The 72,089-nt window shown below is 40.3% G+C and overlaps 1 protein-coding gene across 1 annotated transcript; it reads left to right on the forward strand.

Annotated features, from left to right (window-relative positions):
- Positions 1 to 18,329: 18,329 nt before the first annotated feature.
- On the forward strand, positions 18,330 to 48,524 carry Dsg1 (desmoglein 1). Its single transcript, XM_051202019.1, has 15 exons — positions 18,330 to 18,654; positions 28,511 to 28,546; positions 29,539 to 29,670; positions 30,796 to 30,951; positions 33,098 to 33,242; positions 35,380 to 35,546; positions 36,799 to 36,933; positions 37,231 to 37,416; positions 39,607 to 39,866; positions 40,183 to 40,322; positions 41,787 to 42,128; positions 44,489 to 44,625; positions 44,950 to 45,022; positions 46,602 to 46,810; positions 47,444 to 48,524. Exons 1-15 carry the CDS (start codon positions 18,607 to 18,609, stop codon positions 48,506 to 48,508), a joined length of 3,231 nt encoding a protein of 1,076 aa, XP_051057976.1. The 5' UTR covers positions 18,330 to 18,606; the 3' UTR covers positions 48,509 to 48,524.
- The last annotated feature ends 23,565 nt before the right edge of the window (positions 48,525 to 72,089 follow it).

A 72,089-nucleotide genomic window follows, 5' to 3' on the forward strand; every position in this document is an offset into this window, starting at 1 on the left:
TAAAATTTTGAAGTTATATAATCATCTTAATACAATAAATTATTGTAACAATATAAAATTTCCTGATTTCCTGTTAAATATAAACACAGTTTATTTATTTATTTATTTATTTATTTATTTAGTGGTTTCTTGAGACAGAGTATCCCTATGAAACACTGGATGTCCTGTAACTTATTCTGTAGACCAGACTCATTCTGTAGTCCAGGCTGGCTTTGAACTCACAGAGATCTACCTGCCTCTGCTTCCAGAATACTAGAATTAAAGGTGTGCACTTCCATTGCTGGGCTAAATTATATTTTTAGTCAATCACATATTTAACTTTTTGAACAGATAGGTTTTATAAGTAGAAGAGGAAAGGTTTTAAGCCCAACCATGCATTTACCTTCCTGTTATTCTTTAAGTCAAGGGGAGAAAGTAGGTATTAGTAAAATTACCATAAATTGAATGGCAATAAAAATTTCCTAAAAATGAGGCCTTACCCATTTTCCCACAATCTTAAAATCAAGAGTCTTATCCATACCCCTTCTAAGAAATTCCTTGAAGTTGATAGCTAATGGGAGAGGGAAATCCATTTATTCAATGGAGTGACACTGGGTATGTCAACCACAGCCCAGGACAGGCCCCATGCTCAAAGGCAGTTGACCCACACAAACCAGAATCCATGGTTTGCTAGTGTGTTCAATCCTATTTTGTTTTGCATTTATTTTTGTTTTTATATTATTATTATTATTATTATTATTATTATTAATGTGTGTAGATATGGGGAAGCATCAGGAAGGAACTAGGGATAGGAAAAAATACCATCAAAATGTATTGTATGAAATTCTCAAAAGTTAAATAAAAGCATTTTTAAAAATCAAGAGGATTAACAAACTGAACAGAAACATTTTCTATATTAAGAAAAACAGTAAAGCTCTGATCCTGTGTTTAAATTTCATCTGCAATTTTTAGTAGTAATTGGGGTTCCCCTGGTATAACTGTAAAGCGTAGATGTCTCGATTCACTCTGAGGATGCCCACACAGTGAGTTCATCATTCTGATTATCATTAGGTAGCACTGATAATAGTATCACTACGTCTGAATTATACTTTCCCAAGTCAAAGTGCCATATCTATGAAATAATGAATTGAGGGATGGACCCAACGTGGCAGCATGCTTGACAAGAGTCAGTAGACTAACCTTGAGCTAGTCTTCCTTGTCATATCAAGTCCCTAAGTGTCTTTTGTAAAGTGTCAACACTACATTAAAGCAATAGCTGTTCCCAAGCCCAGATTTAATTCATTGTCAAGTAGGAAGAATGCATGGTGGGTAGTACAAACACACCAGTGTTTATAAAAACATCAATTTGAAAAACAAACAAACAACCCCCCCAAAAAAAACCAGATAATCAAAGAGCCACACTGATTAACAAAATTCCGGTGTTCCTTTTCTCTGAAATTTAGAAGAAAATGTATTTATCATGAGCACTTATTTCCTGAACTCTCACATTACTATGGCTAGGAGCAGCCCTACTTCACCTAACACAATAATTCACTTTGGAGGAAAGAACTCTGCAATCCAGAGATGGGTCAGCATGACTTAGGCATAATTTATTTTAAAATGAATGGTAGCAAGGCTTAATGAAAATTGCCCATAACTTCCTTACATGGCATCAAGAAAACCTCTGATCTTTAATGTCACAAAACGGTGAGACTGAGAAAAATTAGCTTAGTTTCCTTATGCTTCTGTATGCCTACACTGTTTGAAACCTTCATGTTCCACACTGTTTTATGTGACTAACAGTTGCTCAAGAGAAAGAACTGGTAGAGTGTAAAGCTCTGTGAGCAGGATGCACCCACGCAGAGAAAAAAAAAAAAAAAAAAAAAACAAGTTTAACACGTTCTTGCTGAGCACACCCTTAACCAGACCTATTAATTTAGAAAAATAATAGTAATATTAATATAAGCAACTGTCGTAGCCAGTAGGATAATAAGACACCAATGGGTATAAAACAGTGGGAAAACCTTCCCGAGTTGTGCAAGGTTTATTCCACTTCAACACGAACATGCACCATTAAACCAGTGGGAGGTGTCTACTTTGTGCTTGTGGTCCTACCCGACAGCCGTCATCAAAGAACTGAACATGTAGTTAGTCAGGAAAAGGAAGACAATTCAGCTTCTACTAATATTGCCAAACTCAAATTATTCTGAGATGAATGGCTTAATGTTTTAACCAAATAGTCACTCCGGCTTAAAGAGCTTGATAACTGTGTGTCACCCTTTCACCTCAATACCGCTTACAGAGAGAATTCTAGAAAATTCTGTAATGTATCACCACACAATTCAACAACTTCTCCAGGTTCAGGGTGTATGTGTGGAGTTGGGATCATTGCCCGGCTAGCTTCTGCAAACACTTACTGATATGCTTGGGACCTGTAGAAAGAAATTAGTGCTCAGGTTGTGTGGAGAAGATGGGCAAGATTGTCACAGTAGGATAATTTCTTCATGGCTATCAGGTATTGGCTACTTCTAGATGGGACCCGGGACATAAAAGCAGCCAAAGTTTACTTTCCCAGTCCTCAGATTCAAGAGCTAAACTATGTAGAATGTCCTTTTAAAATGTTTCAAACGGTGGTGACTATTTCTCTTCAAAATGATTACAAAGAAAGAAATCATTTTATGCAACATATACAGCAATTTAAAAGTCAAGGAGGTTTTTCAACTGTTCCCATTCACTTTGAAAATCTTTTTATCCCACTAGTGTAATAAAATATATGTGAAGATTATTGATTTTATACTCTTTCAGAACATCTAATTATCTTAGATATAAAACAACACTATTAAGTACTATTTCCACATATTTGTTGATTTTTTAATTTTAGAAAGTTTAATAATTTTTTCACATTTTAAATTAAAGAAGGATTAATTGAAATAGAATTACACCATTCTCCACTGCCCTCCCCCAAACCCATGCCATACCCTCCCTCTCAAATTGATTGTCTCTTTTCCATAGATTATATCTGTTGCATACATATATGTGCATGTATGCACAAATGTATATAGATTTAACCTGCTGAGTAGATTTTTGTTGTTTGTGTGTATATGATTCCAAAGCTAACTACTCTGTACTGGACAACCAGTAAGGCCAAGGGACTCATTCCTGGAAAGGTTAGTTCTTCTCCCCGCAGCCATTAGATAACCTACAGCTAGTTGTAAGGGGTGGGACCCCATAATATTTCCCCCATCCATATGAGCATGTCTATTGATGTTGCCATTGTTCTGATCTTCTCTATGCCACATTTCTATGGCATCGGTTCCGCAGCAGACTTCCTAATATTCTGGCTCTTACAGTCCCCTCTTCGGGGCTGTTCCTGAGCCACAGATGGAGTAGTTATGATGCATATGTGTGTACTGGGGCAGGGGCCCCCACTATCCATTGATCTCCACACCATATCCAGTTGTGGCTTTCTGTGATGGTCTCCGTTTGCTGTAAAGCTTCAGGGATGAGGACTTGTAGCCACCCTTATACAGGAAAGGTGGCTCATACTGAAAAGTTTATAAAAATGATCATTTTTATAATTTCCAAAAATGTTTATGATAGGAAAGGGTAATGTAGACATCAAGTGAAATGGAATCTAAATTTCTAGTTATTTTCTTAGCAAAACCACATTGGTGCTGAAGCCACTATTTCCCACATATTATCTACCACAATAGATAAGATTTTAGCTCAATACTAAGAACTTTGTATAAAATACAAAGAGATAATATATTCAATGTGGAGAAATTAATTTATTTGAGCATTTTGTTAAGTAGATCATTTCACTCATACTCATCAGATTTTCATACAGTATTCTCTACTAAGTGAGCTTTGAGTGGTAGACACCAAACGGATATCCATGGAATGAATAAATACAGTATTAATGAATTACTCATCATTGATTATTATTTGCTTTTACTATTTTTAATTAAGATATAGTGTTATGTATCCCAGGTTAGCTTTAAAATCATTATGTAGCCAAAGATAACCTTAACTTTCCAATCCTCCCATCTCTAACATCTGAGGGCTGGGAATATAGGCCCTATAGTCAGTTTGTGTTGTGTACGGGATCAAACCCAGGAAATTGGGTGTGCTAGGGAGTCACTTACCCATTGACCTTCATCCCCAGCCCTCATCATTTATCTTAAATTTGTTTTCAAAGTTGGTGGCTGTTGTTTCTCAAGAAGTTTCAATTTTTAATGTATGAAGATTCTCTTATAACTATTACAGATATTATAGTTGTACAAAAGTTTTTAACATGGCACAAAATTACAATAACATCTTTCAAGTAATTTCTCAGTGACTAAAGCTGTAACTAATTGATTTTATTAGTATTTTATTAATTTTATAGCACTTCACAAAGAAGGCACACTCAGCTGGGCGTTGGTAGAGCAAGCCTTTAAACCCAGCACTCGAGAAGTGGAGGCAGGCAGATCTTTGTAAGTCTGAGACCAGTCTGGTCTACAGAGCTAGTTCCAGGGCAGTCTCCAAAGCAATACAGAGAAACTCTGTCAAAAAAAAAAAAAGGCACACTCTAAACATACTTGGAGTAATTGGAGTATTTCTAAGATGCTCTGATTTACATCTAACAATTATTTAGATTCTGATGATGGAGCAGCATAAGATATTAGAGACTCCTTACAATAAATCCAGCCCATCAAAATTTTAGCTTAATGACTAGGCTTATAAATCTTATTAGTTAAATGATACTAATATAAATATGAAATGACCCTCTCTGGACTGTGAGCTCCTCATAAGTTCATTGGATCCCAACACATACAATGGCACCTAACAATAGGAACGTAACTTCTTCCTGAATCAATAAATGGTCAGTGTCACAAACTGGCAAGTCTACACACCTACCACTTCTTCAGATTATTCTGCTATGAGGCTCTTCCTTCTGTTTAGGTCATCTGGGAAGATTCTTTCTCCTACTGAGTATTCGTGAGGGCAGAGTGTAATGGAGAGCAAGTGCATTTGCTCCAAAGCTGAGACACTGATACTTCCATGGTTATGGCTGGTCTATGTACTCTAGCAGATGGGGTCACCATAGATACCCATCAACCAATCAATGGATAATGAAAATGTGGTACATATAGATAGTGGAATATTATTCAGTTGTAAAGAAAAGTGAAATTTACTGGAAAAGGGATAGGTCTAGGAAAAGCCTTTTTTTTTTTTTTTTTTTTTTTAATATTTTTTAAAGAAGCAATGCATCCCTCAAGGTCAAGCTTTTTTTTTTTTAAATCAATAATTTTGATCTAAAAAGAACCTTGACCTGAGCAAAGCATTATTGGTAAGGCCTAATCCAAGACCAAATGACTCTTATTTCTAGAATTAGAGAGGAAAATGTAGATATCTCACAAGGGAGTCATAGCTACATAAGAATCCTTCTTGGTTCCAAAGTCTTGTTTGTTTTGTTTTGTTGTAAATAGGGTCTCTCTAGTATGTAGTCCAGGCTGCCCTCAAATCCTCAGAAATCTGCCTGCCTATACCTGTTAAGTGCTGAGATTAAAGGCGTTTGCCATCACACTTGATTCCATCTCAAAGTCTTAATGATAAACAAGAGATAATCATGAGAGTATCCATAACACTGAGCTTTATATAACACACCAAAAAAAATACATGTGCTAATACACACACACACACACACACACACACACACACACACACACACGGGGGGGGTTGTTGGTAAGATGCTTATCCCACCCCCAGCAGAACTTTTATGATTGAAGGCAACAGTAATAAACTTTAAGCAAACATTTGGAAAATAATTCTTGGCTTTAAAAGTGCATTTTGGATTCTAGTTGTATAAATCAAAGGGATAGCAAACTTCACTGTTAGGACTGTCATTCTCAACCTGAACTAAAGAGGAAATGTTTTTCATAGAGTATACCAAGAAGAACACACAGCAAATATTGAATGAACATCAGCAAATTTATACTTGGCCTTCAGAGAAGTAGCACTGATGTGGGCTGCTGTGAGCAAGCCAGTGATGATTGCAAAGCCACCTGTGAGGGCTTATCTTGGTGAGGAAACAGGAAGAGGAGAGAATGGCAGCCCACATGGCATGCCATCCCTGTGAGGCTTCCGCACCCACTCTGTGACTGGAAAAGGAAGTTCACTTGTGAGTGCCAGTGGAAAAAGAAGGCAGGGCAGTTCACAGTAAATTTAATCCCAACAATCCTCAAGACTGTCTCTTCCAATTAGCCCAGTTTAATGCAACTGTTCTCTCTAGGGTAACACATTCCTCTCCCCCATTCATTGTCTGGCTACAGACCTCCTCCCTCTCCCTCTTGACATAGTTCAAACGTCCAGCCCTCTGGAGAGGGCTCCTGCTTAGTAGTCCCCTTTTTCCAATAGAATTTTATGCAAACTTCTATTACAAGTTTTGCTACATTAGCTGGGCATAGTGATGTGCACCTTTAATCCCAGTGGCCTACAGAGTGATGTCGGGGTAGGTAGAGAAACATAGTGAGACAATGTCTCAAAAACAACAACAAAAGCAAAATTTGCCACGTAACATTTTAATTCACTTTGACCCCCATGTATTTCCCCAAAGATTGTGTGAATAACCACATGCCTCACTTCTATCCTAAGAACTTAGCTCAGTATACTGAATAAATAGTAGATCATTATGCTGCTCTGTGAAGGACAGTGTACGTAACTTTCCAGGAGCTCAGGCTGTCAGTTGCAATTTTTCAGTTCCAAGTCTTTCCCCATCTATGATCCTCCTCCTCCCCTCAACACCCTCCTTCCCTACTGTTTCTTAGATAATGAGCCTAAGGTTAAATGGGGTTGAGTTTGTTCAAGGACACATTATAGCTCTGGTTGGCTCTAATAAGATAAAGAGCATGAGAGCACCATGGGATTTGGAAACCCATCATCAAGTTCAAGGACTCCCTTTAGCTCTAAAACCATTCATAACCACACCTATGGGTTTCCCCCTTCTCACTTCCTTTCATGTTTCCATTCAGCTCAACAGAGTATGGGAAGCTGCACACAAATTCATCATGGCTTCTCACCCCTTCATCCAATCCCCATGAGCCCCAACTTGCCTGCTAAACATGGTATTATTGTCTACTTTTCAAATAAGAAAGCCAAGACGCATTCATTTATTTGACCAAAGCCTCGCATTGGAAGGACTGGGCTGGAGCTCAGTTCTGTACGATTCAAACTCCAGTGTTTCCTCTGCACCAGATGATGTCCTGTAATCAACACCACATCCATACCGTTGAAAACCCTGTAAGCTAACCAGAGAAGCTCACATGGAGATTTCCCCAGTCATCGCTCTCTGCTCGCTTACAGGGTTCTACTGACACACACACAAGGACATCGTGGTGCACATCTACTAACAGCCATGTTTCCACAAACGGTCCTCAAATTTGAAAAGTATCTATTTCGTTATGGCCCCACTCTCTCAAAAGATGAATTGAATGATGTAAAATCTAGCCCCCACCCCAAAAGCCACATTACTATATGCTTCTTATACAAGGCATTTATACCATACCTCCAATGAGAATGTGGTTAGAGTTTGGTTTGAATCAGTGTTGGTAATGGTAAAACACAGACCCAATATTCCTGAAAGACCTGGGCGTTACTGTCCCACTCTCCATGTCTCTGACCACATGCAGATTGCACTGGGTGTCTGCTCACTGCCTGTAGGTTCACCACTCTGTGACTCAGAATATACAAGTTGGACAGCTTGGATGTGAATTTGCAGAGGTTAGTCATCAGCATTTCAAAGCGCCTCACTGATTGTATCATGGAATTTTGATGATGTTTGCAGTAGCTTGAGTTGAAAAAAAAAAAAAAACAAAACCTTCTGCAAAACCAGAACATTTTTTTAAAACCTGCTCTCTGGTTTCTTGTTTGTAACCCTTGTCATAATTGCCAGACTCTACTCTCTGCTCACATGCTACAACCATAATAGTAGAAAAGTCATCAATAGTAGAAAAGTTATAGATGAGATTAATGCAAATATACACACACACATATATATATATATACATATATGTTATACATACCCATCTTGTTGTTTGAGACCAAGTGATGAGAAAGAAGTTGTTTTAATAAGTAACAATTATTCATTCAGGAAACTGTAATGAGGTTGAATTTGTATGGAGGTTTCCATGAGGCAGTGTTGAAATAAATACTTAGTCTCTACTTCAAATGATTTGACAGATTTACATGACCCCACCTGGATGGCATTGCCCTACAGGTGGAATTGGGGTGGGGGGATGGGAGGGGAGGGTGGTCAGGGTGCATTTGAGCGGGCAGAGAGAGTAAGAGGGAGGGAGGGAGAGGGAACTGGGATCGACATGTTAAATAAATAAATAAATAAATAAATAAAATAAAATAAAAGAACAAGATGCTTTTTTAAAAGAGATGGAGCTGAATTTAACTGATATATTTTGCACACTTACTGGTTCCCCATGAAAGACAAGCCTAGGGAAGAAAGAAGCTCCTCTAAGGACCTTGTCACTTCAAGGACTATGCACACAGCTCTATACCATAATTCATGACTCCATAGTCACCAGTTCCCAGAGCCACACCCTAAGCCTTTTGAAACCTGACTTCCAAGCATGTAAGCTGGAAGTGAAGGTTTGGGGGCTGCAATCTGCTATCCTGGAGACCTCATTTGTGTCTGATGTCTCTTTTTACCCCCATGAGACCTCGTGTCTTGTGTTTCGTAGTCACCACTCATCAGACCATTCACACCTTCACTGTCCTTGCCTTCTAGAACAGACCCTACTTAGTCCAGCTGCCTCAAATGACAAGGTGAAGAGCAGTAGAAGAAAATGGATATAGATCTCTGGCCTTCCTCCCAGCACATACAACATGCACAGGTGCACATACACACATACACATACACACACACACACACTGAGGGGGGGATGCTGAGTGGTGGGGGGGATGGGTCTGTCTCATGTTTCTCTGATCTTCTGGGCTCTTCTAGAAACCTTTTGTGCTGTAGCCCTGACTATGATTTAACTTAGACTACATAGAGCTGGTTTGAGCAAGTCTTTGCAGCCATTTTCCATCTTCTTTGTTGACGTTTTTCTAAGCATATGTAAGCAGGAGCTTCTTCCCAGGTACCATCTCCTGCCTTTCTCTCTAGGGCCCCCTTTAGACAGTGTACAGTGTCGTTAGTGTGTTTTCAAATGACAATCCTCTAAACCTTCTGTGTGGCAGATAGGCAGTCAACATGGCTGTCGGCTCACACCACATCAGAATGACAGCCATGAAACATAAAATACTTCCACTATTTATTATAAAGTAAGAGTGCTATCAACAATTAAAATAGCTTGAATGGGTTTAAAATTAAACATTTCTTTGTCCTATATGAATATTTGTGTGGGAAATGCCAGAACATAGTTTGTATTTCCATCTGGTCTTAGTTTCCACCCTTACTATTCCACTGGTATCTTCCTCTATTAGTACCTATGTATGTCTCCTAGTTTTTTCTAGTATGCAAATAGACTTGTAAGACAATTTATTTATTTTGCCAGCCCCGTTATGATTGGCATGTAAGTCGTTGCAATTTTCCCTATGCTATCATCAATGCAGCAAATATTTTCATGTTTGATTTATAATCTGTTGAATGAAATACCTGCAGTGAAATTTGAACCATGAAGATTGCTGCATCAGGAGCTGGAAACACAGCTCGGGGCTTCAGAGTTCACACTGCTCTTGCAAACGACCTCAGTTTGGTTCTCAGCACCCACATCAAGCAGTTTCAGGAGGATCTGACACTTTGGCTTCTGTACAATCACACACTCACCTCCCTACACACACACACAAAATATTTATACATTTTTAATTTTTGTTAGACTTTGTCAAATTGCCAGCCCAACACATTAAGCCAACACAAACTCTGACTTGCAGAAAGGTACTTCTCAGGTTTCCTATCTTCTCCTGCAAAAGGTATTGTCTGATGTTTTGAAGTTAAGGTCTCATGTGACTGGTGAAACACCTTTTATTTGTTTTGTTATTTTTATATGCTCCTGACTGAGGTCAAACATCTTTTCTTCTGCCTGTTAGTCATTGTTCATCCTGCCGAGTGGCAGCTCTAGTTACATCTTCTGCCTGTGTTTGGGTCACAGACTTTTTTACTGATTTGCAAGTGCCCGTTGTGTGTTATGGAAACTAGATCTTTGTATTTCACACATGTAAATAACCTTGCCCTACTTTACCACTTTTATTATGTGCTAATGTTTTCTTTCCAGATAGACCTTTCAACTTTTACGTTGGTAAAAGTCACCGTCTTTTACTTTATGTTTTCTGGGTTTGCACGGGTACACAGGTAGTTCTCATTTCACGGTACTGAAGTCTGCACTCCGCTGTTTTCTTCTACAATAAGCTTCTTCTTTATTATTATTTTTTTTAGAAAACCTTTATTAATTCTTTGAGAATTTTGTCTGTCTTTTGAACGTATTCACCCTTCCCCCAACTCCTCCTAGATCCACCCCATTTCCCTATGCACCCAACTTTCTTTGTGTATTCTTTTTTTTTTTTTTTTTTTTTTTTGGTCTGTCTGTCTTTCTACCCATCAAGTCCAAATTGTGCTGCCCATATAGAGTGCAGCAATTTACCAGGGGCTACACAGGAAAAGATCAGTTGCCTAAAGCTCCTCTGGTAGGGGTGGGGCCTCATGTCCACTTCCCCCTCTCCATGCTGGTATTAGGTCTGGCTTAAGTCTCCACAGGGATTATAGTGTAGGCTTCTTTACTATATTGGAGATTTATTTGGTATAAGGAGTAGGCTAATTTCCTTCCTAGAACCTAGTCATGTTTCTCAGCGTTAACAAGTCATCCTTGTTTTATACAGGAGATTGTTTACACACACACACACACACACACACACACACACACAATTAGGGATCTACACACAACACTGAGTTGCCCTGCACAAAAACAAGGTTTCTTTTTATCCATGTTGCTTCCTTGAGGAAATTTTCAAGCTCTGTCCCATAAACTCTGCCCTCTTCTTAGCTTCATTATGAAATATTTTACATTTACAATTGGTACTTTTAGTGACATGTATTTCTTCCATAACTGAATTCTTTTTCCTGTGCTTGAACAGTGTGACACTAAGAATGTCCCATTTTATGACACAAAAGTTTTGGTTTGACGACCATACATAAGTGAAGAGCAACATCAAGGTTTTCTAATTGTGCTTCCCCCACCTTTCTTAGCTGTCAATAACGTTGAGTCAGAGCTCATTTTTCTTCACCACTCTCATCCAAGGTGCCCAGCGAGCTCATGGACCTTGCGAATTCTTTTCCAGTCAATGTACCAGGGCCGATTAGCATCATTATTCTTTTGATACTTCTTGCTTCAAAGACACTTAGGCTATTATTATGTAGCAAAAGTCTGTTATTAAAAGATACAAGCTGTAGCACTTAGAATTAAAGTAACATGATACCCTCAACTTATTTCAAATCTTTTAGCAAAATCAAAACAACAAATATATGTGTGGAGAAATAGACAGACTAACATGACAAATGTTAACATACTGTAAATCAGTTATCTCCCCTTTGCATGTAATTTCTAAAGAAAGAAAGCTTCCCTCCCAGCCCCCATTTCCGCGCTCCTCTACTCCCCTGTAACGTCCACTTGGGCTGTCTATTTCAACTCCATCACCTCTCTAGCACCCTCTCCTAGCTCAGGTTCTTTGCCTTAACCATTATGACTGCTTCCAATGTCACTCCCCAGAGTCTCTTTTCTAACTGTTCTTCACAAAGCTGACTGCACAAACTCATAACACCTGCTGTTGACAGGCTAATACCTTACAGTGTCGCGCTGTGCCATAGACTGTCATGCAATTCCTTAGCACAGCTGTCAAAAGCCTTCATTAGTCAGTCCCAGTTCTGCCTCTCGCCAACCCTGTTACCTATCACAATTTATGGCTTGAGAAATAAAATTTTCTTTGTGTCTTTGTTCTCCATCTGTGGTAAATGTGGTCATTATTGGAAAATCCCAAATCTCCCTGGTAGATTTCTTCAGCTAGCTTCTTTCATATGGAGATTATGTCCCTCTCCCTTCTATGATCTAGACAAATTATCACCATCTTTGTGATGAGAACCTTTTAAAATTTGTTTTTATTGTTTGAGAATTTCATGCACACTGCTAATCAAACCCACATCCATTCCCTCCCCTCCCACTCCTCTTCTATTACTCCAACCACTTATTCCTTCTAACTTAGCTTTGTCTTTTAACCCACTAAGTCTACTTGGTGCTGACTATGTGTTCATGAATATAGGACCCTCTATGTGAGCCCTGGGCTGTATCCTTGAAGAAAACAGATTCACCTTTCTCCCAGCAGCCATCAATTGCCTCAGCTAGGGGGTCGGACTTCATGACCCTCTCCATTATCCATGCTGAGATTTTGGCAGCTAGATCATGTTCAGGTCTTATGCTTACAGTCATATCCACTGTGAGTTGAAATGAACCATAGCCCTGAAATATCTAGCAAACATTGTTTCACTGCAGACATCTGCTACCTCTGTATCTCACAATGCTTCCTCTCCCTTTCCCTCGATATTTTCTGAGACTTGGTGAGGGGTCTCTGCAGGTGTCAGGTAGAAAAGTGAACAGCAAAGAGATGAAAAGGGAAACCTAGATCAGATTGACTTCATCAACCTGGATCAAGAATTCTTCTAAAGAGTCTGATAACAGGAGGTTTATTCCTAACACATTTAAGCCCAGTATAATTTGGGGAAAAATGTTTCCTGGTATAATCCAATCCTTGGTACACAAGGAAGCCTAATTCATCAAAACTCAACATGTCATTTCTTCTAGGAAGATTGGTTCTAGAGATAGGCTACCTGTAACAGCTTAAGGGCATAAGGGCCTGGTCTGGTCTTAGTCCTACAGATAGCATAGAGCTTATTTGGTCTATTTGCCACCCCATCTTGGTTGTGGGACCTTGAGGAAACCCTGGTTGTAAGGTTCATTTAAATTACTAACCACCTCTAGTCTTGGTTGTAAGAGATTGACATGGCCTGGCCTAACAAATAACACAGATCATCAGGCTACTAATCACCTCCAATTCTCAGCTTTCCGGACAAAAGAACACATTTTTCATCTTTCCCGTTAGAAAGACAATCCTGTGTGCTTCACATTCCTGGTTTCTATGGAGATCTGTGAGCACAAGGACCTTCATGTTATGCTCCCCACAACTTGGGAAGAGGGTTGTGATATAGATGTCCCATTTAGAGAAGAGCACTTGGCTGTCTCTTATTCTCAACACGTGACCAATTCTGGGTCTCCATGCTAACCACTACCTACTGCAAAAGGAAGCTATTTTGATGAGGTGCACTAATATATGGGTATAAAGGTAAGAACTTAGGGGGACAGTTTATTTCTATGGATATTTAGCAGAATGATTTCATTAGGTTTTATGACCCATGGACCTTGCTACTTATAGAATTTTGGTTCAGTTAATGGTACCAGCAGCATGAGTTCCATCTTATGGAACAGATTTAAAATATGGTAATAAAGTGGTCTGTCACTGTCTTAGTTACTGTTCTGTTGTGGTGAAGAGACATCATGACCGGCACAACTCTTACAAAAGAAAGCATCTAATTAGGGACTTGCTTACTGTTTCAGAGGATTAGTCCATTATCATCATAGCAAGAAGCATGGAGGTAAGCAGGCAGTCATGGGACTGAGAGCTTTCATCCTGATGCACAGGCAGGCAGGCAGGGAGAGAGAGAAAGAGAGAGAGACAGAGAGAGAGAGAGAGAGAGAGAGAGAGAGAGAGAGAGAGAGAGAGAGAGACTGGGCCTGACAGTGACACACTTCCTCCAACAAAGCCACACCTCCTAATCCTTCCCAGACAGCTCCACTAACTGGGAACCGAGCATTAACACATATGTGCCTATGAGAGCAGCGCTCATTCTAACCACCACAGTCCCACAGTCACTATAATAACATCTGTATCGAACCAGAGCATATGTTGCTAAGGCGGTTGATCGCTTAGCCTTCAGTGTTCGCAGCTGGCCGGTGACTTTTCTTCCCTGGGATGACTTTTGTCCCCTGGGAATATGCACAAAGTACCCAGCACTACAAAAGCTAGGAACTAGGGAATGAAGCATCCATGTCAGTGCCAGCCTGGTTTCTCCTTGTCCTTCTATCCAAGTGTGGTGTCTTCAGCAATGTGGTCTTACAATCAAGTTCTTCAGAATAACCAAGAGCAATGACAGTAGCCTGAAAGGTGCAGGGTGTCTATTTGAGTCCCAAGCACTGGGCTTTTCATTTAATAGCCTGTGATGTCTGTGGGGAGCAATGTCCCTTCACTACATGTATATATTTTAGGAAGTTTCAAAAATAGTAGATTACCAGTTGGATTTGTCAGAGATTTTAAGTGTTAAAAACCTCCCCATACTCCTTCTTCTAACCTGTGGTCCCACCCCCAACCCCATTTAGCTTTTGTTCTGTTTTCCCTTTTCCTCTTCATACACCTGTGTTCTATCCCCCTCCCATAAAAGTCACCTCCCATGGGCTTCTCTGCTTTCCTGACTTCTACATGAACTCCCATTTAAGCACACATACCTAAGGATTCAAAGCTGGCATCCATGTAAGAGAAAGAGAAAGAACGCAAAGTGTCTTCTTTTCTTTCAGAGTCTGGACTACTTCACTCTGAGGGGTAATTTCTAGCTGAATCTATTTGCCTACAAATTACACTTTCATTTTTCTTTACAGTTTAGTAATAATATTCAATTGTGTATATGTACCCCCTTTTTATTATGCAGTCATCAGCTGATGAACTCCTGGGCTGCTTCCATTCCCTGGTTGTTATGGATATTACAGCAGTAAACATGAATGAGGAGCATCTCTGTCGTAGGATAGAGTCCTTTAGGAATATGCACAGCACTGGTATGAATGAGTCATAGGGTCGATCTACTCTAGATTTCCACGGGGGCTATGCCAGTTTATACTCTAACCAATGGGAAATAAACGGGAACTGTTGAGATCTGTATTTATCTCCCCCCACAACCACAGCAGTCCATAATAACCCTAAGAAACACTGGTGGGACTGAACTTTTCAAACACAACAAAGGCAAGAATGTCTGGAAAATATGTTTACCTGTCCATGGACTGTTCTCAAAGCCCATATTGAAAAGTGTTCTGAGCAAACATCACTCACCATAGTCTCTAAAGACCAGACTGTTGCTTTAAACTTTTCAGACCAGCTGCTCTCTACAAAAACTCATTCTGCCTGTGCAGAATAAAACTACCCATATGCCATGTGTAAGACCTGTGAGGCTGGTGGGCTTCCAATTATAGGCAAAACAGGCAGAGACAGATTTGTTCTATGTAATTTTTCATGCCTACTCTACTCTATTATTTCTGTTTTATTATAAAAAGTTTCAAATAAACAAAAGGCCCAGAATCTTATGTTATCACTGAGCATTAATAGCATGGGCACACACACACACACACACAGACACAGACACAGACACAGACACACACACACACACACACACACACACACACACACGAAGTAAGTCTTTTTCGTCAAGGCAGAGACATTTATCTCTTGAGCATCTTTGTGCATGACACTAACCCTTAAAGTATCATCTCGTTTTTTGGCAATATGAAACACTGTATCACTGAAAAGTCTGCTCATAAAACAAGTTTTATAAGCTGGCCTCAAATCTACTATGTAGCTGAGGACCACAGAGCATCTGTTCCCCTACTTCTTCTCCTGAGTTTCAGAATTGCAGGCCCACACCACTGACTTGGATGATGCCTCATTGGGGTTGGAACCTCGTCTGTCCTATATAAGAAAATGTGTAGGGCTGGGTAGGATATGTTTGACACATATTGAAGCTTGAGCTATGTCAAAATAGCATATTCTCAAAGGTTTCTCTGAAACATGACGCCTGCTGTGGGCCCATTATCCTTAAGGGTGTGTGTGTGTGTGTGTGTGTGTGTGTGTGTGTGTGTGTGTGTTTTCCATGAAAGGGTTATACTATCCCAAGTGCTGAGCAAATGTGGAAATATTGTCCTTTTAAGGTGACATTCTGGGGCTTACAGTGTATTATCAGAAAAAAAATTCTGATCCCATTGTTGAACTTGGTCAGCTTACTCGAGGAACTCCAGCTCAAAAATACCCTCTCCACCTGGCAAATTTCATAAAATTTCTATGAAATGAAATTCATGTACATAATCACCACAGTAAGGGGAGATTTGGATTGTGTGGAGGTGGGCAGGTGCAAACTGAGTAACAGTTACACACAATGAAAAAGGGGCTACAGAGACCACCTGGAAGAACCAGAAATGCACAAAGAGAGAAGAAAAGCTACTCCGTCTGCTAGAAGGTGAGTTCTCTCCTCAGCCTCAGGACACGGGAGCAGTACAGAGTCGGGAAAAGGGTCTGGGCCCATGACACATGGAATTCCTAAAAGGAAGGGGAATTAAAGGATAAGAAGATATGGTAGCACACAACTGCAAGCCCAGCTCTAGGGAGGCAGCGGTGAGGAGGCACTAGGTTCAAGGCCAGCTTGAACTATGTAAAGAAACTCTGCTAGTTGGAAACGGGAACAAAAGTAGCATACATATACAAATACATATATATACACCATGTACTAAGTAAATCAATGCACTTCCTCACTTGCAATGGTCCCGTTTCAAATGCTCAGCAGGCAGTTAACAGTCAGCAGCCTCCATACTGGACAGAGCAGAGGATAGTCTGGCATTGTAGAAACTTAGGCAGCACTGAAAGATGAAAAGCTAGAAAAGAGGCAATGGAAGAGAACGATGGCTCCTAAGCGCCCTCCCCACTTTGTAGCCAGCTCTCCTGTTGGAACCGACACTACTCCCTAATATTGGGGCTCCACCCTCTCTCCTCCCCAGAAAGCTGCTAGATAAGCTGCTGTCCCCCAAACCATCTGGTTGGTTGGGATTGTTGGAACAGGGCCTTGAGTTAGGGTGGAGCCAGGGATGTGCTCAGGGAAAGATCATTCAATGGGTGAAGAAGGTCCATGCACTCAGTGGCATCAAGCCCAGAATTCCAGATGGATAGAACCTTCCTTTGTTACTGACATCCTACAAGAGTCAGGCCTCCTGTCTTCAGAGCCTTGTGAGTGTTGTCATTCCTGGTCATATGATCCACCTACCAGCTCATTCTTGAAACTAAGTCATAGTTTGGAGTGTCATAGATGGACATTCACATTCTCATTTATTAACGAGGAATTTGGTCTGCTCGTCTCTTATTTTGCTTATTCACGCCAACCTATCCCTACTACAAGCATTTTTACTCGCAGAAAACACAGGATCCCTTTATCCACCCCTGGAGAGTTACAATGAGTCATGTGACATTTCAAACCACTGTCAAGTAACTGTTGCCACATACCAAGAGCAAAAAAAACGACAACATGCTATAGACTGGCCCCCAGAGAGCTCTCTCTTTTCTGGGACATGTTTAGCATTCTCTGACAATAATCTACATATTATCACACAGGTCTTGCTTCAGAGTGCCATAGCAAACCCTGAAAATATCCAGCTCCAGTAGTGTTCCTGAGACAGTATTTAGGAGAACATATCCCAAGAGAGTTTTGAATGTTGCCTAGTTTGGGTCAACATTCTTGCTAACCTCAGGCGCTTGCAGCTCTGCGTGTGTGGGCAGCTTTTCCCTGTATTCTAATTGGCTTGCTGTGCAGAGTCTTGGCCCTGTGCTTGGGAATCGTCCCTGACTTTTAACCCACATCACCTGAAGTGCATCTTCCATGTTCTCATTAGTATTTCAACACTGAACTTCATCAGGATTTTAACTGGGGACTAAGGTTGTTTCCTTTAAATATAACTTAGCGAAATCTTCCAGATTGTTTTACTGTGTTTTAAGAGGACAGACTCTTAAAGAGGGGGAAAAAATATCCATGGAGAGAAAATGGAGACCTCCCTAGACTTAAACGGGTCACAGAAGGGAATTACACATAAGACATAATGATCGTAAGGGTTATGTCTTGTCTTTTCGGAAATGTTTTTTTTTTTTTTTTTAAATCCTCTCTGATCACTGGCAATCTTTTTTCTCTTAACGCCTTAAGAAATAGCTGCATCTTTCCTAACATCTACTAAAATGAAAAGCTTATAATTTTCTGCTGTGACCTGAGGGTTTGGCTGCGAACATCAGCTGTACAAGCCTATGAATGACACAGACACTCCAAATATCCTTGCCGTATTAATCTGATGAGGCGCTAACTGGAGCCCCCATGCTTTGGCCATTTTGACAATATACCACCAAAAGTCTTCAGTAGAGGGGAGGCACATCCTGCCCCCATAGAGAGCAGCTTTTCAGTCGGCAGAAGGGTGTGTCCCTGAGTTTTTACCTGGGAGCAATGATGATCTTGTCAAGCATTTCACGGAGACCAGCCCAAGTTTTTAGGGTGGGGATCCAGACAGGTTATACGTACCTTCCCTCCTTCTCCCAGTGGAAGGCAGAAACACCTCAAAGCCTGCATGTAAGAACATCTACTGGGAAATTATTTTAATCAGACACCGGCTGAGTGGGAGAAAGAAAAAGAGCAGAGAAGAACAAACAAAGCTCCCTAGGTCGTGGATGTAACAGAAGCCAGCGGCAGCGATGGACTGGCACTCCTTCAGAAGAGCTGCGGTGCTGCTCATTTTCCTGGTAAGTGGGTTCTGCTAAAAGCCGTCCTTCACCCTCTCGCCTCAGTACAACCGAGCAAGGGCTTTGCAGAGAATGCTATTTGCAGGCACTTCTATGCTAAACCATTAAAAGTTTATGTTAATGACAAGGTGGTTTTTATGAACTGGGATTTTAAGTGGCATTTCTCTCTTTAATTGAAGACTCCCAGATCATATTAGTACCCCAGTGCCCACTCATCACATCACATCACATCACATCTCTGACATTCCAGACGTTGGTTGGTCACTCTGGAAAAATATTGAACTTAGGAAAGTCCTATAGTTGCTGTGTTTGCTTGTTCAAATTCTCGTTGGTTGGGGATAGGGCTTTTGGATTAAATATTCCAGGTGTGTCTGGGCTTTCAATCTGCACACTTTCCCCTTCTTGGAGTATTTTGATTGACAGACTGAGAGCATGTTTTAATGCCACGGAAGTATTTATATACATTAGGATTGCCTCACCAGCCTAACACTCTCTTCCCTTCCAAATGTTGTCAGACTCCGTCGAACTAACACCAAAATCCCTACGTTGTTTGCAACTTGAATTAAAATTTCAAAAGCTGATTTATAACTAATATAGCAGGCGAGGGAGTGAGCATAATTAGGGGTAAGTGTCCTTGTCCTTCGATAAAGATGTGGCACAGAAGTCGGACGTCTGACGGTCAGACCACGCAGTGCAATGATTCATTGTTGCCCCCTCGATGGGTCATTCATTCTCTCTCAGAGTTGATAAATACGCCACACCAATATATCAATTTCATGTTCGGCAATAAGTTTTAAAGCCATAGTCTCTCTCAGTTCTAAGTAGGATGAATATAATTATAAAAAGCGAGTGCCAAGTAAATCCCCCTCCAGTTTTGGCAGGATTGGGCTCTTATTTGTTTTCACTTGCTCAATTTTTGAACTGGAATGTTGGATTCGTATTGCAACAAGTTGGAGTTTTGCTTTACTATATGCTAGCTACTTTGAGTTCAGTTTATTTATCAAGAGGGGTCTTGGGGCTGAGGATGCTGCTCAATGGTGGGGCACTTGCCTAGCATGAGTGAGGTCTTGGGTTCGGTTTCCAGAAGTGAATGATAAAAGGGAGATCAGGAGCTGTAACATACAGTTATGAATGACTTTCAACAGCTTTAGTTCTTGGCTGTCCATCAAATGCGACTTTTATTCCATAGGCTTTTAAATGGAGTTTTAGATTCAGCTGATGTCACAACCTGTACTACAGCAAAGGTCAATGAGTATCATATAGCATGTCATTTGACCACAGGAAGGCCTGTCTATTTCTAAATAATGAAACACTTTACTTTCTAATTTCATATAAATTTGTCTCATTAAGGCTTTTTGTAGCGTTTCCATTCACTAACACAGTTCCAATACCTATGTGCTAACTTTCATTGAACTTAGGAGTAATTCTTTGCTTCTTGATTTATGTAATTATTTCTGATTAATTGCATCTTATGAAATTCCTCCAAAGAGCTGTTTCCTGGTTAATCATCAATAAAATTTATCATTTTATCAAAGTTCTCATGGAATTGTCTGTGTAGAGAGAGAATTTCTGGGGATTTGTACGTTATTCTCTAAGATTGGACTGTGTGTGTATGTGTGTGTGTGTGTGAGAGAGAGAGAGAGAGAGAAAGAGAGAGAGAGAATTGTGCCTGTGAGTTGGTTTTGGGAAGAGAGGAAGTCTGTGGCCATATTTATTGTGGGATCTATCACAAATTTCTCAAATGCCTTACAATATGTATCTTTGTTTTCACTTATATGTGAGTCAATGGAAATGTGTGCAACAAATATGAGGGTTCCCTAGAGTTGGAGTTATAGGATGGTGAGCCAATGAATGTGGGTGCTAGGAACCGAACTCAGGTCCTTGAGTTGGAGTTATAGGATGGTGAGTCAATGAATGTGGGCGCTGGGAACAGAACTCAGTCCTCTAGAGGAGCAGTACATGCCCTTTTACACTGTGCCATCTCATCAGACCATCTTTAGAGTTAAAATGCTTTATTTTAAGGTTAATAAGGCATTTTTGGTAAAGTGTTTCATTTCTTAAGGCTCTGAAGGTCCTGTTTTCGCTACTAATTTTAGCGGATGGCTTTGCAATTCCAGTCTTCTGTTCCTAGCCTCACTGAGTGTGTTTGTCTTTACCTAAGGAAATGGTGAAAAAAATAAAGTCTTTATAGTCTTTGCGGTTCAAAGTCAATAAATGAAAATCCACATTAGGAATACATTTAGAAAAATGGAAATATATCTAAGATGTTTAATTGATAGTATTTTCATATAAAGTTATTTAGAGAGATTGGGGACTATGTGTTGGCGGTATATTGCATGGCCTTCTCAGCTTTGCCCCAAATTTGTAAGTTAGGCCACAGGGACAAAAGCAGAGAAGCTGCTCCTAAAGGGACAAAGGCTGCTGCATGAGCTTTCTACCAGTTCAGACATCTCCTGGATAGATGGTAGCTCACATCTGTTATAGCGCTCCAAGCTGAAGGCATGGGTTGACTCTCTCTCTTCTCTTCTCCCTTCTCCTACCCTTCCTTCCCCTCTTCCTCTATCTGTCTATCTATCTATCTATCGATCGATCGATCATCTATCTCTGTGTCTATCTATTTATGTACCTGTCTGTCTATCTCTGTATTTATCTATTTGTCTGTCTGGCTATCTGTCTGGAGGAGGGGAGTAGTTATAATTTTTCCTGCCAGAGAACAGTGTTTATACCTGTGCATCAAACAGAGAAAGTATCTATTTATACAGTTATGATTATTATGGAAGGAAATCCTAAGCCTCTGCAAGAAGGACAGTAAGATCTCAGAACTCTAGTAATGCTGGAAAAATCACCTGCAAAGTTGTTACGTCTAATTACTCTGCTAAACATGAGCACCAATCTGAAGATATCCCTTGTTATAGAGGTAACTTCTGCAGATTAAGTTTAAACAACAGAGATAAAACTTCTTATATCTGTTAACAAAATAATGCTAATTACAGTTTTGGAGTTTGCTTGATTTTAGATTGTTGATTCAGGCACTTACTGTGTAGCCCAGGCTAGCCTACACTCACTATGTAGCCCAGGCTGGTCTTAAACTCCATGTCTCCCTGTCTCAAACTCCTAAATACATGAGTTCTAAGCATGCACCACTAGACCAGGCTCTAGTCTACTCTTTTTATGAGAATTTTATGGGATTACTATTTTATTCAACTAACTAACACCCAATAAACCAACCCTACAATTTGAGCTCTGTTAAACTTTTTAAAAATACAAGCAGGGGTTAAAATGGTACTCATTTATGACATAGTTGATTAACTTATTTGGACCTCATATTTTAAGTTCTTTTATTTATGTTTACTGACACCGAAAAAGAAACTGTTAAAGAAAAGTACTAAACAGCTGATAGAGGCCAAACAGAAGGAGGGACTCTGATGCGCATATACATATATATGTATATATACACATATGTGTGTGTGTGTGTGTGTGTGTGTGTGTGTGTGTGCTGTGCATTGCAGAGGATAGCACTTGAGTCTAATATTTTTTCTTTTTTTATTTTAAAAACAATCTTATCTTACATACCAATCCCAGTTCCCTCTCCCTCCTGTCCTCTGGACCCCCAGACCAGCACCATCTCCCCATCCCACCCCCTATCTACTCCTCAGTGAGGGCAAGGCCGCCCATGGAAGATCATCAAAGTCTGTCACATCATTTGGGGCAGGTCCAAGGTCCTTCTGTCTGTATCTAGGCTAAACAAGGTATCTCTTCACAGGGAATGGGCTCCACAAAGCCAGTTCATGCATTAGGGATAAATACTGGTTCTACTGTCAGCAGCCCCATAGACTGCCCTGCCCCAACCCCCAACCCCCACCTTAGGGGCCCTAGTTTTGTCTTATGCAGGTTCCCCAAGTATTAGTTTGGGGTTCGTGAGCTCCCACTTGCTCAGGTCAGCTGTTTCTGTGGGTTTCCCCAGCATGGTCCTGATCTCTTCGCTCATCCCTCCTCCCTCTCTACAACTGGACTGCAGGAGCTCAGTACTTGGCTGTGAATCTCTGCTACTGCATCCATCAGCAACTGGATGAAGGCTCTAGGATGATATTTAAAGTAGTCACCAGTCTCATTATAGGGGAAGGCATACTGTGATAAAGGGAGCCATTATGAGGTTGAGGAGAAGCTTGGAGCTAGGGAAATTCCCAGAAATCTACAAGGATGACCCAAACTAAGAATCTAAGCAACAGTGGAGAGAGTTCCTTAAATTCCCTTCCCATATATTGAGCCCAATATTTTATAAAGAATGAAATCGGTGTTTCTATTCCTCTGGTTAGTGGAAGAAATGGTAATTCAGCAGGATCATCTCCACAAATGTGGTATTTGCAAAAGCTTTCTTTATTCACTAAAAATTTAGGAGTAAAATCATACTTCCACTTTACACAAATGGGGAGTCATCTCCATCACCACTCAATTAGGGCTGTCACAGTGTAAAAAGGCATTTGGTGACGAGAAAAGCTGATGCTTAGTGCTGTAGCCTTCATAGGTGCAATGAAGACTACCCTATTAGAAGAAGCTGGTGAACAAAGACGAAGGACACTTGGGTCTCTGTGGGCTTCACTTACGTTCTGATAGTTCTCCACTGTGCATTCAGCAAAGGCTCTCTTGCCAAACATCCTGGTGTCATAAGAGCAATTGCCTAATGTACAGTCAGGAAGCTTGATCTGCTGGGCATTGTGGTTCTTCTGCTTCTTCAGCTGAGTTAACACCCTCCAGGGTGCTGGGTCATGCCGCCCATACTAGTTATGCTTGGCGTGCAAACTCTTGTAATGGACCTAGACAGCTCCAACTTTCCTCATGCCAATGGCTGGTGATCCATGCTCTTAATTGCTCTCTGAGCACGGAGTACAGTCTTTTATACTTGTCTAATTAGAATCATATCCCTTACAAATTAACAGAGGATTGCTGCCTATAGAAACTCTTTGACTCTAAGCCATCTGAAGGCAAGACCCACGTCTGACTAACCTTTGTATCATTCACAGCTCTCTCAACCAAGAGACTCAAAGCAAAACTGATCCACAGTATCTCACAACGCAGAACAGAAACACCAAAAGGGAAATTGGGGGTAGCTCACATTTCTTTTCCCACACACACTCCAAAGACTCCCCTCTCAGGTTGGTGAGTGTAGAAGGAATCATGTGGCCTTTCCCTAATGTTTTGTGGTGTTGCACCCACTTGACATTTCATTCTAAGCTCACCAGAATTTTCAGGCTTTCAACCTTAAATACAGTTCCTCATGCTGTGGTGACCCCCAATCATAAAATTATTTCCTTGCTACTTCCTAACTGTAATTTTGCTACCGTAATGAATCGTAATGCAAATATCTTATATGCAGGATATCTGACATGCGACCTCTTTCAAGGGTCATTCAACCCCAAGGGTCATGACCCACAGGTTGAGAACCACTGTTTTAATGCCATCACACTGTCTTAAAACGTTGTACCACACATTTGACAAAGAAATGGACAAACCATGAATAAATAAGAGAAATTAATCCAAATATCACATCCTTTGTCAGGGAAATCCAAAAAAAAAAAAAAAAAAAAAAAAAAAAGACAAAAGAGGTTTTTTTAGATTATCGTTTCATTGTTTCATTTTTTGTTTTTGTTTATTTTGGGAGGATTGTAAAGAAAAGATTCTTTCTAGCATATCCTTGTGATGCACCTAATAATTAACAAAGACATTTTATTCAACAAATTGCCACTACCTCACTATTATTAGATACAAGGAGTTTTCCTCACAAGAAGTTTTCCTTCAAGTCAAACTTTAGCACATGCAAAGGACAAATTTTAATTTAATTTTCAAATTTTAATTTTAAAAAGACTTGTTGAAATCTACTTTAACAGGATAATCAATAAAAGTGTCATGAATTTGCTTCCTGTGGCTTTTAAATAAAAGCATGTATGAAGGGAAGAGGTTATTGAGATGAGTTATTCACTGTTGTTACACAACGTTTGGACTCTAAGACAATTTAGTTTCCAATGTTTGTGACAAAACTGTGGCGCAGACAGAATAAGTTTGCAGTGGGCAAGGGGGCAGAGTCTTTTTAAACACCTTGACAATTCATGGCTCTCCATTGCTGGTGGAATCTCCATTGCTGTCAGCATTGCACAAAATCCAGAATTGTTTCTGAGCCTAAGCTACTCCGCCATTGTCAGAAAATACCATGCCTAGGCCAGGAAAGAAGGTTTGTCATTAAGAATAACTTCTCTCTGATTTTGCTGCACCAGTCAATGTATTGCAAAACTCTCTCTCTCTCTCTCTCTCTCTCTCTCTCTCTCTCTCTCTCTCTCTCTCTCTCTCAGCTCTTTTCCAGCCTGCCTCTCCTGCTCTCTTAGTCACACTCTTAAATAGCTTTTTCCCCCATCAAAATCCCTTCCCAACCTTCAAGTATAATATCTCCCTCCCCCACAATATTTTTATTGATTCCCACTAAAGTCCATTTAGACTTTCTCTTCTCTTTTGTCGTTACAATCCCTAAGAAAGTAGTTTCATGTCTTCCTTTCCTCCCCGCCCCTTGTTCTTTTTTGGTAGGGTGATCTTTGCCCCGCCTGAAAACAACGTTCTCTAAAAGGACACTGAAACTCTAGAATTTCCTCGCATTTCACACAGTTCAAGTTTGTTGCTGTTTTCATTCAGTTTTTGTTTGTTTGTTTGTTTGTTGTTTTTCCAGTCAGGGTTTCTCTGTAGCTTTGGAGCTGTCCAGGAACTCACTCTGTAGACCAGGCTGGCTTCAGACTCAGAGATCCGCCTGTCTCTGCTCCCCAGCACAGTTCAGTTTCTTAAGATCATCTGACATTCATGTCCAGTCAGTCTTTCAGTCTCCCTTCTTTGACATCTGTGAATCATTTCGTCTCCTACCATCCACATGGCACACTTCTGTTCCTGCATTTCTTCCTTCTACCTTCCCCTCACCCGTCTCTGTCATCTCTTCCTTCCTCTCTCTTTTTCAGTCTGCATCTCTCTCCCTCCTTCCTACCCCTTCACAACCACCACCATCACTCACTCCACCCCTCACCTCCCCACTCCCCACACCCCCACCCCCATTTTCCGCTTGCTTTCTCCCAGTTAAACAAATGCAGGAGTTCCCAGTGCCATCTCAGCCACAGGCTGTTGTTTCTTTCCTGTATCCTCCACTTAACAAGTATCCTATTCTCCCATGATTTCAACACCTCTACCCGAGTGGATGCATCTCGACATTGCATACCCAAAGGAGGATTCTGCTCAATGTAGTTCCTTCAGCATCTCAAACATTGACCTACCTCTGGCCCTCTCCCACTCTTCAGGACTGCTAGCTCCAGGGACCCCCTCCTATTCTTTATCTCGCATCCCATCTGTTCTCTAACTTGTGGATCCTGTCAGTCCAGAATCTCCCAGCTTGATCTTTCCCTGTGGCTCTCACTGCCTCTGCATCTACTTAGCTCTTCCTTACCTCTACTTTGATTGGTGCAGAAGACCCAGCAGCCTTTGGCCTGTAATTTCTAAGTCTTCCCATTGCTCCTACTGGCTATTGTCCAAGCAATCTTTCAAACCTATAATTTCAGCATGCCTTTCCCATGACCAAAATACTTCAGTATCCTTCCACAGAGCACAAGGATTTGATGTTGGGACTGGAAAGGCATTTGTGTTAGTTGTCTGTCTACTCATATCTCAAATGAGATAAAGCCCAGGAAATTACCATGTATGTTGTATTCTGACTACCCAATGATCTTTCCAAGTCATCGTTTTCTCTGTAAAAACTTAACATTTGTAACTAAATTTATTCTACACTCTAATTAGAAAAAAAACCCAGCTCACATCATCAACTCACTATGTTTTAAAAAGCAGACTAGGCGGTTTTCTAATTACCCATCCAATTGTGAGTCTGACACTGTGGTGAAACCCACCTGGACTTTTGCCTAAGTTGCTTCTCATGGGAAAGAGGATGACCTGGCTTCATAAAGTTAGGAAAAGTTCTTAGTCATCTGGCCAGCTACCCAAAGCAGTAGGTCGTAACTGGCGCTTCGGGAAAGGAAATGCAGTAACAGATAGCAGGCAGATGAGTAAACAAGAGCTGTAGCTATGAAGAAATGACTTCCAAACAGACAGATGAGGCAGCCCGGCAGACCTGTCCCACCCGCAAGCAAGAAAAGAGTGTCCACAGCTGCAAGAACTTGCCGGAATAAGTGAGTTTGGGAGTCAAGCTCAGCCCTATAGACCACATTGCAGTTGTGCACCCTAACCATTAAGCTGTGTGGATTCCATTGTTGTCTTGCATCACTGTTGTTATTACTGCTGCTGCTGTTTCTGTATAAGCAATACCAGTGGGACAGGGAATGACCCAGGGGGTAAGAGTAGGGCTATTACTCATCCATGAGGATCTGAGAGAGAATCTTCAGCATCTACATAAAATGCTGGCCATGGCCACAAATGCCTGTGACCCTACTGCTGTGGGGGTGGGCACAGGAGGATTGCTGGTGCTGGCTGGCCACCAGCCTGTCTTCCCCAGGTTCATTGAGAGACCCTATATCAAGGGAACAAGATTGAGAGTATTAGATCAGAGCACTCAGTGTCATCCTCTCTCCTCTGTTCGTTTGCACAGACATTCACCCAATCACACATGTGCTCATACATCAACACACACACACACACACACACATAGAGAGAGAGAGAGAGAGAGAGAGAGAGAGAAAGAAACTAATACGGATAATGTCAGCTTAGATCAAAATTGTAACATTAAGTTCTCAAAGATGTGATATCATTTCTTGGTAATGTTTTACTTAATAATCTATTCAAGAAAGCAGGCTCTCTTATACTTGACTGTAAAATAAACACATATTCAGGCTGAACTGCATGGGATTGCATTTTGTCATAAGTTAGTGGCCAGGTCTCAGTTTTCTCTTCTGTAAAGGAGATAATAATAATAATGGTCATTACTGGGTTTATAATGAAGATAAATGGAAAGATTTTTCTGGACACATTGTCTTGTACTTAGCTATCATTTAATTAATGGCAATAATTACAGTGAATGACATAGTATCATGGGTAATAATTCTCTTCATCCTGCTCATGCTCACCATAAATACATATTTGCTTGTTTGTTTGTTTAATGTCACTGTTTTGACATTTTTTTCAAAACATCTTCTTAGAAACTGAAATTCATAATTTCCGTAAGGAAGAAACTGAAGCTGAATGTAAAAAACTAATCACTATGTTTAGAATTGTTAATTTTCATATTTTAAGAGAAAACTATAGTTCTTAATATCAGTGCTAACATCTGATTATGACCATGGATTTCAGGCTTTGCTGTTATGAAAAAAACAAAAACAACAAACAAACAAAAAAAAAAAAAAGAAGAAGAAGAAGAAGAAGAAGAAGAAACCTCAATTAGAAGTTCCATACCTCTTATTTAAAAAGACATTTACAAAACTTAAGGTGTTAGCTGACCCTTGATGTACTTTAAAACAATGAATGTAAAAGAGCTTAACTTTTAAACATTCACTTGCCACATCTTAAACAAATACTGAGACATGTTACTTTAATATGTGAATATTGGTGTTTTAAAAAATGATTGCAATTTTAAATAAAAAATAACTTAATATATCCTGATATTAAATCTGGAACTTCACTTAGACAGAGTTCTACTAAGTACAACTCTACTTTCTTTAATGAAGGGAGAAGTTCCCTAGTCAGAAAAAAAACAGCTAAGGAACATCTACTGCCATTAACTTAGCCAACACCTGCATTGTTTGGTTTTATTTTATGTGTTTTTAGTTATTGGTTCACATAGAATTGAAAACACTCATTAAAAATAAACTATTGCTACTGCTTTTTACAGGTGGTGCTTGAAGTTAACAGTGAATTTCATATACAGGTAAGAAAAAGCAAAACTTTTTTTTTTTTTTTCCAAACTAAAAAATGAAAGGGCCAGGCATGGTAGTGCAGGCCTGTAATCCCAGCATCTAAGACCAAGCCTTGCAGATTGTGGATTAGAAGTCACTAATTGAACTTCTGGAATCCAGTTACAGAGAATGATGACCAAAGGGGTCAAGACGAGGCTGGAGAAACCCACAGAATCAGCTGACCTGTACAAGGGGGAGCTCATGCACCCCAGTTTGATAGCTGGGAAACCCAGCATAGAACTGACCCAGACCCCTGAATGTGGGTGTCAGTTAGGAGGACTGAGCAGTCTATGAGGTCTCTAGAATGAATCAGTATTTGTCCCTAGTATACAAATGCACTTTGGGAGCCCATTCCACATAGAGGGATACTCTCTCAGCCTAGACACATGGGGGAGGGCCTGGGCCCTGCCCCAAATGATATGACAGACTTTTAAGATTCTCCATGGAAGGCCTCACCCTCCCTGGGGAGCATAAAGGGGATGGGCTGGGGTTCAGTGGGGGTGATAGGGGAGGATGGTAGGGTGAGGGATCTGGGATTGACATGTAAAATAACCTTGTTTCAAATTTAAATTAAAAAAAAAACGGAAAAAAAAAAGGAAAGAGAGAGAGAAGTCAGTTTTGAGCTACATAAAGAAACTCTGTTCCAAAAGCACACACACAATAAACAAACAAAACAAAATAAAAACAGAAAGAAAAAGCGGGAGGGGGGAGAAGGAGGAAGAGGGAAGGGACCAAAGGGAAAGATGGATTAGCAATGACAGCATATACTCAAGAAAACCCTCATTCTTCTGAATACAAAATTACTGCAATGTTACAATTGCAAATGTTAATATTGTCAGAATTCTCAATTTTCCATTTAACCATCTTCTCTTCCTGCCGTAATTATTCTTCCTTCCCAATTCTCCAATGGAAGGGCAGTAATAACAAGTAACAGTTAATGGACACTATATTTTACCTATTTAAGGTAAGAGACCATAACGCCAAAAATGGTACCATCAGTTGGCACCCCATCAGAAGGCAGAAACGTGAGTGGATCAAGTTCGCTGCGGCTTGTCGGGAAGGTGAAGACAATTCAAAGAGAAACCCTATTGCTAAAGTAAGTGTCAACCCCAGAGCATGAATCCAAACAGCACACTAGATAGGGTCACAGTTCTGGAAGGGCCCAGCTTTTATATGCTTTGTGCACACATACAACTGAAAAGTCATGACCTAACAGCACCTCCCCATTCAAATTATGAAAACTAAAATTCCTAAAGGGATAAAGTAATGACGTTGGGTCCTTGGATTAACAACTAAACACTGTCTCATCACTGGCAGTAGTCCACATGAGTATTTGTTATGCTAGACTCTAAAAAGACCATGGTTTACAGATGGACTTGGATTCAACATGCTGAAAGTACGTGCTCTCTCTGCTTCATAACCTACTAGAACTTAACTTCTATTTGTCTGTATGTATAAACATTCAAAGCATGCCTTGCTCATAACTTAAAATTCCTCCAGTTTTCCCTATCTTCCTGTCTTTATACACAAAAGCTCAAACTCAGGAAACTACTCCCTCCACAAACAGACTCACACCCATAGACATATAGAGATATACCACAGATACAAGCACAACCATTCACACAGATAAATATGGCAACTGCCTTGTAAGATTTACTTATATGCATACAGTATTTAATGTGGACAAAAAGCCAGGCTTTACTATTTCATTGGAGTGGGCTCTTACCTTTCCTTTACCACTTGCAGAATAAAAAGCTTCAAATAATTTTTTACTAGAAAAATCTATTTAAACATTTTCTGAATCTTAGTATTTTCTAAAGTTGTTTTTTTATTTAAAGCTCATGTTCTCAGATAATGTGTATGTGTTATAAAAGTCTATAAGAAAGCAAGAAAAAACAGACAGATCTCTGTGAGTTCAAGACCAGCCTGGACTACAGAGCAAGTTCCAGAACAGTCAGGGCTACACAGAGAGACCCTGTCTTGGAAAAATAAAAACAAAAATAAACAAACAAAACAAAAAAGGATATAAAATGGAATTATCTTATCTTATTACATTGTGATTTACCATTAAAAATGCATAGTGACCATGCACTTACTACTAAAGAGCACTTCCCTGTTTTTAATAGACAGCGCATTCAATAATTCTCAAGGACAACAGTTGTCATATGTCACATGTAGAAGCCCACAGGACCCCTGTAACATCTCCTGTGTCTTTGTACAGATTCATTCTGATTGTGCTGCAAACCAGCAAGTGACATACCGCATCTCAGGAGTAGGAATTGACCAGCCACCCTATGGAATCTTCGTTATTAATCAAAAAACCGGTGAAATCAATATCACATCCATCGTTGATCGGGAAGTCACCCCCTTTTTCATTGTAAGTGGGATTTGTGTCAACATCTGTATGCAGGTGTAAATTACTCTTGGACAAATCTTAGATCATACTAGATTTGATTTCAAGACTCCCCAAATCAGGCTTTCTGAGACTTTTCTTACTGGTACCCCAATTGACAAGAAAAAAAAATAATATAGAAATGTTTCCCTTATATGTTAGCAAAAATGCTAGTTAACATCAGTTCCATGAAAAATGAGAGTATTTGCTCGGAAGGGCAAATCTTTAGCTTTTGTTTGATCTTAAAAAAAGAAAAACAGTGATGTAGTTCTTGCCATTTACTCTTATTACCTCACTGACAATGGGTCTTAAGTGTGTATGTTCTTAATTTTCCCTTTCCTAGAGCATAGTTCATATTTACTGTCTTTGTCTATAGTTTTGTATCAAGCCTAAATATTTTCTTTAGACTAAAGGGGAAATTGTAGTGAGATGTCCACCGGACCCACACCTGTTGCACTGACCATGCCCCAATGGGGCATGGGGACAGGTGTTGGCATGACCTGGGGGACTAGGTCTGGGGTTCCAGACCCCAGGTCGCTCTCTTACTTCCTGGTTGGAGACAGAGAGCACCTGTAGGCATCCTTGGGACAGGAACCTGCAGCGGTCATCTGTTTCTGGTGTAAGTGATTTCTCCCCGAAGAAACATCCATCAGCCTATCGTTTCCCAGATTCTTATTTACCATGCTTTTCAGTGGAGATTGATGTTTCCTTTTAGGTCCAGTGCCAAGTGATGAGCCTGGAGCTCCTCGAGGCTGTTTGTTCCATATGAGCATACTTCATCATAACTTTACACTGTTCGAGATCATCTGGGCTTTAAAGGAAATTTGAAAACTCCCTTATCCTTAGTCTCTCTCTCTCCTCCCCCCTCTCCCCCTCTCTTTTCCTTGCAGAAGCTGTCAAACAACTTAAACAGCCTGTCTTCTAATGCTCCACCTCACTTCTTCATAAGCAGCTCCCAAACCGAGCCACCTATCCCAATACCTCCCATACATACACATAGCACATTGTCTTCATTGCTGCGTCTAAAATCATGATCAGCTGTTTCCCAGAGCTTTCCCATGACATGTCTCTCACCTTGTTGTTACTTGTCTCTTGAAGAGCATGATCCTATCACCTACCTTTCCCCTTCTATTCTCTTAGTCATTCACTGCCGTCATTTCCATCTATGGTCATGGCTAACAGTTCTTAATAAAAATATAAAGCGAAATAAGCTGGGCAGTAGTGATGTATGCCTTTAATCCCAGCATTTGGGATAAGAAGGCAGGCAGATCTCTGTGAGTTTGATGACAGCCTGATCGACAAAGTAAGTTCCAGGACAACCAGAATTACACAGAGAAACCCTGTCTCAAAAAAACAATAATAATGATGATGATAATAATAATAATAGAAAACAATCTTTCCAGTAATCTTGTAATCTCTTCTATTAAAATCCCATCAAAGATCTGAGGAAGTAACTCAGTGACCAAGCATTTGGTTATTATCTGTAAAGTCCCTGGATTCAATCTCCAGCCCTAAAAAAGATAATATTCCAAACTGCCTCCAAATATCCTTTAGTCCTTGCTGCATTCATTCACACTTCGCAACTGCATTCCTAGAACTACTTTAATTCTTGAGCCTTCAAGTCCAAATCTTTATTCTTAACTTCTCCCTTTCACAGTGTCTCCCTACAAATTCAGCAAATCAGCAAGGCAGTTCACAATGTATTGTTACACGGAGATGACCTCTGTGAAATAATACACATTCCAGGTCTTCCTGAGGGAAGCAGTAATAATAAAATAAACAGCCATATAGCCACCCCAGCACTTAAGAATGCCACATCGTTTTCCAAGTGCTCTTCTCGCTCTCTCTGGTCACATTCTCCAGTGTCCTTTCCCTGATACTTTTTCTTCATTTTAAACATAGAGGCTGCACCATTTCCTTTATCTTATGTATCGGCTTACTTTTTTAAACTGGCATTTTATACTCTTGTTTGTCTTTTCTTATTGATTATATGTGCTACTCATGTCTATATTTTAATATGGGAAAGAATAATATGGTATCGATTAACCCTACATAGTATCAAGGCAATGCCTCCATCCTGTAAGAACTTACAAATGCATAATTCACCATGATCCTTTTCTTTCATGCCTAGATCTACTGCCGAGCACTGAATGCACAAGGTCAAGATTTGGAGAACCCACTGGAGCTTAGAGTCAGGGTTATGGATATAAATGACAACCCTCCCGTGTTTTCCATGACTACATTTACAGGACAAATAGAAGAAAATTCTAATGCAAGTGAGTCACCTGCACTATGAAAGAAACAATGTGTTGATGACTAAGTTACTGTTGCTAGGCAACTGGGCTGAGCAGTGTCAAGGTAAACATCAACCTGGAGGTAGAGAGCATCCAGAACCAACAACTCAGGAAATGGCTCCAGTGTTGGTCCAGGAGAACCTCCAAAGCAGCAAGTGGGATTTATACTCATGCCTCAAGACCCAGCTCCTAGGAGAGTCTTATAATAAATCCCAACAAGATCTGCACAGTAGCAACAGGCTCAGAGGGATGAGAATTTTCTCACTGCCCGAGTGTGTTGAAAAGCAATCCCACTCACATGTGATCATCATCCTTACTTCCAATTTATTGTTTATCCAGATGTAAGAAATGCATCTCTTTATGGGAGTACATTATTGAACAAAATGTATAACAACCAAATAAGGTTCAGAGGCATCTCCATGTCTTTAACCAGCAAGCACTGAAGAAGTCCATACTCATCCTTTGTGTTCATTCTGACATGTATCATAGATTGTCTCCCTGTTCTGCTGAAGAAGAACCCCAAAGAACTCATGCACTGTAACTTTGATCACCCCTACTCAACTTTTTAATGGTCATTGTTTTTACACAAACCAAGCCAGGCACAGGAAGACAAATATCATGCATTCTCACCTATTTCCAAAGTACCCTTGCAGAAGGAAAGGGGGAACAGTGGCCACTAGAGACTGGGGAGCAGTGGGTAAGGGAAACAGAAAGAAGTTTATCATTTTAAAGTCACTCAAAGGTATCTGTTCCAACCATTCTCTTTTGATGCTAGGGGCTTTTGTAACAACAATAAATGCCAAGAAATCATTGCTTCCCCTTTCCACTCAAGCTATAATGAATGCAGTCTTCCCTTCTTCTCTTTTGGATTTGGCTCCAGGAACCCTAAACATAAAGAGACCTATGGAACTTGCATTCTTTTACAAATGATGCCCTGTTTGCATATAACTCACATACATCCCTCCACAGGTTTTTAATTATTTCCAGATGGCTATAATGCTCAATACAATGTAAATGTCACATAAGTGCTTACCATCCTATGTTTCTTAGATAACAATAACAAATGACACAAAAAGGCTTTTATATACTCAGTCAAGTTCTTTGAATTTTCCCACTCATTATGGGTTGAATTGTGGGCATGGAACCCACAGCTGCAGAGGGACAACTGCACTGGTTCTGTTTTGTAACCATTCTGTTCACATTGCTGAGTTTTTACATTGAAAGTACATTATACATGTGGTTTCATGTGGCTCGGTGTGAATATTTGAAACATATCTCTCAAATCTTGAGCTGGTGCTAACGTGGGACAAGATATTTGCACACCATTGAAGATTATTCAAGAGGTGTCGATCTAAGAAGGGATGGGGGAGGGGGAGAAGACTGCAGAGGGGAAAGAAGAGAGAGAAGGGATGAGATGCCCTGGCATACTAGTAATTTGGAAACAATTCAGAGAGTAGAACAGAATTTCAGTTGATGAATGACTATTGACAGTTTTTCATGCCCAGTAGTGTCACTACTTATTAGATTAAGAAAGAAGACAAGGACAGGGAGTGTATGTGATTAAACAAACATTTCCTATAAGATCCCAGTTACACTGCACCTACACAAGAGCCAATTCCAGTCTAAACAATGCCACTTAGTAACTGCCCCAAATGGACACCAATATTCATTAAAAGTGCATTGTTCAGTAGACACATCAGTCAGTATTCTCACTTGTTGTTGAATTTTCACATAAGTAGGGTGTTGTCACAATTCTCATTTATAACTGTGGGAAGTAAAGACAAGATCATCCAGTAGAAATAAGGTCAGGTAGCACAGTTGGCAAAACATTAACTGAGTTTTATGCTGTTTTATTTCACCATCTTGCTCAAAAGAAGTTATATTAGGATAAGAAACAGAGAGTCGGAATAAAAGACTTCCTTTCCCCTTCAGTAACGTCTAGGCTCCTATTTCAAATACAGTCTTTTTAGCAGGACAAAAGTAAAGAAAGGAGTTACTATATTGGTATGTTGACATTGTGCAGAGAAGAAAGTTGACTGCACTCTGCATGAACACAGATAACATATTGAACTGTGATAATGTTCATTGTCTAATTATGCCAACCTCTCTTGCTTTCTAGACACGCTGGTCATGAAACTGGAAGCTACCGACGCAGATGAGCCAAATAACTTGAACTCAAAGATCGCTTTCAAGATCATAAGACAGGAACCTTCAGAATCACCGATGTTTATCATCAACAGAGGCACTGGAGAAATCCGAACAATGAATAATTTCCTAGACAGAGAGGTAATTCTTCTTAATCTTACAAGATTTTTATTAAAAAGGAGATGGTTCTAAAAGTAAAGTTACTTAAGAGAGAGGAAAGCTAAAAAAATGTGTTCAAAGTTTGCATATCTTCTATCATACCTATTTACTTATTTTGAGGGGAGTGTGGCCATGTTCCTGTTATGGTATGCTTGTTAAAGTCAGAAGACATCTTCTAAGTGTTGGTTGTCTCCTTCCATCATGTGGGTATCTTTCAACTGCCAGGCTTTGTGGTAACTACATTCACCTGCTGAGTCATCCCACTAACCCTATTTTTATATCAAAATTTTCATTTGAATGTGTTTATACACAAAATATTTTTATTATGTTCTTCCCATCCTCCAACGCCTCCTAGATTCCTCACCTCCCTATCCACACAATTTCATCTCCCTCTCCCTCTCTCTCCTTCTCTCTCAAGAAAACAAAGATAAAAATATTAAAATAAAAAATCCACACGCACACACACACACACACACTCAGTGTCTGTTTTGTGTTGACACAGGCCCTGCCCTGGAGTGCCATTGATAAGTCTAGTGGCATTCCATTGGAGGAAACTGCATTCTCCTTCCCAGCATCGGTTTCAAACCGCTTCTAGGTTAGGGGTGAGACTTTGTGTCCAGTTCTCCCCAGTGTTGGGACTTTGGGGATTTTTGTTTCCCTCCACAATCACAGGGGATTCTGAAACATGAAGAGATGTGCTGAAGTTACATTCATAAATGGGAATTATTATGTTTATAGGCAAGTCTAAGGAAGGTTTCATAATTTTCCCCAACTTCTAAGAGTGGAGGCACCACTGAATAGAATCAGAAAGAGAAACTTCATCATTGCCTTCATTTCCCACCTATCTACCTGCCACTAGACACCTCTATTTGCCTTGAGTGGCACCTTGCTCATAACAAGGAAGTTCCATGTCACGTGTCCTTGATGAACCATGTCTTTCTCCTCTTGAACATTCTGGCCTGTCTCACCTTTTAGAGCCTCTCCTCTCTTTGGACAATGAGGTCTTTAACAAAACTATTGCTTCTTTGAGATTGTGCTGGGTAAGCATCATTGGAAATGGAAATGACAAATCTGTGGATTTTCATCTTTGTTACCTTGTTTTCTATCAGGGCTTTAAGTAAATGTCGAGCCAGTGTTTTAAAAGAGCTCTGCATAAGACAGACTGTCGATGCCTAGTATGTCATAACCTATAATGTGTTTTACTTTTTTTTTTTTTTTTTTTTTTTTTTTTTAGCAATATAGCCAGTATTCTCTTGTGGTGAGAGGCTCAGACCGTGATGGTGGGGCAGATGGCATGTCTGCAGAATGTGAGTGCAACATCAGAATCCTGGACGTCAATGACAACATCCCATACTTGGAGCAGTCATCTGTAAGCATTTGTCCTTGAGAATCCAATTTAATGACTTTAAGTCATTACATTCCAATTTCACATAGGAACCCAGTCAGTTTTCAGGTAGACTTTGCTTCATTTGCTGTCTACAACACCAGTGTAGACACACACTTCCTCTTAAATGGTTTCTATAGCGAGAAAAGTGGATTTGAACCATGAAGTATACAATTATAAGCAAGGATGTTGTTTCTGAGTAGTTAACTGTGAACATGCAATGGACAGGCTGGTACGGGTTCTCTCCCATGCTTTGTTCTGATATTTTGCCTCTTGTTTCAGTATGCCACCAGCATTGAAGAAAACGCTCTGCACTCACAGCTAGCACAGATCAGAGTCATTGATTTGGATGAGGAGTTCTCAGACAACTGGAAGGCAATCATTTTCTTTATCTCTGGAAATGAAGGAAATTGGTTTGAAATAGAAATGAATGAAAGAACAAATGTAGGAATTCTAAAGGTTGTCAAGGTACGGCATAATTATCCTAAATAACTTGTTTTGCTTTGAAATTATGTAAAACACAATTATCTTTAACATGAATGTAAATGCTTATATTGCTTCAGGAAAATAAGCATTGAAAATTTGAAACTCTCTTTATCAATACAGTCCTCCAAAGGTCATAGCAGGGGAAAGCCTGTCTACATAAGACAACGAAGTATGATTGACCTTTAAATTTAAGGTTCTGCTTGTATTTATTCAAAGGTTTCTTTTGATCATTTTTAATTACACACTTGTGTTCCTGTACCCATATGGGGTGTGTGTACATGTGTGCCCAAAGGCAAGAGGTAAATGTTGTGTGCTTAAGCATTCAGCTGCCTCTCCAGCTCCAAAGTCAATAAATAAACAATATTTTCAAAGGCAGATTTAACATGGACTTAAAAAAATCTGCCCATACCCACATAGATTATACTTCAAGAATATTCACCACATAAACTAAAGGTTAATATACTCTTCCAGGGTGATAAAATTAAATCACTGTCATTTACCAGTGGGCTTTTGTGGAACTGAACTGTGACAATTGTAGAATTATAGAACCCTCATATGCCCATCTCACAGTGGCTGTGGGGCAGGGCTTTTTTTATTCCTCCTCTGTGACCTCTGTCGGTCACATCTACATGCAGTGAAATGTGTCCTCTGAGATGGAAGGTGAAAACCGGACTCCTGAGAAACCAATAGTAAAGTTCATGACTGTGTGTGATGCACATCACACAAATCATTCATGGTACAATCGATGCCTCTCCATCTACTGCTTTCTTTCACCCTGTCTCTTAATGTGGACCCAGGGTTCGCCCAGCTCTGTTACTCTGGTCTCTCTATACTTACTTACCCTTAGTCCTGGTGCAGTGTGCAGTTCAGAATAACCCCATGAAGCAGATTTCCAATGGACTTGGTGCCTTCCTTCACAAGTGTCAGCTTATGTTTCCCATGTCTCCAGAAATTTCATGCACTGAGACTATTGCTTCCATTTGCCCGAAACTATTTCCAGACACTTCTGGTCGACTCTCCCAGTACCTCTTGCAAATTAGGTTATATCAAATCCACATTGCAGACCAAAAGATGGAGACAATGACAGCTTGTACCCTGTCCTAATTTTTGTTGCTAGTAAATGGCATAGACACTTAAAACTAGGTTTCCTTACCTACTTAATTCATTTTTCTGTGATATTTTCTAGGACTTGGTTCTGGGGAAATCAGTTTCTTATTTATTTCCCTTCAATTTTATATGCATTATTTCTTCTTAATACCTTTACCTAAAAACTAGGATAATTCTCCAAAATGTGATAGCATATATTCAACTCTTTATTATAATTACAGAGAAGTAATATAACTATGGTGTGCATTTATATGTATGCTATACACACATACATGCTGTAATTGGTATTTTAAGTTGCAAATAAAACTAATTCTTTCATACAAAATTTTAGATGAATAGGAGGACTCAGTATATGGATTTTTATTTAAAATAATCATAAATATTCAGAAAATATATTTGGTACATGGAGAACACATCGGTTATTTGACAATTTTTGTGAATTGTAGATTTGGGTATCAACTTTCATAATAAAACTTACTACTTGATTATTTTATGTAATGAAATAATTTTTGGAATATATTAAAGAAAAGAAGGATTTCTTCATGTATTATATACACACATACATATACGTATGTATATCTGCATTGGCATTCAAAAAGTCACAATTAAGTCAATTTTTAAAAATTCTTCAGGGATAAAACTAGTTAAATGATCAGATCTCTAATACTTTTGATTCATATCTTGTTATAAAAAGGACCACTTTCTCAGAAGCACACAATGCTGTCAGCTGACAAATTGTCTTTGTACTGCAAATATATAAATTGGATCATATGTTGAATTTAAGTATTTAACTATTTGAGAAATTAGGATTCATGTTCTGTGTTTTCAATCCTTTTAACAAAAGATCCAGGACAACTAGATGTTCTTTATTTGCTATATTTACATGTGTCTACCTTGAAAAGAATACCCAACAAGTAAGATTAGACTAGGTACATCATATGGATTTATGTTCAATTATATATCTGAAACAAGGACACAATTAATGACTTTGTCTAGTCTCAGAGTATTTCTCTGCCCTCTGAAATGTTTTCTTACAGTAAAACTAATCCTTTCTGTGTTGTCTAGCCCCTGGACTATGAAGCCATGCAGAACGTGCAACTTAGTATTGGTGTACGAAATGTAGCTGAATTCCACCAGTCCATTATTTCTCAATATAGAATCACAGCAACTATGATCACAGTGACTGTGTCGAATGTAGTCGAGGGCTCCGTGTTCCGGCCAGGTTCGAAGACTTTCGTAGTGAACAGTCAAATGGGAGCAAATTACAAAGTGGGAGAGTTTGTAGCTACCGACCTGGACACCGGCCTAACTTCAACAAATGTTAGGTAAGAATGGCATTTTCCAACTGAAGTTATAGTTTTAGGGGATCGTGAGAAGGGAAGATGCCATCTGAAGGGAGAGAAGAGGGTAGTGGAGTGCAGCATGTGACCAAAAGCAAGCTCTATTTGGGGGAAGGAGGGGACCCAGGCATAGGAGGGCAGAGGTAGGGGAAGAAGGGTGAATGAGAGCAAAGTATGTGACACATGTGTATGCAAAGACACAATAAACCCATTATTCTGTATACTAACCTTAAAGAAGTGATTTTACAAAGTCTCCCTTTAAAGAATAGCTTAAATTTCTATTGCATTCTTTTGAACACAGATATGTAATGGGAAATAACCCGGCTGACCTGCTGGCTGTTGACTCAAGAACAGGCATAATAACTTTAAGAAACAGAGTTACTTTGGAACAATACCAGATGCTTAATAAGAGATATGAAGGGACAATACTATCAATAGATGGTAAGAAATCAATTTAACTTTCTCCCAGAGAAAACCGAGCATAAACATTCTCAGATAGTTTAAGAATTACTATCCTATTGTAAAGAAATGCCCTCTGTAATGCCAAGCACTGTACACTCAAACTGTCAATAACATGAGGCTAAGACCATGAAGATTGTGGTGGGACTGGGTGGCTGTCATGTCCCATCACTGACTGATTATTAGACATTATAGAAGCCATCTCACCCATCTACACCCTAGTTTTCTGCAAAATGGATCAATAACAATATATATTGATAACAATAAAAATAGCAAAACATGTAACAAAAGCATGGACATCGTTGACTGCATGGGGGTAACCTTTAAGTTCAGATAAGCAGACTTAGAACTAGGCCTGTTGCACACCTCCAAAGATTTTATTTCTTTTATTCAGAAAGTATGCACTGAGTCTTAAATAACTAAATGCCAGCCTTTGTGCCAGGCTCTAGGGCTCTGTTAGTGAAAGTAAGGCTCATAGCTTCACAACAGCACAAGCCAAGATCAACTCATGCCCTTATTCCTACCCGGTGATCCCACTTCCAATAATCTTGGGGCAAGTGCTAAATATAGAAGGCTGATTGCACAGAGATGCTGACACAGCACTGTCTTCACCAGGTACTATTGAAAGCAATATTCCCAGGTAACTGAGAGAGGAAACTATAGTCCATTTGATACAATAATATGTGCCCATCAGAAACCATGCGAATCAAATGTGTACTAAAGCATCAAAGAGTGTGTGCAGTTAAAGTAAAAACAAAGAAAAACAAAAGCCCCTCAAATACCATTCAAAGTAGGATAGACCATAAGATCATACCAACGTACCATAAGTAAACATCATGAACCTTATCACTAAGGACAACTGATCATGAATCTACAAAGCTATCCTTCTGTACTGATGCTCTGGGTTAGCTTCTGGTTTCAACCCTCAACTGTCTGTGTTTTTGCATTATTCAACTTAAATGTAATATCTGACTAGCAACTATCCAGTAAACAGCATTGTTGGTAATAATGATTATGTCAGTTATAATAACAGTCATTGATTGGCATAAAAATTGAATAGAAGGACCAAGGAGACCAATTGCAGAGAGTCTCCAGAACCCCCCACAAAAAGGACCTATCTTTGGACACTTGTAATCTCATTGACAACGGGGAGGTGACCCTGGGGCTGAGTCTTTTGCTGGCCAGTCAGCCTAGTCTTTACTCTGGGAGCTTCAGCCCACTAAAGGCCCCTATACAAAATAAACTTGAGGATCCACATCTGATGTTGCCCACCCCCCAGGCACACACAATCACACATGCATGACAGTCACACAGACCGAGGGAAGTCACTGAGTTGATGGGAGTGAAGAGAGAAACGGGTTGAGGCGGGAAAAGAAAATGGTTCTGTATTTCTGACCATTGCGAGGCTGAGCACAGACAAGTACTCCGCTGTGGCCCTCGTTACAGATAACCTTCAAAGGACCTGCACTGGGACAGTCATCATAGATCTGGATGGCTCCGGCTGGGAGACAGGCACAGACACCAGCACAGGTGGAGGTGGCAGCTCAGGAAGTGGTGGCAGCTCTTCTGGAGGTGACACAAGTGAAACTACTTCCACTGAGGAAATGCAAGTGTCCACAGGAGCACAGGACAGTGGCGGCAGTGGTGGCAATAATGGTGGCGGCAGCAGTGATACCTACGATAATGGTGATGGCGGCGGTGTTGAACGGCAGCCACCACCAGGAGACAATGTTCACCTGGGTCCTGCAGGCATCGGGCTGCTCGTCATGGGCTTCTTAATCCTAGGATGTAAGTACTTCAACACTTCTTTCGGCATGGGACTCTCAAAAACAATGGGGAAAGAAATAAGATTGTCCATTCTTCCATGAAATATAGCCTACATCCTCTTCCATTGTGTAGTTATCCAGAAATTTTTGTGCTTGATACTGAATTGACCGGGAGGGGGAAATCTACATATAAAGAGCCAAGAGCCTGAGAGGCATGGCATTGAAATAGAGAACTCCCATGGGGAAGAAATCAAGGAAGCCTGGCTGGAGCCTGGGGAATCTTGTGCAATGTAAGGCTGCAACGTTCAATGAAAAGAGCCAAAGATGGCAGGTGTTCAAATTGACAATGTGTCTTCCAAGGATTACCTAAGGATTCTGAGTTTTGCTGTTGTTCTTGCAAAATAATGACTGTTACTTCCCTCACAACAGCAGTAGACGGTGGAAAGCTGGTGAAGTCTGTGGCATGTCCCGGGGCCACTACAGTGGCCTTAGTCATGGGCAGAAAGACAAACAGAATCCAATGGATGTACCAGGTGGATTTTAACATTGCCCTGGACTATGGTGGAAACCGGGTCACAAAGGGGTAGTATCTTAAAGCCTACACACTGTCATTAACTTAACACAAATACTGACATTTGCAATTGTGTGTGGTAGCACACACCCTGCCACCCAGGCAGTTGTGGGTAGAGGCAGGAGGATCATGAAGTTTGAAACAAGCCTGGAAAATATACAGCAAAACTCCAAAACATTAATACAAAAATGTGAAAATTGCCATTTTCAAGTGTAGAATCATAAAATCTTGGTGGTAAAACATGCCTCATATGTTTAATTATTCACAAAATGTACACTGAGATAACACACATACAAAATTGTAAAATATTGTTTCTGCCTTCAATTCTCTTTTCAAAAAAAATATTTTTATTTCATGTTTTGCCTATACGTATATAAGCATAAAGTGCACAGGGCTGGTGCCCACAGAGGCCATAAGAGGGTGCCAGGAATCCCTTGGAACTGGAGCTATAGGTGATTGTGAGGTACAGAGCCCGATGACAGAACCTGGGTCATCTGCAAGAGCTAGAGCTCTCAGTCTCTGAACCACCCCTGTCTCTCCCCACTCCCCTACCCCGCTGCTCTTCATTCCTCTTAGGGAGTAAATAGCTACAAATGAATACATCTTCACTGGGTTTTCTCTGACTTTAAATGACTCACCTTTGAAACTTTTCATTGACATAGCTCCATCTAAACCACAAAGAAATTTGGGCATGCTGGGAGAACAATTTATAGCTAAGCACTTTCTCTAGAATGTGAAATACACTTTAAAAAAAAAAAAAAGAACATTCTGCATTAAGTAACAGAAATTCATCCCTATTGGCTTATAATAAATAGAAATAAGGACCAGGAGAAGTCTATGAGAAAGGTAATGAGTTAAAAAAATATACAATTTATTTTCATCAAAATGAACCAAATAAAAGAAGATGCAGGAATGCGGAATGGAATGTAAACTGATCAATAGCTGAGCTATCCCGCTACAATGTGTAGTCAATTCTTTGTTTTATTGAAACAAAAGAAATACCAACGAGCTGATGGTGACCACTATAAATAACAGCTAATTTTCATCTTCAGTTCCCCTAATATCAATGTCCAATATCAGAAGGTATGGCTAATAAAGGCTTTAAATGTTACCCACAAGGCTTAGGGTCAATGACTCTTCTCCCAGATAACAGATTTCCAAAACAAGCTAAACTCACCAACTTCTTTCCCTTCTCTTCCTTTCTATCCTCCCTCTCACCCATGGCCTTCTTTATTTCCTTCTACTATTTACACGTCTGTCCTTTCTCTCCATCCATTCAAAATAATCTACCAGATTCCATGACAAAAGTAAATACATGAGTGAAAAATCTCAAATGGATTAGAAAGAAAAGGCATTGGCAAAGGGTGATGGCCTCTATGTGAGAACTGTCAAAAAAAAGATGCCTCTGTGGGGGTGGGGGGAAGGAATTATAACCTTCATGAGGGTAACTGAGATGACTGAGATTTCCCCTTAAAATAGAGAAGTAAAAACAGAAAGGCAAATACAGGCAGGAGGGATCCAAAGTGCCGCCCGAATTCATCTTTCTTTAGTCTCTGCTGTGTTCTTGAGGGACGATGGGGGAAAGAAGCAACAATTTAAATCATGATTTTTATATAAAACAAATTAAAATTCTCTGCAGTCTGGTGTTTCCAAGCTCGGGCTTATCTGGGGGTCTGACCATTATTAACTTGCCACCCTCGCATTAAAATGGCAATTTTAAATTCAGACAGCTCGGGAATTCTAAGGATTGAAAAGCCAGACGGCTCTTTCAGCACAGTACTGCTAACGCCTTCCTTCTTTCTCTTCCTCAGTGGTACCATTCTTGTTGCTCTGCTGTGATTGTGGAGGTGCCCCTGGTGGTGGAGCTGGCTTTGAGCCTGTTCCAGAATGTTCTGATGGAGCAATTCACACATGGGCAGTAGAGGGCCCGCAACCTGAACCCCATGATGTAAGTGCTAACCTATAAGAGTGGGATTTGGGGACTCAATAAATCCCAGTCTCCAGACATGCCCTACGATGGTGGAAATCATTCAGTCTACACTGTTCTTGGTTCTTCGGTAGTGAGTGAGGAAAGGAAGAGGAGTAGAACATAACATCAAAATCCAGTAGAAGTCACCGGCCAAGGCTTAAACTTGAGATTCAATTTTTAAGTAGAATTCAAAAGCTTCCTAAATAGTATTCTTTTAGAAATTCTGTGACAGTTTATAAAATATATCAGTAGAAAAAGAGAAGACTCCTTACTAATAGGGAAATGTTGTCTCTTGTCTTTTAGGGTATAGCCGCCATCTGTGTGCCACAAATGCCACCTGGTAATGCCAATATTATAGAATGTATTGACAACTCAGGTAAGAAAAAGAGGGTGTTTCACTTTTGTTTTGTTTTGCTTCATTTTACTTATTCATTTTTTTACAGAGGAAAAAATAGGCTCATTGTTGGCACAAGTATAAACACTGGCCTATAAAAACTTTGGTTTAAATTCTTAAATCGAAAGCAAATAGACAAAACACTTTCAAAGCCTTCAGCTAAGGTTGTGCACACACAACGGAGTTTCTCTTTGCATGGTGTTACGATTGCATATCTGCAACTCATCTTTAACCAAATGTCTAGACTGATTCCCAAGCAGAAACCAGAAGTTGCTACTGTAATAAAAAGAACAATGAAAGAAACTTCTTCTACCAACATAGTCCCACTGTTTTATATTTTTAGAAATAGCCTTACTATTTTATCTTTTTAACAGCAAATATTACTTATTCCCTGACTTTTCTTTTAATCTTTTGAGCAATTATTATTTTTTAAAGACTTTGTTATTTTTATTTTATATGCCAGGTTGTTTCTTTGTACAATGTGTGCAGTGCCCTCGGAGGCCAGAAAGGTGCATCTGATCCTTTGGGGCTGTAGTTACAGAGAGTTGTGAGCTCCTATGTGGGTGCTAGGAACCAAACTCAGGTCCTCTGCAAGAGATCCAGTGCTTTTGACCATTGAGCCATCTCTTCAACCCCTATATAACTCCTTTTCTACTTTGAACACTCTAAAATGCACCAAACATAGGAATGTTTCTGTTTTGTAGAATTGGATTCAATGGTCTGTGTATCTCCTTTATAATAGATCATCAGTCCTGTTTCTCATTCTGATGAGTCCATTTTTGTTATTGTTGCTAATATCTCACCATACAGAAAACAGAAACTCACTGGATCACATCTGCCCCATTAGTCCCCAGTTAGTTCCTAAGAACCATCAACTCATCAAAATCACCAATATTTATTTATGCATTGATTTTTTCATTAAGTCTAAAGTAGCATGGAAGACATCAGGATAACTGGAATATGAAATGTGCCCCCCAACTCAAATTAGGATGCTGTGACCAGAGGCGTGCATCCTACATTGATGTGTCCCTTCTGTTCACCTTTTATTTTACTTCTTCAATCATATATCACGCTTCTCCCCAATCTTCACATCCAAGTGTTTTCCCAAGATGGTTCTAGAAGCCATTTCTCATTGCAACTATGGCCTCTTTCAGAAACCCAGGGGCCTGCCTTCTGCAGGATGTCATGTGCATCCAGGAACACACCAGGACTATATGATATTGTTTTTTAACTTTTAGAATTAGAGCTACTTACTTAATTCAATCTGAGGTCAAACTATTCAGCCTACAAATTTTTATTATTCCGTTGCCCTTCTGTCGACACATCATGTAGAAAAGGCTGTCAACAGATAATTAAAATTAGCAAACTGATTAATATTAATGTTTCATTAATATTATTTTGAATTAAATATCATAATTATCTATTCTCTATGCATCACCTTCATCCCCTCTCTACTCACAAATAAATACACCTTGAAGGAAGAAACTACACATGATAGTAAGTTAGTTTTTAGCTTATATTACACTAGAAAGATTAAATTTGATGTGTTCAATGTCTTTAGGAGTTTATACAAATGAGTATTGTGGCAGAGAAATGCAAGATCTGGGAGGAGGAGAAAGAACCACAGGATTTGAACTAATGGATGGAGTTAAAACATCAGCTGCACCTGAGATATGCCAAGAATATCCAGGAACATTAGGAAGAAATTCAATGAGAGAATGTAGAGATGGAGGTCTCAATATGAATTTCATGGAAAGTTACTTCTGCCAGGTAAGGCTTTTAGCCACATGCTTTTCTCTCCATCCACCATCTTCCAAGCCTTCACAAGCTCTCCTAAGGACCTCGGCCCTCTTATACATTCCTATTCACCTTTCAAGATTCAGTTCAAATATCACCACGTACTTGAAGCTTTAGCAGGATCCACATTTTTTCCATGCTTGCTATGTTTTCTTTTGAACACAGTTTATAAAATTTATTGTTACTAAAAATTTGCTAGTTTATGGGTACTATTTTTAATCCCAACCCATGAATTACTTACATGATATGGCCAAGAAAACCTGAATCCAAAATCAAATTGTTTCATTTTGCCAAATACATATGTATGTGTGTGTGTGTGTGTGTGTGTGTGTGTGTGTATGTGTGCGTGTATCTAGATTAGTGATAAAGCAGGCATGTGTGTATTTTTTTCAAGTGATTTTTGTGTTCAAAGTGTATTATTTTAAGCAAGTTCACCTAAAGAGAATTTTAAAAATCAAAACATACTGGATATGTAGCTAAAATAACTTCAAACTGAATTCCTCATGCATCTATGAAATCATGTTTAGAGTAATTCTAGTGACTATTAGATACATTCAGCTTTAAAAATGTTGTAACTGTTCATTTCATTTTCCTGTACAAATTCAGAAAGCTTATGCTTATGCGGATGAAGATGAAGGACGCCCATCCAATGACTGTTTGCTCATCTATGACATTGAAGGTGTAGGCTCCCCTGCAGGCTCCGTGGGCTGTTGCAGCTTCATTGGAGAGGATTTAGATGAAAGCTTCCTGGATACCTTGGGGCCCAAGTTTAAGAAGTTGGCAGACATCAGCCTGGGAAAAGAAATAGACTCATATCCAGATCCCGAACCTTCTTGGCCTCCTCAAAACACCGAACCAATATGCCTCCAACAAACAGAGCCCCTTACTAGTGGACACCCACCCATCTCCCCACATTATGGCACTACCACAGTAATTTCTGAGAATACCTACCCCTCTGGCCCTGGTGTACAACATCCTATGCAGATTCCTGACCCTCTAGGCTATGGGAATGTCACTGTGATGGAGTCATATACTACCTCTGGCACCCTGAAGCCCTCTGTCCACTTTCATGATAACCGACAGGCTTCAAATGTGGTGGTGACAGAGAGGGTAGTGGGCCCCATCTCTGGTGCTGATTTGCATGGGATGTTAGAGATACCCGACTTAAGAGATGGATCAAATGTTATAGTGACAGAAAGGGTAATAGCCCCAGGCTCAAGTCTGCCCACCACTCTGACCATTCCTAATCCTAGAGAGTCTTCAAATGTGGTTGTGACAGAAAGAGTGATTCAACCAACTTCCAGCATGATGGGCAACCTGAGCATGCCCCCTGAGTTATCAAATACCCACAATGTGATTGTGACGGAGAGGGTGGTTTCCGGGGCTGGCGTAAGCGGAATTAGTGGCCCCACTGGCATAGGCGGCAGCCTGGTTAGCACCACCATGGGTGCTGGTGGCGGGGGTCTAAGTGGGGCTGGAGTAGGTGGTGGCAGCACTGGGCTGAGCAGCTTTAGTGGAGGCGGGGCCCTGAGCAGCATGGGCGGGACAGCCACCATTGGCCACATGAAGAGTTCTTCCGACCATCACTTTAGCCAGACAGTTGGATCTGCCTCACCTAGCATGGCTCGAAGCCGAATCACAAAGTACAGTACGGTACAATATACCAAGTAGTCAGGGTCCCAGAGTACTGTTCACCGTTGTCACGGTGATTTACACTCAACTCCTGCCCCCTCAACCCCCCCCCCCCATCTAACAGTGCAATTTATGATGCAGAGCAGGTTAGAGGAGACCTGTGGAGTAAAAGCCACAGTGAGAGTAACAAATGGAAACACTACGTGGGGGAGAAGGCTCCCTAGCACTGGTAAACTCTTATGTTAACACTAATGAAGTAACCACAGTGAAACTGAGGCAGTCTTATTCGTGGCTATGTGGTCTACAGGGTTGTTTGTTTGTTTGTTTACTCTGTGTAGGGTATATCACCATCATGTTGAATAAATAAAATGTGGTTATGTAAAAGCATTGGCTTTAAAATGGCAATTGGAAGAATCCTTCTTGCTGTTCAGAAATTTACCAGAAAAGATTTCAATGTGTAACTTGTGGTCACTTAGGTGAAGAAAATCTGTTTTTTCTTCACATATGCCAAAATTAACCAAAAAAGATTACGGTGTACAGCTTGTGGTCACTCCGTTTTCCTCGCTTATTTATACCTTGTCTGTTTCACAGACTCAGGCCAAGGGTAATGGAATTCTAACTACATACTTAATCATATAAGAAGACCCCAGTTATTCTTATCTTGACCACATCTAAACTGCATTTGATGGAATAATTTTCAAATTAAGAAATGTATCCTAGGAGGGAACCCACTAGCGATAGGGTAAGACTTATTTGGCACAAACTGAGCCTGAATCTCAAGATGGGGTTTCAGTTAAGTTTCCTGTCGGAGTTAAGGACTTTGTTAGGTTCCGGTTGTGTTTCGTAGGTGTGATTTTGAAGAATGTTGCTTACTGGGGGTGGGGGCGTGGTTTTAGGGCACAATGTTCATTTTTCTCTTCACCACTGTAGTGAATTAGTAATAAAGGAAAGTTGCCAAATTTACCTTAAACTAAAGCAAGTGGTCATGACGTGGCTGCCATCACCGGTGTTTAATCACCTCCTAAGTACACGGACAGGGCTGTATTGTATCTTCAGTGTAAGCAGTTAAGTGACACTCCTTCGCAGCTCTTTAGTGCATAATTCCAAAGCTAAAATAATTTACTTATGCGGGGTTGGGGGTGAGGAGCCTGCAGTATGGCTAAGCTTTGAGGGAATTTTTAAGGGGATCTAAGGGGGGGAGACTGTTTTTAGAACATAAAGATTGTCTTGAGTGGGAAATGTTAGGAAAGAATTATTTGTTCAGTAAAGGAATGCCACACTGTTAGACACAATTGAGATCGGTGCTTTTCTTGAGTGGCACTCTGCTGCCATTTGGAAGTGGTCAACAGGACCCTTTCCCAGAGCTGATGTTACCTAGGAAAGAATAAAAACAGTTACTGGACAAACCCATTCCTTAACTAAAAATTTTCATGCACAGAACTTTGAAAATTCTTCATATAATTTGTCTGTAATCTCTTGGCTTCTAAGTGTTCTGACTTAAAGACAGTTTACAAGTTATGATATATTTTTCTAGCTTTGAAATTTAGTAATGTGCTATTTATGATGTGTTGTCCCTGTATATTTGCCATAAGATGTTAACTGACTTAACAATCACTCAGAGGAAACAAAGCCTTATGAGAGACAGGTGCATTTTACTATTGCAAGGTAAAGGAATCGTTTCTTGTTTAACAATGTTAAAATAAGGGCTCTAAAGTCAAATGGGATATGGCAAAATAAAAATAGAGAAAATGCTGGCCCTGGAGTTGTGAATTACATACAACATTTAACATTTATTTCTCTCCTCATTACTCATTTCTCAGGTTGTTGTAGAATCACAGCATCATTATATAACTTCCAGTCCTTGTCAAAGATCTAGGAGTGATTGATTAGTCCAGCAAAAACTACTTTGTTATATATAAGAGTAGATGCAGTGAATATTGTAAAAGCCACAGTATGTCTAATTTTAACTGTGTAGAACATGTAAAATTTTGTTAACTTGTAATAAGCCAAAATTCAGAGGTGTAAATAAAGTCAGTCAAAGGGAGTCTTCATTTTGTTCTAACATTTAGGGTAATGTCATTTTTTTTTTTAAGAAATAAAACTCAAAAGGTATTTGTTGAAATATACTTGAAGATGCTTCAGTTTGGAAGTTTGAACAGATAGAAATAATATAATCTTACTTACTTCTTCCAAAGGAAAGGCCTCTGACTACATAAAGTGTATTCATTGTCTTAATATGTTGTATTCCTTTCTCTTAGACATCTGATCAATTCCAAAAATTGTTTTAGAGCTTGTCTAACAAATGACAATAAGGCCACCTTTAATAAATGTGATTAGCATTCATCAGTTATATAAGACCTGGGGAAATAAAATTTTAAATGGAGAATTTGTCTCCCATCTTCCTAGGAACGTTAACTTCAGATCGAAATATTTTTTTCATTGTTATACAACTATGTCTGGTTTAGTCCTGCACCCTACAATATTTGTTTTAGTCTTGTAACCATTGAAAGGCAGGTGCTCACAAATGACCTTTGGCCAGGATTTTGCTCCTCTCTTTCAGGGAGTTAATCTGAATCACAGGTGTTATTCCACAGATATAGAAGAGACACAGAACCTTAGATTCATAAACCAGGCTGAATCTTAAACCAACATGTTTCCAACTAAAGGAAAAAGAAGCAAATAACAACATAATGCTATTCATGTGTGGTTTGAAAATAAACCACAATGCAACACCTGGCTCTCTGAAAAGGCAGTCTCTAGGGACAAAAAAAAGATGTGTCACAACAAATTCTTTACTGTTGACTATGAACCAAATGGCATGCTCAGCTAATTTTGACATATAACTTCGGAAATGTCTATTGTGTGCTGTTTACCTTCTTAGATGCACTACATTTGCACAGAAAATTTCACAAAATTATGTATTCATGATATAAGTCCATCTGGACATCTGTTCAGCATTATATATAAAGACTGCAGTGTTCTATTTCACTCAAGGTAATGTGCTAACTGAATTTTAATTATGTTTTCAAAAATCAAACTTTCTATATTAAATAGATGCTTGTAGTTACACCATTTATTTCTGAATTCATGCCAAGATTTGGTTGACAGCCAAGGTAGAGCTTGCGTGGTGTTAGCAGAACCTTAAAAACATTATAGTCTCTTTTGGAAAGACATTGAAAATCCAAGTGAACTCCCAAGTGCTTAGCATGCTGTCATACATGTTTAACAAGCCCCAGCCCTTGGGATAGTTCTGATGTTCATAGGCTCCATTGCACGTTGCCCTGGGGTAGTCATAGTATAGCTCTCACACCTGTGAAACTCAGTCTGCCTCCTGCCTCCAGATAACTCATTTTTTGTTAGGACAAAGCTCAAGTACATCAACCTACCATCCACCAAATACTTTAAAGTAGCAACTAATTTATTGGAATTTATTGTTTAATTCTCTATATTCCCTTCCATTTAGCTGTCCTTGCATAAACACCTTATGACCAAAATGTACTTACTTTAACATATTTTTCTGACACTGTTTTCCCAAGCATTTGAAATTCTCATATCCACTTCTAGCAGGGTTTAAAGATAAGGTGCTTTCTTTCACTATAAACATTTGGGAATGATATGGATGTCATCATCTCCTGACTATTTTAAGACAGTTTGTAATTTCTGAATAGTTGTGTTTACAACAATAAAATGATTGATATGCCTCTATTGTCTTTCTGGAATTATATGGTTGGGGAGATTTTAGATTAGAAGAAATAATTAAAATGTATCAAATCCAGCTATTATTTTAATTCCATATTCAGGGAGATCATTATTCTTCCTGTCACAGTGTTTGCGTACATTTTTATTGTCCTTTGCTTAACTTCCTCTCGTTTTGTGTCACTGCCTAGTGACAACACAGAGCAGCTGTCACCAGTAGGATAGACACACCCACAAGTACAGATGAAAGCAACCCCAAGGCTGGCTTTAAACTTTTTAAAAGAGACAGCGTTTCTTTTACACAGAAGCACTTCTGTAAACAACAATGCTAAAACAGCAATAACCCATGCTTGAGGCCAATGTGTGTTTGATACCTTCCCCTTAACCCCTGGCATTTGCTGGGACTCTCACAAATGAGACTCTTAGCTCTGTGGACAGTGAAGATATCCTAGCTTCCTGCATCCTTTCCATCTACACTCCCATCTCAACAATTGTAAGCCAATGAGATGACCTGCTGGAACCACTCCATGATTTCATTGCAATTGCTTAGCAGCCATTTAAAACAATAACTTCATAAATTCCCCAATCCTGCCTATTGCTGTTGCAAAGAGCAGGGAGTACAGCTGCCCTTTGAGAAGCCCACAGCCACCCTCTCCGGCACACCTTATTCTTTCTTTCCCTCAGTATTTCTGTCTGTGAACTGACATTCTTAAATCTGTGGGGAAAAAAATGCCTTTTAATAAACTCCAGCTGTGCTTTGCACTGGCTCATCGTCAAACTGCTTTCTGCGATAAAACCAACGATTGGGGTTTACCCAAGACCACAAATCTCTGAGGGACATTTTACATTCAAACCACAATCTTACCGCCCTGGCCCCGTGGGCTGGTGGCCAGCTCGTGGTAGAGGAGGCTTTCGTGGCAACCTCAAGAGTTTCCCCAGCCTGTCCTTATCTGTTTGGTTTGAGTTTTATGTCTTATTAAAATATACTAATTATCCATAAGTATGTGTTCCATTATATTTTCATATGTATGCATGTATAATATTTTTTAATCATATTTAACCCTCCTCCCATTTTACTCTCCAGCCCCAATCTGACTCTCACCAATCTCCTTCCTCTTCTCCTCTAGCTCCCTTTCTACTTTCATGGTGTGTGTGGGTGGGTGTGGGTGTGGGTGCACGTGTGTGTGTGTGTGAGAGAGAGAGAGAGAGTGTGTGTGTGTCTGTGTGTATGTGTGTCTGTGGGGGGAGGGTATATCTGTGTAGGTGTGTGTGTGTGTGCATGTGTGTGTGTGCGCGTGTGTGTGCGCGCGCGCGCCAGTGTGTTTCATTGGGGTTGGCTATATGAGTGCAGGTGAGATTTGTTTACAGGAGTGTGGGCACATTACCAGTGACTACACTGATGAAGAAAACCTCTCTACCTCTCCCATCAATTATTAAGTGTATCTAAACCCTCAGGGCCAGGGCCCTCATAAGCCCCTCCCCCCTCCATGGCAGACTGCTGACAGGTCCAATCTTGTCCAGATCTTGGGAACGTAATCACAGCTGCTGTGAGTTCAAAGGTTCAGTGACTGCTGTCTGGAAGTCATTGTTCTGCACCGCTCCTCACCCCGTGGCTCTTCCATTCTTTCCATCTCTTCTGCCCTGCTGTGTTCTCTGAGCTCGAAGGGAATGATACAGCTGTCCCATCTATGGCTAAGACTCCAGCAGTTCCTTATTCCCATTGCTTGGACCGGCTATGAATTTGGCAGTCACCACTGACACTGCAGAGAGGAGATTCTCTCACCAAAGCTAACACAGCACTAACCTCTGGTTGTGAACATAGTTATGGAGAGGAAAATTCCATGGGTTCATCATGCCCATTTAGCAAAACAACAGCAGCTTCTCCACTAGGGTCTGTGACCTCCCAGCAACAGGCTTTTCATTGCATTTATGGCACCACAAAAGTCCAGAGTCTGTCCTGACAATGCTCAAAGTCCAAGGCAATATCTTTTCTCTCATCTACCCCAAGGCTTCCCTGGAACTTGCCATGTAGTCAAGGGTGATTTTGAACTTGTGATCCTCCTTCTTCCACATATGACATGCTGAGGTTACCAGTGTGTCCATTATGCTAAATTTCTGTGAGCCGGGGATTGAACCCAGGACTTCATCCATGCTGGGCAAGCAGCCCACCACTCATCCCATTCTCAAGGCAACCCCCTAAGTGTGTACGGCCGCAAAACAAAATAAGTTACATATTGTCAATACATAACTAGTAAAAATTCTGGTTCCAAAAGGGAGGAGAGACATAGCAAGGAGAGACTAGACCAAAGCAAGACTGAAACACAGCACAGCAAATACCAAATCCAGTGCCTACACGTCCAGCATCTACCAGCCCAGCCGGTGTCCATCCACCTGTCCAGTATCTGAGGCTCAGAGGGAACTGTCTAGGCTCCAAAGGGCATGAGTACCCCTCCCTTGCAGCTCTGCCTCCTGTAGCACACATGGCCTCTGTGTAGGAGCAAGCTCTATTCTATGACTGCACTTTTCCTCTACAGACCTGTCATTAGGGTTGGGCATGGGTTACAGCTCCATTCTATTGTCAGCAGCTGAAGGAATCCCTTTTAGAGACAAAATGGGGTTTTTAGAACCAGAAAGTGCTATTTAATAAAATTGGTTCCTCTGGGTGTCACCCCAAGTCAGTTTGCTCCAAAGGGGTCTCGGATTGCTCTCCTGGAGGCGAACGGACATTTTAGAATGTTGGTGGAAGGGTCCTTATAATGATGCCCTTATAATAAGATGAGGACAATCCATGTACTGTTTCATGTGTTTCAGGAGTAGTGTATGGGGAGCCCGAGGGGATTTCTCTTTCAGGTGTCAGTGGCCTTCATTAATCATTTCATGAGTCTCTGATGAGAAAACAAAGACATGCAAGCAAACACGGCAGAACAGCTGAGCGGCCATTGAGGAAACGCACCAGCAATGCGTCATATAGATGACTGACGAGCCCACAGCGATGCCGGCATTGGTGGCAGCAGAGACACCGCGCAGTGCCTCCTCCTACAGTGCCTAGCAGTGCTTTCCTAAGCTCTCCGCCCAGCAGAAGCGGGAGTCTTGGTTTTGTCTCAGCAAAGAGTTTCAGGATGATCCAGTGTGGAGAGCAGAGCTAGAGTTCAGTGGAAGGCTTTCAACAGGTTTCAAATCGGGAGTTGGAAGGAGGAGGGGTGATCCGAAAAAACAAGGACGAGAAATCCAAGAGTGGGGGGGGGGGCTTCTCAAAGAAGAGTTGAGGTTCAGGAGTGTTTTGTTATTTCTCAAGAAAGAGTAGGAATCCAGTGTCTAGTGTTAATGGTTTCTAAGATTGCATCTCTAAAGGCGTCTAGGGACGCTTTGTGTTGGGGGAAAGTGGGAAAACATTTCTGGAAATTTTAGGGTATTTCCTAACCAGCATTAGATGCTATTTTAGTTTGAAACCCAAAACCTTAGGTCTCGGAGTGAGAGAGAATTGCTTTAGTAAAAATATTTAGTCTTATGGAAGTCCCAGGAAAACTGTCTGAGCAAAGGGCGAGGACACACTCCAAGATAGCCAGTTAAATTAAAATCTCATTGTGCATCGCCTTGAGAAAAAGTTGAGACTGATACGATACATTGATCAAACAGTGTGGAAACTCCAAGTGTGCTGGTGCATGCTTTTATGGTGCCACTTTCCCACCACATACTTGGTGCAAGCATTCAAATAAGAAATTCTGACACTGTAGGAGACACCGACTTTTCTTAGCTCGGCACCTGGTCTGCACGCACCAGTCTATGCACCCCAGGCTGCACTAGAAAGCTGAAAAGAATTATCAACTAAAGAGAATCTAATACATACTAGTTTATTGCGTAGATATATCTAATTTAACTCCCACGAGGAATATAAGAAGAAATTTATAATTAAGAGCAATTAATTGACTCCTGGGGGAGGCAGGAAACATAGCAAGTGAGTGGCGCTGATGGAACCAGACCTAAATGCCCCATGTTTCCTGATACCATGCTGGCATAACATGTTTAACTTAACTTCAGATGAGGGTTAACTTGATAACCAACAAACAAACCTGGAATCTATAATTTGGATAGGCTTTAAAGATGTAAATACATTGTAACTCCTACGCAACAAGACCAGATAATAATGATAAATGAAGGAAGGCATGGGGTTTTTCAGTAAAATGGCAGAATCCGTGCATTTTAATCTACCAGGCTCCAGAAAGCCAAATAAAAATAAGAATGTAAAGTATTCCCTCTTCTAAAGGAATTTAAAAGTGGTAACTAATTCCTCTAATCAAATGCACATATAACATGAAGAGTGTCTGGTAAGTCTAATAAAATCTACACCCAAACCAGGATCATCTCCTAGGTATGTCCAAACTTTTTGTTTTGTTTTGTTTTAAGTCAAATTCTGAGTTTTTAAATTTGTATTCATATGTATGTGACTCAGTATGGGTGTATATGCACAGTGGATACATACACCATTGCTTGTGGAGGCCAGAAGAGGGCATCAGGTCCTCAGGAGCTGGAGTTACAGGAATTTGTGGACCTCCACTTTGTTATGTGCAAACACGGATCAAAACCCCAGTTCCCTGGTTCCCGAGCAAGCATTAACTGCCGAGCCATCTTTCTGCCCCATTCCAGCCTTTCAAGACTGCCATCTACAAATCCTTGAAGTCAGGTGTGGCAGTTCACACCCACACTGTCAGCCCTTGGGAGATAAAAGCAGGGTTACCACAAGTTCAAGGCCAACCTGGTCTACCTAGCAAGTTCTAAACTAGCCAAGGCTACATAATAAGGCCCTATATCATAAAGCAAAACAAAGTTCAGCTTAAGGACCCTACAATCTAATAAAAAGAAAAGTGACACATGCATGAAGACCTTATAATGTTTCAAGTAAGTTTAGAGTTGTAAATTGAGCCACATTTGTATTGACTCCCAGCCATAAGTAATCTGTGAGCACGCCTGGTTGAGCTACCCCTTCTCTAGCTGTATTTCAGAACTGGTTCCCCATGTGCCTCCAAGCCAGTGAAACCTGTGTGATGGTTCATATTATTGTCAACCCGACAGGTTCTAAAATCACAAGGAGACAGACCGCTAGGCATGTTGTCTGAGGTGGGAAGAGCCACCTTGAGTATGGGCTCCACCACTCCATGGGCTGGCGTCCAAGACCGAGTAAGGAGACAGACAGCTGAGCTCCAGCATCCATCTTTCTTTTGCTTCTTGGTTGTGCACAAGATGTCATCAAATACCTCATTAGCCATGCCAAGTACCTGCTGCCATGACTTCCTCACTGTAATGGACAGTATCACACACACACACACACACATACACACACATACACTGTAAGCTGAATTAAACCTTTCGTCCCTTAAGTTGCTTCTTGCCAAGAGTTTTGTATCAACAACAAGAATAGAATAGAATCCCAACTAATAGAATCCCAAACTTGAGGTGACAATATTAGGAGTGGGACCTTCAAGAAATGATTAAGACATGGAACAGAGCCTTCATGATGGGATTATTACTCTGAGCAAAACAGACCCAAAGAAGTTCATCACCACTTCCATCATGGAAGTGAACAGGAAGGTGTCACTTTTGAGGCAGGAAGCGAGCCCTTGACGTACACAGCATCTACTGGTTCTTTGGTCTTGCACCTCTAACCCTTCAGAGCTGTAAGAAGCAAATGTGCATGGGCTAACCAGCCTCTGGCTTTTTACTTTAGCAATATGAATGAACTGAGACAAGAATGTAGAGTAATCCAAAGATAATGTAATCCTTCATAACATAGGGACATCTGGCAGCAACTATAAAATTATCTGATAATGGAAACCTGGTTCCTCCTCATTATAGGTAGGAAAGAGATGTAGAAGGTCAGAGTCCTGAAAGATGTCACTTACACTTTTTTCTAAATAGGTTGGCTTGCTTATAAATTAGCAATAACTATATCATTAACAAGATGGACTGAAGGAGAAAGGTGCAACCCTTCCATATAAAAATAAATAATGATTAGTACCCCCACCTCCATGAAAAGACACTAAATTACGTTAGAAAAACTGTCCTCGAGACTAGCAAGACGGCTTAGTGGATAAATATACTAATCTACCAGGCCTGATAACCTAAATTCAACCCATCAGGGTCCATGCAGCAGAAAGAAAGCCAGAACTAACTCCCACAAATTATCCTGCGTTCCACATGGACACTATGGCACATGAGATGCTATCACACACGTGCACATGTGCGTGCACACATACACACACTCAGTAAATTATATTTTTAAACAAAAAACAAGGTTCTTCTTTACACGATGTCCTTTTCCTATGGGCCATCCATAGAATAAGATAATGACGCTGAATCAACAGTTCTTCTAAAACCTCTTGTCACACATTGTTTATTTGTGTGTAGGCACCCAGGAACAGGCACACACATGCACAGTGGATTTGGGGAGGTCAGAAGACAACTTCAAGAATGAGTTCCCCTCCTCCACTGTGTGCACCCTGAGGATATATTTCAGTTGCTATGGTAAATAGCATGATCAAGAGCAACCTATGGAAGAAAGAATTTGCTTGGGCTTGTACTTACAAAGGTCAGCCCGCAATGGCTAGAGAGGCATGGAGGGGAGCAACCAGGGCAAGAATCTGAGTGATCATGCTCTGAACGCCAAGTGTGATGCAAAGAAAGCAAACTGGAAGTGGGCTAAGGCTGCGAACTCTCAAAGCCCACCCCAGTGACATTCTTCCTCCAGAAAAGCTGTGCCACCTCCCCAAAAGAGTGTCAGCATCTGAGGACCAATGTTCAAATACCTGTTCAATGTTCAATACCCGATGGGGGATATTCTCATCCCCTCCCCCCACTACAAGACGAAACTCAAAGTGCCAGGCTTGGAGGCGGGCACATACCCACTAAGCTATCTTATTGGCCCATGGATCGCCAGTTCTTAACTCCAGCCAGCAAACCCAAATTACCTGGGGAGCACATACCAACTAAGTAATTCTTTGACTCACCCCAGATTCTAGTTCAGTAGGGCAGAGGCCAAGAAATCTTCATATCCCCCCCCCCCCCCGACATTACCTAAAAAGTATATTTCAAAACCCACACCTACTTTTAGTTCATCTTATTCTCGAATTTCTTCCCTAAACCGAGTTGCCCAGATCCTATACTTGAGTTGGCCAGATACAGAGCAATATACCCACAGGAAGGGCCCAGCCAGTGACCTTGAGCAAACCAGAGTGACATCTCAGTGGTAATAACACAGGTATGGATGCCTCTGTCAACATCAGGAATTCAGAAACCAATGAAGAGGCCATTTTCAGTCTAAGTACGCAGTGAATATGTAAGCAGCATGCTTTAATTAATACAGGACCAGAAGCCAAGCTATTCTGTGTCTATGTGTTTGGGATACATCCTACACACAAAGAAAATCAGCAGTGCACCTTAGTAAGGGTGCATGCATGATTTTAGGGTGCAAACTAGCGTCATCCTTATGGTATTAACATGACTCTTCAGGAAGCTAACATTTAACCTCCGTGATTTCTGAAACTTACTAAATAACCTGGTGGCTGGCCTTTGTCACCATACATAAATTAGCTTTAATGAGGGCACAGGATGTTTATCTTCAGTGCTGTAGGTGACCCATCAGACACATCAACACAATAACCACTTTGGGTCAACACAAAGACAAAGCTATTTATGTTTGCCCATCTCCCAGGCCCAGACTAATAAAAACCTCCTTGCCTGCATCAGTTCTAAAACTATTACATCATATTTGACAAACTAGTTCATGGCCATAAACATTTCTAAATTTCTTTTCCTCTAACTTTCAGAAGAATAGTTGTCTGAAGATGGCTAAATAGCACTTTCTGAGAATGCTATACTCTTCTTTGTACTGTGAGGGAAAGTATTCACTTAACATTCTTGCCGTAGTCTCTTGGCCTTTGTATGCTGTCTATTTTAAACCCAAAGAGAACTTGTCTTGGAGAAAATAACTTTAGAAATTTCTGTATCATAACTTCAAGCATCACAAGTGTTACAAGTTCTCACTGTGTTTCACATGGATGCATGATAGAGAGGTATTCTGCTATTTTGAAAACATAAAGATAATACACTAATAATGTTAAACTAGCTACAGCATCCTCAAAATTCAAGGAGCATTTTTCTAAGAAAATACCACTGGTTTGATGTCAGATATACATATAGTAAAGGACTTACTAAACTATCATTCTGCTCATAAGAACAACTACCAAACTCAAGAGTTGAGTAAACTCTAAAGTATGGAAGTCAATTTTACGCTAGACCTTCTTCACACATGCAACTAATAATGAAAAGTAGCGGTGTTAAGAAATCTGTGTTTGCTTTGAAGTAGGAGATGGAATTGTTACCTACCTTTTTTCTAACTGAGATATCAATGAAGCAAAGGTCAAAGAGGCGGAAGAGAAGAGAGACTGGACTCTAAGATCTCCACTGGACCTCAGTCACTAATATTTCTTGCTCTGCTCCTACTTTGCCTGGAAGTGCCCAGGAAAAAGAGAATAGCTACTCTTTTTCTCCCTGTGCTGAGAGAGGTGGCCACATTTTATCTTTCAAGATTGCCACTGGGGATCTGATCTCAGAAAACGTTACTGCAGTTCTTGAGGGATCTGGTTACTATGTTATCACAGCACACAGTTATCAAATAAGCAAGGCTGAACTCTGACTCTCATTTGCTTTGTATCTTTCTATAGGATATGCCTTTTCCCCATGATGCCATGTTGATATCGCTAGAGATCCTCATCAGAAGCCAAACCAGTGGGCTCGTTCAACCAGCTGCCAAATTGTAAAAATAAACAAATAAAAAATAATCTCTATATTTTTACAGTCCTTAGCCCTTTGTATTTTGTCACAGCAACAACAATAACAAAATAAGTAAAAATCATAAATAAAAAATCATAAGTAAAAATCTCTAGACTCAGGTTTCAGGAGACACTAATGTCAAGAAGAGTTACACATGTAACACAATCAAATGATCTGGTGGTTTCTTCCATTGCTTGACTAAAAAACAAAACAAAACTAAATAAATAAAACTTTTTCTACGATTGCATTTGTGAAGACAGAAAACCTTATATGTCTTCCAGAAAAAGAAAACATGCAGATAACAATAACAAAGAGATTATACATTCCCCCATGAAAAGCAATGTTACACAATGATCTAACATGGTTATATTATTCTTTCAGAAAAATAGAATTACCCTAATTCAATGTTGCTTGGATGAAAAACAAAACTACCGCATTAGGTGGCTAAGCAATGGAAATTTGGACGGCGCATGTCAGTGAGACATGGCTTAGACTTCCTTGGGTCTCCTTGAAGTAGTCACAGAGAGAAGGCCATCACTGCAGGCCCTGGCTGCTGCCTTCTCTCTGTCCTTTTAGTTCCTTTTTGTGTTCTGGTTGACCCATGGTGTGTAGCCATGAGTTCACTACAGAATTCTTCTTGGTACCTCACGTTCTGTGTTGGCACAGGCCTTCTCCAGAACCACTGCAGTTTCTCATGGCAATCAAATCTTACACAGCCTGGCACAAAGGTTTAGCAGGGAAAGTTGCTTGCTGCCAACCCTGATGACCATTTCAATACTGGCTGTAATGGCAGACCTAGCTGCCTCAAGTTGTCTTCTGAATCCACATGTGCGTCATGGTATACACATGTAAACAGACATATACACACAATCAATCGATATAAGAAAAATAATTTAAAAATTTAAGTCTCCCCTATTTAATTTTGGTTGCTATCCCTAGAGCACAGTTGAATACTGAAATTCTAAATATTCCCCAACAACATCTGATATTCCCTTTACCAAAAAAAAAAAATGCTAGGAAATAAAAGATTATGGTGCCTGCCATATTTTATTAAGTCTATTATTAACTTGAGACACACTTGAGACATTTCATACTCTCCTGTGATTCCATGATTGAAATTTTAAGCAGTTTTGCATCTTAATTTCTGAGATACAGAACATTTGCCCATGTGTAGAAAATGTGTCTCTAAGGCTAGAGGAACACATTGGATTGTTAACCAAGGGCTATCCCACACCCACATGCTCTAACACAAATTCTCACTGCCTTTCTTATTTCAAACTAAACCAAATAATTTGTGAACTAATACTTTTCAAAGGCCACGATGAAGTTACAGCCAATGAAAGGGTTGGCATAGTGTATCAGAAAGAATCATTTCCACTGTGGCTTGCACATGGCCTCTAGAGACATCATGTGCACTTCTCACACATGGAGGATCAGGGGGCACTGCCTCTATGTCGCAAGCATCCATAGTTCATTGCCATCAATAACAAGCCACAGATACGATACTGTTAGTAGAAAGAGGGTGTTTCCCTGGTCTAGATATAACAATGAAAGCCCATTTCCCCATGAAACAATTATTAAAGGATCTCTGTTATTTTTGTTATTGTTTTGTTTTGTTTTTCAAGACAGGGTTTCTCTTTGGAGCCTGTCCTGGAACTAGCTCTTGTAGACCAGGTTGGTCTCAAACTCATAGAGATCTGCCTGCCTCTGCCTCCCGAGTGCTGGGATTAAAGGCATGCATTACCAACACCAGGCTAAAGGATCTCTTTAAATGGTTACTTGAGTACTCCTTATTCCTCTGTGTTTGGTTTAGGATCTATATAAAACATGTAACTGTGGATTAATAAATCACTGGAAAATGTTGGTTGTATTGCTATTCTAAACACTCCACCCCAAACACCATGCCAATCTGAATGCATGCTCTGCTATTAAAACACACTGAAATAAACTAAATTAGTGCTGATTTCAAGCCAACTTGTTTTTGTCCTTTCAACTATTTGTTGAGATAGGGCAGAGTGTGCACTGATTAGAAACCCATTTTTTTTCTCCATAGCACCTACCTTCAAATAATCTTGGGGCTATCTGAACATGCCTTTTATTTTTGTTCACTTTATATGACTTTGAACTAGGCAGATACTCTAATAATTAAAGTTTCACTTTGCTAGATATCTTCCAGTACTGACTCTTTGTAACAATTCATTTTCCCACTATGTGAGCAAAACTTAAGACTCCTGTCTTTCTCACAAGCATTTCAAACATATAATTCATTTCTCTTCCTGGGCATACCACACTAGCCTTTTTATTGCCTTGCACTCTGTCCTATGCCTCCAAAAATGTTAAGCCAAGTTTCTCAAGAGACAAAGCACTTGTAGAAACACTCCATTAGTGTAGTCTGCCTAGTCTGAGTTATAGTGACAAGGGACCTAAGATGCAATTTCACTTCGAAACTCTCCAGCCAGTGTGGATTAGCAATTAGAGAACATTTAAATGCATTTTCTTTTTATGTTTATTGGTGTAGCTGCCAAATTGTATTTCTTATTCATTAGAGACTCTCATCTCACTCTAGACATATCCTTACAAGGAGGAAGAGAGAAATTAAGAGAGGAAAATGACATTAAAATAATCTGGATACTACTTTGGGTTTTGTTTTCTCCTAAGTAATCTAATTTCTAAGTTCAGCTGCTTAATAAATATGTGTTGATTTAAAACACATTCCTCATTTGTGTTACTTACTTTTACTTAATTAGTCGGCTTGAAATTGGCACCAATTTCTCACACAAATTCCACAACAGTAAGAAAAGTAAATTTCATTAAGCATTGTATTCTAGGAGTTCATCTTTGGAAAAGAACACACTGGTACCAGATACATCAGAGTCTCTTTAATGTGACTGCTTATTCTAGGAAATTTTTAAAATTGAGATTGTCTTTCAGCTATAATAGAACTTCTTAAGTGGAAAGCAGAAACTTCCAGATGAGAGGAATTTCATTACTCTTTCTCCCTTTCAGTGTCTCTGGCCTGGAGCCTTCCCACAATGCCCTCTGCTAAAGGTTCTATTGTTTGAAGCTGATTGTGTAGTGGACATCATCTGTGTGTGTGTGTGTGTGTGTGTGTGTGTGTGTGTGTGTATCTGTGTGTGTATCTGTGTGTGTGTGTGTGTGTGTGTGCGTGTTGTTGGTCTATGTAATTTTGCTTTTACAATGTTGGCAGTCAGAAGGAGCCTTCTAATTTTATTCACCATGATGATAGGCCCTAGCATTTTAATTATTTTTCATGTTGTGAGTAATTTATTATTCATTGGGTATCTTCCCTGTAAATCTTGCCCTCACTCTGTAAGATTTTTCTTTGGTGTCCAACAAAGGGTTTCATTGCAATAAGAATCAAGGTGTGTCTAAGTTCTTACCCAGAACCCAAACAATGCCAGCCTTCCAGACCAGCCCAGGAGTTTGGGGTGGAGAAACAGAGTCATTATAGAATATCTTCATCCCTCTGCTCAGAGAGCACCACAGTTATCACCCATGCCCTCCTGACAGGGCATCACCGAGTGCATCCTGCTGCAGAGCCTAATTTGGGATCTGCAAGACCAGGACTAAAACTGACTGTCACTGGGATTCAAGGGCAAGAGAGACTCAAGGAAATGGACTGGCTTCTCTTCAGAAATATTTGTCTTCTGATCCTTTTCGTGGTAAGTGAAAACTGATGTCTGGGAAGAAAAGGTCCTTTTCTGACCACCTCCAGCTTCCTACAAGGACTTCCTTATTTTTAATCTGTCTTCTGCAAAGACAGAGCAAGGAGCTCAGTCTCTGTAGGTCCCCAGGACTTCTCTGTGTCATGGAGTACTGAATGGGATGAGAAGCAGGGTGAGAACTGGGATGAATTATGTTAACCTCAGCATGGCATCAGATCAGAGTTAACACTGGGCAATTTTGAGATTCATAATGGGACATAAAAACTTTTCCACTCTCTTTGTTTATACTTAGACAGATTGCTATGCAAATTCAGAGGGCTTGAAATTTGAAGGGAGCTAAAGTTAATTAAGCCCAATTATTATCTTGTGAGTTTCTTGCAAAGTAGAGAATTGTCAACTATGAGAATATTATGTTGCAACTACTTATGAAATATTTCAGTCATATTATAAAAGCACTCCTACAGTTTAGGAAGGAAGCATTTACATGGTCTATTTATTTAAAGTAGACACTGAACTTGAATATAGAACTACATCCATCCCACTCTGTGGTGACCCAGGTGTGGAGCACATCCCACCATGCAAACTGACAGCATCTGACCCTTGAAAGAAAGATGACAGCTACTTCTAATCCTGTGTCTGTAGGAAAGCCAAGATTGGGAAGGACAGAGTACCAAACAATTGTCAACTAGAAAATCAGATGACCAAGTAACAGAGCTAGTAAGCCAAAGTATATCCTAAATATAAGATAAAGATAAGAGGAGAAAGCATAGTTTTTCAAGAAAAAAAAATCAAATACTTCACTGTCTATCAGTCTCTCAGAAATGTCCACATGTGTGCTCTGACAGAAGCTTGCAAAGTAACACCCATACAGCTCTCAAGCAAGTGCTGTTATCTATCCTCATCAGAATATTGTTTAACAGCCGGGGCATCCGGGCAAGGCTGGGGATGATGGGAACGCATCACTGACCAGTTGGCTGAGTAAGTCACTCTGGAGTTTAAATTGCAATGGGCTGCAAATGTAGTACAGGTACCAACACTGCCCAGGGGCGCACAGCCTGAGTTTGAATAGAACCTGAAAACAGTGGTAGAACACTCCATCCTCCATTTATGGGACAGATTATTAAAACATTTGTTTTATTCTGAAAACACCAGGTATCAGTGCAATGTATTGTTGTAATAGCCAGTTTGTTTGTTTGTTTGTTTGTTTTTTAAAGTAATGAAAGGGGACTGACAGAAGAGTCCAGAAGTCACTAGGTACTTAATAGCTAGAGTCAAGTGTCGGTATGCCCCTCTTGCTACAATTTTGTGGGTTATTTTCATGCTTTCACGGTAGTTTACTTTTCCTTCTTCCTTCTTCTTCTTCCTCTTCTTCTTCCTTCTTCTTCTTCCTCTTCTTCTTCTTCTTCTTCTTCTTCTTCTTCTTCTTCTTCTTCTTCTTCTTCTTCTTCCTTCTTCTTCTTTTTTTTTTTTCATGGAAAACTACACCTGTCGAGATTTTAGAAGCAACATACGAGTATTCAGTCCATCTTACTGCTTTCTGCTCAGGCATGTTTAATGATAAAATTGTTTAATTGAAGAGTTCACTCATTTCTTTGATCTGGAATGAGTGCCATACTCTAGGTTCTCAGGATCTCACTTGGGCAGTGCTAATTCATTTCTCCCTGGACAGGAGATTTTGTGTTTGGCTCTCATGGTGACTGTGGACTGTGTAAGCTCTTGCACCTTTGCAACAGCTACATTAAGGTACCAATTGCTGAAGTCCACACTGGGAGTAGAGACATCTAGCATGTATCAAAACAGGCAAGTGCAAATGACTGAGGAGAATATACGCAACATTATACGAAAATAGGTGCTCTTCCTACTTGTCTTTAGTTACTTGTCCCTGAACTCTGTCCCTTTTCTCATCAACTAAATCAAAGGCTGTCTATGGCATCATTGCCGCTTACACTTGTGAGGGCGTGGCAACCTCTCAGAGTTACTGGCACTTTGTGTCAGCTACTTCTCAACCACCAAAAGTACTTACGGCAAGGTTTTGATAGGCAGCCAATTAAAAGTACTCAAGAGGTTTCAGTAGGATGTTTCACTTCATCACAAGGGTGCTTTGCTATTTTTCTAAGGATATTCATCATGGTCTTCTTCCATAAACCGGATGGGGAGGTGTGGGACAGTCGACTGACAGGCTCAGCTGTCGGAGGTTTGAGTCACCGTTCCCTTCAAAGAGGCTGTGAGCTTTGGGAAAGCAATCTGTTCTCCCAAGGCCTTGTTGTGCCCCATGGAGACTGTGCACTTAGACATGATGTCACTAAGTTGCTTCCACAATAGAAACTTTGGAATTCTCTAATTACTACTGCTGGTGATGTATCCAGCAGAAGTTCATGTCTGGCTATGGCATTTGGTTTTCACAAATTTCCTGGAAAATGAAAAGAGATGACACTGTACATTGTATACATTTTATTAGGCAGGAATCACCAGAGGTGGGACAGTTATTAGCCAAATGAGGCCTATATTTTATAGAGTTAATAAGTTAATAAAAAGTAGCCATTGATCAGATAAGAATTTTTATCCACACATGGTGACCATTCTACAAATGAGACATGAACATTCCAATCAAATACTACAGTTCTTGGAAAGTCAAATATTCAGGGGACACAGAAAATGTTCTTACCCTAAGAAGGCATTAAAATTTGAAAGCATGTTTAGAACTAATCTAGCCTTGTTAATTTAGTCCTTACAGTAAACAACATCATTTTGGTACATAGAACCCAACTGGCCCTTTAAAAATTGGCAAACAAACTTTCAGAAGTATAGTGATAAGTAGAAAAGTTCATTGACTGGATTTTTCTTTGTACTAGCTAGCCAACCCTAGAAAGCATTAAATGATTGGCTAACCATTACAAAGGCCATTAACGTCTTCATCACACCATAGACTATGGAAATAAACTCTGATCTTATTTGGGTAGTGGTGATGGTGATGATGATGGTGGTATACGTGGCTAAAGACTTGTATATATGTACATAGTACATATATTTTATAAGCCAACTGGACAATTCTATATCTTCACCTTCAAATTGTTGCATATTTTACATAAAAATAATTGTATATAATAAAAGATACCTAGTATTACTATCATATTGTAATCTCAAACTTGAGCACAGTTTCTTCAATAATATCTACCTAGAGAAAGAGAGTGGCAGGATAAAAATCCTCCCGTAATCTCTTGGGCATACTGGCCCAGCCAGCCAATCTGAATGAGTGAGTTCCAGGCCACCTGGAAGACTCAGAAAATGAGGGGATGATACATGTGAGGAGCAAAACCCAGGACTGACCTCTGACCTCTGTGCACATGCACCCACACCCACATGAATATACTATGTGTGTGCATACATGCTCGTGCACGTGCACGCACACACACATGCACACACAGAGAACAGAGAGAGAGATGCACACATATGCTCACAGAATCCAGCTCCAAAAGTATTTCAGAGCTTCTTAGACTAACATGCTTTTTTATTTTTAAAGGATACTCCTCTTTCTTTAAGAACATCCTGTATCCCAAACACCTAGTTTTGTGGTTCCCTCTTAAAGCCTACTATCCAGGGAAAAGTACTTCATGGTGCAGCTGAACCGTTGACTGGGCTGTGGTCGTGTTTCCTTCCGGTTCCCAGGTGTTATTGCAGCTGGAATTCCCCACTGACGCAAACCAGTTCTGATGACAGGCTATAAGATGGGAGTGACCAGCATAAAGCCCTGAACATTACTTGCATGAGAAATGTTTGCCCTTCCTTTCTGCATAGAAAATTACATGGCTTACAACGAAAAGGCCAGTACTTGATATACCTTCAATTACAAACAAAAGTAGTATAATTAAGCCTGAACTTGGCATCTCTACCACATGCCTCGGAAGATGGTAACTGCTTTACTCAATAACTTTTATGAGCATTGTTTGACGAAGAACTGCTCATTAATAAGTTGGTTCTGTATGTACAAATGACTCCAAAACTGACTTCAAACAGACAATTTATAGAGAAGGGGGAGAATCCTTATTTGGTAGCTACTACTTTCAATAAAATGTAAAATATAGAATATAAGGAAATAATGTATTTTAATATTGTAATGATCCCAGGTACTAATGTTGATGTAAAATCAAGGTAGCCTGGGAACAAGTACTAAAAGAAATTTCTGTTATTTGCTAAAACTATAGATAAGAATGGAAGATTGTACATTTTACTATTCCTTTTGGAGTTTAACACCAGAACTTGCCATGCATACAAAAGACATTGCCTGACATTTATTTTTGCCAACAAAACTCATTCATGAGTGATAAGATGCAGTTTCCAATATGCACTCTAGCACAAACATCAGCACATTTACCACCCACTCACCGATAGGCAGCATTTACACAGCTAATGGGTTTCACGGTGAGCTTCAATGCCGTAAACTGAGACAAAGAGGAGTTGGTTCTCTGGGGTAAGGTCTGCCATGGTGTCACCATTCAGACACTTTACAGCAACAAAACATTTTACAGTGAACAAAGTTATATCAAGATAGTCTGAAAAGTAAATGCATGCATCCCTATATTGGGATTTTTTTTTTTTTAAGTCTCTGGAAAAAATAAGCAAGGTTAAATCCCATACTTCAAGACTAAACGTCTCTCCACTGCACTAAAACCTACTCCCTCCACATTTTGGGGACGCTTCCACCCCTGGACATGCTTCTTTTGGGGTGTCTAATACAGACCAGGCTCTGTCCTTTCTGTTTCCCCCAAAGGCCTGACTTTTCACTGCATTCTTACAATGAGCACAATGTAAAGGCGAACCACCACATTGTCTGAAATGTGTCCTCCCATACATACAATTTAGCATAAAGTAAGGCTATCCAGAAAAGAAAAGCAGATGAAAAGCTGCCTCGTGGCCGGGACCCACAGAACCTAACTCAGAAGATAGCACTTCTCAGGTTATTTTGCTCCCTTCGCGGCAGGTGCCTCTGAGTTCTACTGTCATTCTGACAACTGGTTCAGCCTGTTCCCTTGGATGTGGGAGTCTGCTAGGCAAGCCTCCCAGCCAAGCCACATGAGAAGAGGCCCACGCAGCTCTGAAATGGTCACTTTCCCAGGCAAGGGATTTCTCCAGCCATCTGGGAGCCCGTAGCTACTGTTCACTGCTTGAAGTCCACACAGCTGCGCTACTTGGTAGAACTAGACATACTTCTGCGTTTAGTGTTTCTTCCAAAGCACCCTTGACAGGTGTTTCTCTGAACAATATGGTGACAAGGCTTAGACTCACAGTCACACATACTGAAGTCTTTCAGGAAGGTTTGAACCTTAGTGATGGGATTCAGAAGGAGGGGTTGGCCACTGCGATTATCATCAATGAAGCTAACTGGACAGAGAGCCAGCAGGTACCACCGAGGCCTCCATCCGACACCATGTGAGGGCTCCTAGATAACACACCTACCCAGAGATCTGGCATAGCAGATGCCCTGGCTGTAAAATGCAAAGATGATTGGGAGCAGAACGATGTGAAGGTTATGGGCGACGATCCTTGGGGGCTGCCCTAAATGTGAGAAATTCATCAGTTGAGCTTGGATCTGTGAAGAGGACTTTGATGTCTCTTGGAAATAAATTCTGTATCTGAGTAATGTGGAAAATGTCAGCTCTCTGGGAATGATTAACCAGCACTTTCGCATGTGAAGGAACCACACTGTGCCTAGCAGAAAGCCTCCCCCAGTCTCCTTCCCTCTGCCCAGATGTGCCCAGCATCTGCTGCATCTATACTCTCCACATCTTGACTCGATTTAGATGAGGGCCTGAAGGAAGACAAGGAGCAGGACTGTCTAAAGCCGTCTACTAGCATAGGACAAAACCAAGACTCAGATTCTGTTCCCATCTCTAGCCCCCAGGAGTTTGTGCCTAACTACAGTGCTTTGTATCAGGTCAGACTACAATTTAAGGCACATCACCTGATGTGGAATATAAATTCTTTAACTTTAAATCTACACTGATTCAGGAGACAGGATAGTGTCTTGGTTTCAGCCATAACAACAGTCTTCAGTTCAGAAAGATAATTTAATGAAGTGCATAATTGTGTTAGATGTTCTATTCTTAAATTGTTTTCTAGATCCTCAGCTTTCATACATGTGCAGATACACACATATATTAGGAGAACATATGTGCACACACATCCTTTCCTCAAGTCAGCATACCTGAGCATGCCTTTGAATTTGAGCTATCAAGATAATCCATTCACCCTAAATCCCCCTTTAAAAACAATCCATACCATTCAACCACACAACAATTCACACCACAACCACAACTCACACCAACCATTGATCTTCAGCAAAAAGAACTAAGATGCATTACTGAGGGACCAGACTGGGAGGTAATCCCAGATGTGGGGTGGCATTGACCCAACAGTTCTTGGAGAACCCTTTGGAAGTAAAGTAGTTTTGAACAGGCCAACAAAACTAGGTACCCTAAGATTCATCAGCTAATAAATCACTGTACGGTGATTTCAAGGACAGATTGCTGTGTAGACTTAGGCCATAGAAAGCAGAATAAGTTTAAAGAGTTATCTAGGCATGGTGGCACAGGCCTGTACTCCTAGCTACACAGGAAACTGAGGCTTGAGAAGCATAAGTAGAAAGGCCATCTAAGCAACTTAGTGAAATGCTTTATCAAAAGGAAAAGTATGGCAGATCTGGACTGCACACTTGTCTAGCGGGCACAAGGCCCAGGTGTCTGTCTTCAGTGGTGAGAAGAGAACTTAATGATCCTGTCCAGAGAAGTTCCAATGATGCTGTCTACACACTAATGTGGATAAGTTCTCTTGGGGCCACTCAGACAAATAAAGGATGAGGCCATATGGTGTGAACCTTGTTTAATTCTAATAATAGGCTTACACAAAAGGAGTTTTTGGAAAACTCCATCCATCTTTAGCAACACATATGTGATCAACTTTTATTTTCTACATTTACTTCTTTCACATCAAAATCTCCACATTTGGATATTGCTTGTTAATTATGCTGTTCTTTAGAGCTGTAAAGTTCATCAATAGATACAAGATACTAGAGTTCAGGGGAACATAGAATGTAATCAAATTCCAACTCTTAAAGCATTTAGCCATCTGACGGATGATAGTGAGCATCAAGCAACAGTGACATTTAGACTCCAGTTGCCCACCCTTAAAATGATATAAATTTTATTTTACCCTTGAGAATTTACCCTTTGCAACCCCGTGATATTACAAGAAAAGATTTTAGCTGTCAGCCACTATAGGGGGAGCTGAGGAAACACATCTTTCATTCAGATACTGTCAGGATTCCATGAAAAAAAGCTGTAAAGGACAGCTGCAAAATAATGCAAGCAGTCAGCACGCGTACGATAGAGAGCATGGGTCACAAAGAGAAGTCACCA

The sequence above is a fragment of the Phodopus roborovskii genome, unplaced genomic scaffold (genome assembly GCF_943737965.1).
Source record: "Phodopus roborovskii unplaced genomic scaffold, PHOROB, whole genome shotgun sequence".
Classification (NCBI taxonomy): Eukaryota; Metazoa; Chordata; class Mammalia; order Rodentia; family Cricetidae; genus Phodopus; species Phodopus roborovskii.

Excerpts from the sequence above, each read along its gene's own strand:
- Dsg1 (XM_051202019.1), top strand. The coding sequence starts at position 18,607 with ATGGACTGGCACTCCTTCAGAAGAGCTGCGGTGCTGCTCATTTTCCTG. Across the intron at positions 28,547-29,538 it reads ACAGTGAATTTCATATACAG|GTAAGAGACCATAACGCCAA; the intron begins GTAAGAAAAAGC and ends TACCTATTTAAG. Across the intron at positions 46,811-47,443 it reads TGGAAAGTTACTTCTGCCAG|AAAGCTTATGCTTATGCGGA; the intron begins GTAAGGCTTTTA and ends GTACAAATTCAG.